The sequence below is a fragment of the Takifugu rubripes genome, chromosome 1, assembly GCF_901000725.2.
Source record: "Takifugu rubripes chromosome 1, fTakRub1.2, whole genome shotgun sequence".
Taxonomy (NCBI): Eukaryota; Metazoa; Chordata; class Actinopteri; order Tetraodontiformes; family Tetraodontidae; genus Takifugu; species Takifugu rubripes.
In genome coordinates, this window is record NC_042285.1 from 28,031,970 (window position 1) to 28,104,058 (window position 72,089).

At 47.2% G+C, this 72,089-nt stretch overlaps 1 protein-coding gene across 1 annotated transcript; it reads right to left on the bottom strand.

Annotated features, from left to right (window-relative positions):
- Positions 1 to 4,991: 4,991 nt before the first annotated feature.
- On the bottom strand, positions 4,992 to 60,495 carry gli2a (GLI family zinc finger 2a). The gene is made up of 14 exons (XM_003962136.3): positions 60,071 to 60,495; positions 50,463 to 50,599; positions 31,594 to 31,699; positions 24,872 to 25,077; positions 22,729 to 22,929; positions 16,057 to 16,261; positions 15,192 to 15,390; positions 14,046 to 14,156; positions 13,588 to 13,728; positions 11,901 to 12,050; positions 10,762 to 10,926; positions 10,401 to 10,682; positions 9,192 to 9,555; positions 4,992 to 8,765 (listed from the first exon to the last, which is right to left on the bottom strand). The coding sequence occupies exons 2-14, from the start codon at positions 50,572 to 50,574 to the stop codon at positions 6,478 to 6,480; spliced, it is 4,530 nt and encodes a 1,509-aa protein (XP_003962185.2). The 5' UTR covers positions 50,575 to 50,599; positions 60,071 to 60,495; the 3' UTR covers positions 4,992 to 6,477.
- Between the last annotated feature and the right edge of the window lie 11,594 nt (positions 60,496 to 72,089).

Genomic DNA, 72,089 nt, shown 5'->3' on the forward strand with positions numbered 1-72,089 from the left:
CACGTGAGTACTGTGCTCCAGTTGGCTTTTATGATCAGCACAATGGGTTTGGGGGTTTTGTTAAATAACTAACAGAATCTATAACCATGTATTATATAATCACTGATGTTACTGTTACTGTCCCTCATGTGGGGCTGCAGCAGATGCGGTGGTGATGGGCAGGGGGGTGTAAAAGGTCGCGTTACTCAACAGAAATGGTGTTTTCTTTCTTCTTTGGGTCAGTAGCAGATGGCTCAACACGTGCTCCCCTCTAGAAAATTGGATAACTTTGAGCACAGACTACAGAAGGTTAACAAATTAAGGATTTGAGACATCTGTTAGAAGATAACTTCTATGAAATCTCACTGAACTCTGATCTGATGACACAAAACAGCACTTTAGCACAGCAGGACTGAGTGATTATGATGAAAACAAACAATCCATTTCACCCAGATCTACTGACATTCATTGTAGGCATGCTTGTGCGTGTTCATTTTTTCGTGGATCGCCTCCTTGGTTTTCTTGAAAAATGATGTTTTATTTGTTTTGTTTTGTTAAGCTTGAACCTTCAATGATTAGCTGAACAGTTTGGTTCAACACTAAAAATAATTCAAACTGAAGGTGAAAACTTAAATGTGCTTTTTTAAAATAAAAATGTACCTTTAAAAGGATCTATAATGACATCAGGGAGAAGTAATAATTGTTAGCGGAGGTGTGTGACATCACTTCCTGTCCTGTGAGTTAAAGCCTGAAGTGGATTACGTTTCTCTGGGCAGCGTAAAGCACGTGTGGTGCTTCAGCAGCCAGCGGGGATGAAAACCATCCAACCATCTCGCGCCCTGTCTGCCATAAAGTGCAGCTGTCGGTCTGTCCGTCCGTCCGTCCGTCCTCCGGGAACACGTGCGTGAAGGACAAATGTTTCCCACTGCAGTAGCGCTGCATCAGTAAACTTTACGGCAAAGCTATGATGCTGTTGCAAATGCTCGATAGCATTGCCCCCCCCCAACTGAGCAGCAGTTTTCTCATCTGTGAGCCAAAAATAAACAACCCCCCCCGTGTCCCCCGTCCCCCGTCCCCCGTCCGGCCTCCCAGGCCTGTCATTCTGGTGGGAGCCACAATGTGACGATTGTGATTGTATTTTAATTCCGATGGCAAGTGGGAAAAAAGATGGCTTCCTCTGGGAGTGGATGAGATTTATGGCCCCTGTCCTGGCTGCTGGCCCCACATCCTCTCTGATCTGCTTTTACTCCGGTGACCCCCCGACCCCAGAGGGTCATTAGCGAGCCCCTGAATGCTCGCGCTGGCTGCTGGGCCATCTCCCGCTGCTTGTGTTCCACTCAAATCACTATATTTAAATGGGGACAGGAGCTCAGGGCCACGTCCAAACAGACATCTGCTTAAAATGGTTCCTGGCAGTCGCTGCGGTTTTTGACACCACTCGCTCCAAATGGCTCTTTTGCTTTTGTCCTTTTCGTTAATGGACAGAACTGAAGGCACGACGGGGGGTTTTGGGATGGCGCTCTTCCTGCTCCGAACAGAATTACAAGCTGCTGCTCGATCACCTGGCAGATTCCTCACTGATATTCTGGAAACGTATCAGAAAACACTTCAAAAGTGATCATCAAACTTAGAGATTTCACTTTAATGGATCGATCCCGGGAGTTCAGATTGGAGCTGCACCCTCGAGGTTTCTTTTCTCTGATAGGTTCATGTTTGAATTTAACGCTGCAGCCATATTTTTTTTATTTTTTTTTTTTAATGATTTTTCAGCATTAAGGAGACATGTCCTGGTGTCCACCCCACCCATGTTGCCAAGAGTAGATGTGTGATAAAGCGCTGTCACCTAAAATGGGATGTTCTGACACTCTGGAGTGCTAAAAGCAGGAGGAGCTGCACTAAAAGCTGAGTGTTCTTCCTTCAATCATTTTAGAAACAAGTGCAGGTATAATTCTCACAGTTGAACACTTCATTGGTAAACTGCTGACTGGTGACAACCCAAGTGGAAAACAGGTGGAAAGACAGAGACCTTTGCTCTCCTTTCCTGCACAGCTGGAGGCTCGGTGGTCATTCCCAGCAGGGGGCCGTCCTCTTCACTGCCCAGAGTCCTGATTCTGTGAGTGTTTCTTAATAAAACATCATATATTGCTGGGCCCATTACTGCCCCTACGAGAGGTGACAGTTCTGCTGGGGTCACTTCACAGCCCCGACCGGGGGTGTGAATGCAGCCAGGAAGATGGTGATACAGGCATCCGACAGTGCCGGAAAACTGGAAAATTCATTTGTCTCTTCCCACTTTGGGAACGTTCACAGTAAATATGGGAACCGTTTGGATCCTCTGATGTGTTCCAGCGTCTCCTCTCTCCTGTCTCCGTCAGCGGCCTCGACAGTGGCGGTTCAAAAGGAGCCTGCAGAGGGTAAACATCAACGCCGCCGGGAGCTGGGAGCAGCGGCGGTGCCACGTTCCCCTCCGGCAGCGGCGTTGCTGCCCCCCCTACACCCCCCCCACCCCCGCACAGACCTGCTATGTGTGCACAGAAGCACACACACACTCTCTCTGGCTTCATTGTGCTTTGTGTGACGGAAACAATCTGTGTTTTGTCTTGGACGACGTCCCTGCAGCCCTGGGGGAGCCAAAGGGAGCGTATACGATACTTGTGAGATGGTCGGTGCTAATCTGGAGCCACCAGCTGTGACCGCTGCAACAGTTTAAGGTAACTGACCCCGGGGATGTGTGAGCTGCTGTCTGCTCTCCAACAACCTTCAGCAGCCCTTCCTTAGCTGCAGCGAAGGCTTTTATACCCTAAAACAAGGTCAAAGGTTCAAGTTTGGGCCGTGCAAACGCTTTAAAACTATCAAAAGTCTACAGATCTGCTGTTAGACTCCGAGGTTGTTATTTAAAGGTGCTGAAGGTGAACGGACGGAGAAGGTTGAGGCCACTAACGGGGCCGTTTAAAGTGGAAACTGATGAACAGTCCTTGTGTTAGGGAGGATGAAAAAGCAGGAAAGATCAAAGCACCGGCGCACACGAGCGGAGGTCATCTTCTCTTCTTCTCTGGCCATCGATTTCACCATCTTCATTCCAACGATGGCGTCTCTCAACATCACAATCAAGGCAAAGCTTTCAGGCCATCTGAGAGCTTCAAGAGGTCACGACCCACGTTATGGACCGACCCAAGACCGAGCGTCTCCCTAGGAGGGACACAATACTGGTCTTTATCACAGATATCCCTGAGGCCAGCTGATCATAATTCTTGGACTTCTGGATTGAAGTGGGGCCGCTTTTGGCCCTCAGGCCAGCAGCAACAGGATGGGGAAAAACTCTATTGGAGAAGAAGGTGACCAGACTCGGCCACAGGTCACGTCCTTCTGCTCTCTGAGCTCCGAGCAGGAAATCTTTGATGAGAGACTGAGTGCAGTCTGTGGTGAAAGGCTTTATTATGATGACCTGACCTCCAGGGGTCAGAGGGCAACATGTGACACACTCCCGAACTTCTCCCAACATGCTACATACATGCACTGAAAGAGACAAGGAGGAGCCCCTCAGGAAGATCCGAAGGTGGAAGCAAGTCATGAACACATGTCAGAACATGTGAATTTACCCGATGTGGGATCAAAAAACTTTATCTTATCTTATCTTGTATATTTCCACTCGATTATCTGATGTTTGGCTGCAGGAACAAATTGGCTGATGCGTCACAGCACCGCTGCAAAGACGGAAGGTTCTGGATAATGCTGCTGCTAACTAATGCTAACTAATGCTAATGACCAAAGAAGTGAAGGAGAAGTGCTGGAGTGGAAACACAAGACTATCTGTAGCTCCTTGGCTAAAGCCGCATGTACGGGGATGATTATATGATATATTTCCATATTTGCCCAAAGCTGATAGTTTATATTTGGATTCAGCAACAAAAATAGACTAAACGTTCATAAATCCGCTCTTCTGAGCGTGCACAGGTCAAAGGTGATGACCTGAATGTGGTTTGTTTCTCATTTTCTGTTGTTTAAGAAGGTCAGGGCAGATATTTAATTCCCTGTCCTCCGCAGCTGCGACTCATTAATAAAGTCTTCGTTTGCTGAGTGGGGCTCAGCTGAGGACGGCCGTCCGTCGCCACCCCCCAACCCCCCCCCAGGACTCCCCTGTTGTGTCTGGCTGCCGTCGGGCTCCACGCTGTCAACGTCACCAACAGGCAGCTGAACGGCTGATGGGGACGTTTGACGGGATGTTGGCCGACCCCGGGACAGCTGAAGCGCCTCCACGTGGACCCTGGACACCACCGCGAGACTTTGTGGGACGGGGAGACGTCAGCAGAACTTTCTGAAGCGTCCGTGTGGGTCAAGCTGTTGCCTTCTTCCACCTCTGGCTGCGTCTGTTTGGCTCCAGATCGCTGCTCGCCTTGTCTGATCGCCCCTTCAGCTTCGCTCCTCACCCAGAGGCTATTTTATCTCCTGCTCTCTTTCTAAGAGAATAAAGGATTTCAGTGGCAAAACCAATCAGCGGGCTGCACTTGCTGGCAGTCCCCGACTGAATTTCTGTCAAACCAAACTTGGGTCTCAGCACCGTGCAGCTTCTGGTGCCTCCTCCTCCTCGTCTCTGCTCTCCTGCCTTTGACTTTTCTCTCCGTCTTCTCAGACAAATCTATTTTTTATTCTTTTCATTTCCCGTCAGAGCCGTTTTCTGCCACTTCTCATTTTCAAGTCAGGTAATCTTAAGATGCATCTGTGTGTTCTGGGTTGATCCTTTAATCAGATTTATCAGACTGATGCATTAAAAACGAAGCCTCTCCCAGTTCTGAGTGACTGGGACGAATGGAAGCGTCGTTAGCATGGATGTTAGAGCTCCACTGTTAAATAGCATCTCTTTGTGGCGTCCATGGTTTAGATGGTTCTTCTATATGTCTCCTATTTTAGACGTACGGGTTTCAGGTATTGTGTAAATTGTGAAGAACGTGGTTTTAATGGTCATTACTTTATGTAACTGCAGGAGCTCCATCAAAGCGAGCCACACGGAGGGAATTTAACCAGGGAAAAACAAAAAAAAGGATAGTTTATTCGACATGTACAAAAGCTATGAACATAAACGCACACACACCCCAAACTCTCACACACAGGCTCCACGTAGGAAACGCCAACGTCAGCACACAACAGTTTCAAGGCTACTTATAAACATGATGAGCGTTACAGAGGCGAGGAACCGGAATGGCTACGTCACCATTCCGCTCAGAGACGCTTTCGCTTTCAAAGTCTGTCCCTTCCTGGACTTTCTTCAGTTCACCCAGAGACCCGGGTGGGGGTGGGGGTGGGGGGGCTCTCTGAATGTGTTAATTAGGACTGCTTCTTCTGGTGAGAACACACAGAGGTACTTGTATATTCTCTTTCAGGAGGACTCCTCACCACGTGCCAGGCGTTCCTGTATAGAAACAAACTCTTGTCCTTCCAGTCTCCCACCCTCGGGGGACGAGAACCCTCTGATTGTCAAACTCGTATAAACATATAAACATATGGATCGTCAGGCTGGTGGAGCGCACCGGCCTCAGGAGGAACCATCTCTTCATGCGTGGTGTCAAATATTACAGCAAATGTCTGCGCGTGATGGCGCCACCGTGGTGTCGCTGGGATGTTTAACCACTGTCTCATGTACACACCTGGGCGTTAGCAACTCTAGCAGCTATATGTGTAACGCTGAAGCTTCCCAACGTATAAAACCCAGCAGGACGTCACCGCGCCTTCCTTCAGAAGCCTTCCTTGATTCTCTGACCAGATTCTTCTGACAGCCTATAGATTTATATGCTGTTGTTCATTAGTCAGTCAATGCAAAATAGCCCAGTTCAAGATTTGGCTTTTGGCTGTCAAACATCACATGTGTACACGCCCCTGCCGTATATACCCCACGGATGAGGGAGGGGCTTTTCTTTAACCTGCAGCAGCAGTTAATAGCAACATTAGCAATAGCAACGGCTTTTATCCAATTTAAGAGGGTTTGTGTTATGAAATACTTTTGTCTTACTTTCAACAGCTCGTGTTTTAACATCGATGGTCTATAACATAATTTAAAGCAAATACCATAACCTATATCTATACGCTTTAGGATCGTTAAGAGAAGATATTACCCGTTATCTACATGTCCTCTTTATGTCTAATTCTGATCTATGTAGCGTGTGGAACACTTTCAGGGCGCCACTTTTTACAGATATCACGATTGCAAATACTGAACGGCATTAATTTTAAGATGTATGTATGTATACCCTGGACTATCATATACAGTATTGTATGGCTTTGTAGCAAATAGTGACAGAAACCTTAATCCTAATTATACTTAATACTACATTTTTAATGCAACATATCATCTGATGCACATATTACAAAATGTGCATATTCTACAGGACAGTAAACAAAAATATAGGATATACTCAGATTTGCATTCAATCAGTGCCTGTTTTTGGAGTCCTTATATTCCTGAATTCTTTAAGACTGGATGGACGACGTGATGTTTGATTGTTCTCAGCTCATCATGTTGAGGAACTTGCTTTCTTCAGCCAAGGCCGTGAGCATGGAATTCATGTCCCCGATGGCCATATTGCCGATTCCTGCCGGTACAGACGCGAGGGGGAGGGAGTTGCGAGGAGTCGTGAGGCGAGAGGAACTCTGGGAAAGGCTTTGGAGGAGGCCGGGACTTAAGGTGCCTGACATTAGGCTGGAATGGTCCCCATCATCTAGCATGGTGTCAAAATCAATCTGGGGGTGCTGCGGCCCGCCCGATACGCCAGTGGAGGAATCAATGGTGCTGCTGGAGACCAGGTTAACGCCTGGCGAGGCCATGTTGGCGGCACTGGTGCTGTTAGCAGGAGGCTCACTGGCACACGGGGACATTGGTGCATCAAAGGAGGGCTCAAACATGTGGATCTGACCTGTGTAGAAGACAGAATTTTCAGAGCTGCTGTTGTGAGCTGCAGGCCCACTGCGCCTCTTTGGGCTCGCCTCTGATGTCTCAGTTCCATCACAGGGGCTCAAAGCAGAGGACTTGGCGACTCTGTTTGGATGCATCATGTTAGAACCTGGATGCTGTCTCATGTTGGACTTGGGTTCTGCAGGAGGCCGAGGTTGTAACGATCCTCTTCCGCCATTGTGGATCGACTGCTGCTGCTGCTGCTGCTGCTGCGTAAGAATATTATAATTTTGCTGCAGATCCAATTGATTCACACGATAATACCCATCAGTCTGTGTCCTTCCTCTTTGCAGTTCTGAACTGGCCACGACGTTCTGTGCAGGTCTCATGCTCGTACTCCCTGATATTGAATTTGGAATAAACTCTTGGCCAAATCCCTGTTGAGGACTCATGTGCTCTCCAAAGTTGACAGGGACGTACTGCCTCTGTTGCTGCTGCTGCTGCTGCTGCTGCTGCTGCGGGGGCGCCGGGGGCTGCGAGGCGTTCAATATCCTCTGGTTGCTGTGGTTTGCATACATGGACACATTTTGACTCATAGGAACAACCTGGTGGTTGCTGCTCAGTGCTTGACCTTGTCCCTGGAAGGAACTGAAATTGTGCCTTTGCTGAACGACAGCTAGGTTCCCCCTGAGAGGATGGTGCTGCGGTTTGGAGAGCTTGGCGGTGGAGTCCACAGTGCCTGAGCTCACCTCGTTCCACTGCACCGGCATGTTGTTTTTGTTCATGTTCTCTGGAGGCGCTGAGAATGGCTGCTGGGAGTCTTGGGCAGAATGAGTCATGGTGGCGTCCACCATGGCCATCCTTCTCTGGGAATAATATGATGGTGGAGGGGCCATGCCTGTCTGGAAGCCATGATTCTGATGGTTGGAATGAAAGTCCACCTGACCCAAGTTATTAGCGGAGGGCCCAGTATTCTGCGACCTTAAGTACTGCACCATATCGTCAGGAAGCACCAAGTCATCCTCTCCATTCTGATCCGCTCCAGTCATTCCGTCCATTACCATGTTCTCCATGGCCACATTTTCAGAAATGCTAGGAGGTCTCGGAGCGAACGGGTAGCGTTGCAGATTGCCATCGGACCGGGTATACCCCTGTGTGACCAGCGACTGGTAGCGTTCGGCCGTTGAGACATTCAGAGGGTTCATGTTGTTCATGCTGTTGTAGCGCTGGAACCTGGACAAGGAGAGAGGGTCCAGCGTGGGACGACGCACTGGATCGCTGGCGCGGCGTGGGAGGTTGCCCGGCACCTCGTGGGGCATCATGCTCCTTGTGCCATATCCCATATCACTGCAGCGCCGAGGCACAGTTCCAGGAGACGGCTGGTGGAATTGATTCAACGATGCTTCCTGGGAGTCGCTATAAAGTGCCATGCGGGTCCTCAGGCTCATTCGATCCATATTAGGGAGAGGAGTGGGTGGAGCTCCACCAGTAGCGGCAGCGTACTTTGCCTTCAGACGGTAATGTTGGGCGGGCGTTAAACTGAGGAGGCTTGGGAGAGTCGCCCCTCCACCGAGTCCACCACCTCCGCACTGACTGGCCTCGCTGGAGCGGCGAGACAGATCTGTGGAGATCGGGTCATAGGAATCAGCCGAGCTGATATTATTGTGCCTGTTGGCGCCAAACTGGGATGCCTCGCTGGAGCGGCGGCTTGAATATCCTGGTGAGATACCAGAGGAGCGCCGGCTGATGGTGTAAGCCGAGCTGATGGTGCTGGTGGTGCTGTCGCGGCGCTCATTCAACTGGTTTAAAAGTGTTACTTCACATGAAGACAGGTCACCCCTGCGTTGGCCAGGGTACGAAATACTGGAGTTGCTCATCAAGGTGGAGTTCTCCAGCAGAGAACCTGCAGAGACAACGAAGCTTGTAATCAATCAATCTCAATCTTTATTTATATAGCGTCTTTTACAATCAGAATTGTTTTAAGGCACTTTCCAGAATCCCAGGGCCTGACCCCAGACAAGCAGTAATGGCACCATGACTGTGGTAGACCCAGCTGACTCTCATTATATAACACATTTGTCACAATCATTTGCACATTTACCATCAACAACCAAGTTGGAGGATAATTATTATGCTATATTACAGTATAACTCACTGGATTTGACACGTGACCAAAGGAAGAATGTTTATAATGTTTATGGACTTGCAACTCAATTAGGGATGCATATTGTGGACGTGCCTTCCTGACCTGGGTGTGTTTGTGTGCTCCCTCGAACATAAAACAGTCATGTACAGAAAATGAAAACCCAGGATCCTCATGGAGACTCACCGACTGCAGGTATGGGAGGCAGCTTCACACTGCTGCGCTGACCCTGCAGTGGTTGTGCTGCAGAGTTGACCCAGTCCGACGTCGACACCGTCTTCAGCCGTTCCTTTTTGATGTTCTCCAGCTTGATGGTGACTGTGCCAGGGTGACCCACAGCTTTCCTTAAATGAAGCCCCATCACGGCCTGCTGCCCCCCAGCAGGAACGGTGGAGTCGACCATGGGGCACTCGTCCTGCGCGCTGAGGTCTCCGAAGCTGCCCCCGCTGTGCAACGCCATCTCTACCCCGCTGTCGTTGTTGTTGGTGCTGCCGAGAGGCGAAGGCTCGCTGCTGCAGGAGGAGTGGCCGCCAGGACTGGACTGGTACGTCTGGAGGATCACAGCAGGGGGCCACTTGATGTCAACATCACACAGACTCTCTAAATAATGGTGCTGAACAGTTGTCCACTTTTCCACAGATCAATATGCAATCATGCAAAAATAAAGTTGAAATAATGAGATTCAGCAGCGAAATCTTTAGTGTATTCTTCAATATGAAATAATCACAACGGTTAAAAAATTCTGATTGTACCCAATGTTTTCGAACAACCAATGTGGGCCGATAGTTCCATAATCTCATTAATCACAGATGGGTTTGATTTATTTACAAGAAAACAATTTGATAATAGATGAGTTCTGTGAGTAACAATCCAGCACAGCAGTGACAGCAATTTAAACTGGCTAAAAATGAACTAAAGTCTTGATCACAGCTTGATGCTGGCACTATTTGTTCAACGCACGGGATGAAACATCTCACGCCTTTTAATATTAATGTCACAATGACTTTTATCTTGTTCCGACAGCGGGGCCGCTGCCAGAGATCTCGCATGCAGAAATATCTGCTTAAATGGCGGCAAGCAGCACATTTTGCAGCATGCATATTTTGACAAATGTAGCATGTAAATGTAGTCAGGTTGCGAGGGAACAAAGAAACAGTGATAGAGTGATCCAGAGATAGTGCTCACCTCAGTGAAGTCTGTCCATTAGGAAGGTTAACTTGAGAGGAGAGGTGTGTTAGGAGAGGTTCAGTGAAAGCATCTAACCTCAGGAGATGTTAGTCAAGCAGAAACCAGCCAGAAAAATCATGCAATTACACTTTTCAAGCAACATGTGCCAAAGGCTGTCGAAAGAAAAGCTTTTCTTTCAAGATGCCATGAAATTCCCGAGCAGCTCACCATGGAGTTCTCAGTCTTGATAGATTTGATCTGCAGGCAGTCCTCCATTCCTCCAGAGGTGCTGTTGGCCTCGATCTTGCCCTCCGCGCCTTTTGCTCCGTGCCTGGAGTTCGCCTCGTTCACCCCGTTGCCTTTTGGTGGCTGAGGCCTCGGAGGGACGTCGCTTCTTTGCTTCTTTGTGATGTGAGCTTCTGGTCCGTGCACCGTCTTCACGTGTTTCCTGAGCGAACTTGGATCTGTGTAGCGCTTGGTACAGCCGGGGATCTTACAGACATATGGTTTCTGGAAAGAAGGGAGATTTGAAACACTGGTTCCTGGACGCCACAGGGCATCACTAGGAGATATGGACATATCTGCATACCTCGTTAGAGTGTGTGCGGTTCTGGTGCTTGGCTCGGTCTGAGGCATTGGAGAAGGCCTTGTTGCAGCCTTCGTGTTCACACAAGTACGGTTTCTCCCCGGTGTGGGACCTGAGGTGAGTCTTGAGGTTCTCCAGACGGGAGTAAGCTTTCGAACAGCCCTCAAACTGACAGACAGACAGAGAGACAGACAGGCAGGGTGAGACAGGCTGAGTCGTTTATTGTTCGCGCTGCAGCTGGGAGAAAAACTGGGCTGTGTTTCAGCCCCCACATGAAATCTAGTGTTGGACCCATGCCCACCAACTGGGATGTGATGCACAAAAGCACAAGAGTGCTAAACTCTGGGGAAAAAGAACAATAATGTGAAATATCTAATCTAAGTGTTAGGTGTGGTAGAGCTCCTCCCCTGCCGTGCTCTTGTTAATACAAAGGGAAGTCTGTGTTTAGCCTTTGTATTTGCCTTTTCTCTACAAGCTATAATTTGGTATTCCTTCTGAGCAGTAGCTGTAAATGAAACTGGCTTTGATTTTTAAAAAGTGTCTGATGAAGAAGCTCAGGAACCGGATGCAGAAGTCAGGATCTTCCCTTAAAAGACAAGAACAAAGGGCGACGCTCTGAGATGCACAAGGGGATTCATGTGGAGAACATCCAGTGTGGTATTAATAAGGCTCCCCGGCCCCTTTTGCATGCCTGCAGATTCTAATTACGCACCCATGCCGTCAATCAGCTCTCTTAGCTCTGTCTTTTCACAAGGCATCTGTTTTAATGCATTCATGAGAGGGCTTTGAAGGCGAGCAAACAGGCCTTCGATTTGATCTTCAATACAAAAAGGGCCATGATTTATCAACACCGAAAATATCAATGAAACATGGACTTTTTTAAATCACTTTTTCTCTGAGGAAAGGACGATTACTGTGTGAATGCTAATGAGGCAAAGATCACAAGCGATGCCTTCATTCTTTTAGGTTTTCAGCCATGTATTAGTCAAGTCATGCAAAATTAATGATAGAAAATGTGGATTCGCACAGCTGGAGGAATGTTTTCATTGTACTGGCCGCACGGGGAAAGAAAGGAGGACGTGTTTCTGTCCTCATGTTACACCTGATCAAGAGTGACGAATGCAGGTCGCAGAGCTCCTTACTGTGCATTTATGAGGCTTCTCCCCGGTGTGACGTCTCATGTGGACCACCAGCATGTACTGGGCCTTGAAGGGCTTTTGCTCGCGTGAACATTCCTCCCAGCGACACACGAACTCCTTCTTCTCGCCGTGGATGTGGTCGTTGTTGATGTGCTGTGGAAAGAGTTAGAGCCGCTCGTCACTGCGCGGTAACAAAGAGATAACCTTTAAAGCGACGTGTACGTTCACGTCCGTGTCAGTCAGCCACTTCAGAGGGTTCACACACACCATGAATGACGGCGCTGGCCATTACGCTCGACAGTTATTACATGTCTGTCAACAGGACGTGGAACCTATAAAAACTCTGTGTTTTTTCAGGCTCCATGTGTTTCTCAAGGAGGAGGAACTTCCTCAGATCCCAGCCAAACTGATCAGGAAGAGTCTTTATCTTCCATTCTCCTCTGGACTGATGGAACAGGAAGTAACTGTGATGAGGGGAAGCCCGTTTCCTGTGTGATGCCCAAAACTGAACATGTGTTGGAGTTAAAATGGACAAAATCAATAGTTTAGCTCAAAAACAACGACACCGATGTTTTGGTAACCCGCCAACACCAGTCTGCTTTCCTGAGCAGGACTTTCAACCACAATTTATCAAAGTCAGATTTTGTGCCGACGTACTGCAAAACTCATCCCAGAAGCCCCACATGTAAATATTCACAGGCCCAAAGGAACCACCTCCCGAGGACGACCGAGCCCACAACGCTCCTCTTATGTGGGTGAAGCTTCTGCTGGAATCTAATCTAGGAGAAGGGAGGTTGAAAACAAGGGTCTTTTTTCAGGTTCGTCCTACTGTTAATCCTGACAGTATGGAGGTGTGTGGCAGCCAAAGGGAACAGGTGGAAAGAGTTACAAAAGAGGTGTAGACTTATACTTATTACTTAATGATCTGTTTTAAAGGGGCCAGAATTGACCAGAATTCAGACATTGAACTCAGATTTCCTGGCTATAATGTCAGGTTTTAAACCCAAATTTTATTTTTTTTATTGGAAATTGACCACGAAACATTGATTATTGCACCAGGATATTGTGTTTATGTGGTCCAGGTAAATAAATATGTGTAAACATTGTCTTTAACAACTACATCATTCTATCTTCACATGCAATTTACTTTTTCAGTAAGTTCAACAGTTGGATTTGTGCTGCTCTGTGATGACAGTCAAAGTGAAGAGAAACTGGCTGGGAAACAGGGAGGGGGGGGGGGGGCAAGAGGTTCCAGAATTCCAGAACTTCTGGCATGACGATGGATTTATGGTGGGCCCTCTGGGCTGCAGGGGTTGGGAGTGTCGTGGGGAGGGCGAGGTTAGGGGGCAGGGGTCACAGGGCTGAAGGTTGGAGGGGATGGAAGCCACAACTGCAGGGCTTTGGCTTGAAATTGGCATGAGCTGGCAGGCTCATTAACATCCCGCGTGTCAGCCCAGACAGGAAGGGATCGGTTACCGGACAGTTTTCTCAGCAGACTTAATCAGATTTAATGAGTAACAGACTGAACTTTTTAACTTGACTAAAACACACAGGTTTTTACGGCCTCTTGTTATTAACCTTCCACGAGGTAGAATTGATTGCTTTTCACAGCAGAACTGATTTTTAGGGAGGTCTTTATGGGTTATGATTGGCAAAACTCAACATTTCTCAACAATATGCCATCTCTTACATGCACCAGCTGATCCTGGGTCTCATACTCCTTGGTGCAGCCCTCCCAGTGGCAGTTGGTCTCATACACAGCTTCAGGCTCTTGCTTGCACTCATCTTTATCCAGATCTTCACTCAGGTCCAAGATCCCCCCACCGTGGTCCTGCAAGTGGACAAAAGCACTGAGCTGATTCAGCAGTCGATATGGAAATGAGGTCTTCTGTACTTTTCTGTTTTGCATATCTCTTATCTTATCAGCTTCATCCTAATGACTTGATGTTTCATCCTAATGCACAACAACACCTCTGCTCAGTGATTAAAGCTGCAATTTGTTTGCTACTTAGAATCAATTAGAGCTGCAGGTAAAGTGGTGATTACTGTCCAGATTTAAGGAATGAAGGTGCTGATAAAGAGACAGTTAGAAGTTCCTGAAGGTCAGTGTTGATCTTGAAATCATTTTCTCCAGAAAAACTTTCATACCTGCGAAGATGGAGAAATGGGCAGCAGCCCTTCTGCTTCTGTCTTAACCTTTGACCTCTTGGTGGTCAGCGGGTTGACCGTGCTGCTCACTGCTGGGTCTCCACTGGCACTCTGACAGACGGATGAAAAAGAGCCTCTGATTACTGAGATGGGTGTGATTAGAGTCCGTAACCCTTCTGTTGATTCACCCCAAACATGAAACCTCTAAATTCCACGCCGTCACCACAGAGGAATCAGGTCGTGGGCGTCAGTGATAGTGAGTCCTGGTTGCACCAGGCACCGCGCTGCGTTAGTCAGACCGGACCTGCTGCTAAGAGTGCTTTATGATCACGAAAGCCGCAAAGGAAAACTATAAAAGCAAAGGAGCGACGACCCAAACTACAGAGGAGGGGAGGGCTGCAGAGGTGGGGGCTGATGGGGAGCTTTGATCTGGGCCCGGGAACCACGTAGAGACACATCAGGCCCGTAACGGCTCTGATGGAAACACAATTAAACAAAAGAAACCAAACATAAAGCAGCTCCTGCATTTTTGAGGATATAAAGTATGTGTAGGTTTAACATTGAGATGGGGGGGGGGGGGGGTCTGCTAATCCCACCCAGATGCGACAGTGTTCCTGGGGGCCTCAGTGATTCATTCCACTGGCTGCACACCAAGACTGAAATATGGTTCTGATCACATTTGAAATGAAGTCAAAGTTTCACAAAGGAGGCGGCCGATATCAGGGCGAGGGTGATTCAGAAAGTGGGAAGTTTACAGTGGAAGTGTCGGTGGTGTGTACACAGAGCTGATAAAGAGCGGACGAGGAGACGGCCGGACCCAAGACAGATGGGACTGCGAGGACGCCTCCTGCATATTTCTGCCCTGACACGGTTTTTCCAATAAATATCTCAGTAATGAAATTTCTGGAAAGGAGACCATAGAAACTGAATGAAGTACTTTATCAACAATGTTTCTTCATAACAAGCGTTTCCTATATTAACATCTGCGGCACATCTGCTGACAGCCTGCAGTGTAGTATGAGGGCACATCCAGCCAACCGCTGGGGGTCAAACCAGTTTTCCCCTCTCATCACGTGCAAGCTCTTGGCTCCGTGCACAGGCTGCAGCGCAACGCTCCAGAGAATGGCGGCGTTTCCGTTTTCCTACCTGGTTTGCATCAGAGTTGGAGTTGTTGAGGGCGGCGGACATGGCTGAGGCAGAGAGTGGGTGTTGCCGAGTGGAAAAGGAGGAGGGCGACGGTTGAATCAGCGGAGGCGTGTGACCGAAGGCACTCAGACCCCTCTGCTGGGACAAGAGCTGCTGGTACGCTACTGGGTTGATGTGAGGGGGGAAGCCGAACGAGGGACTGATAAAGAGGAAACAAAGTATGAAAATCTTGGAACTTCTGACTGAATAAAACACTTGAGTAGCAATACTAGATGAGGAGATGATAGACGAGCAACCTGTAGCATGTAGCATGTAGCACCTAGCCTTGCTGTTTTAAGCCTTTTTTGTGCTACCAGCTCTGTCATAGTAAATCAAATGTACTGTAGAGAAAGCAAACAACTCACTAGAGCATTATAATTTGGGGATGTTGGTCTTTTATTATGACTTTATTTCCAGTGTATTTTGACTGCACATTTAGGCAACATTGTCATGCAGTTAAACACCAGTGCTTTATAGAAGCTGTTCGTAAGCATTCCGGAATCAGCTTGTGTTTTTGGAAATGTGTTCCTCGTGTTCTAAATGGCGGCAACCACAGACACAGAACGCTGTAGAAACGAGGGACACTAACAAATACCACCAGTCCTTCTAGGAATGCTGCAATGGTGCTTTGATGTGTTCCGTTATTGCTGTTGAACACTGCTAACATGGGTGTGTCTCCTTCTAGTCCACTGCTACAATAACACCAGGAACCTGGAGGCTCAAGCTTTACAACTTTGCAAAAACAACTGGAAAACCTGGAATTGTTGCAAACCACTGAACCCACATAATGTAGCATGCAGCTGGGCACCTTAGCCTCAGACTGTACCTGATTCCAGGACCCACTGAGAGGTGCCCGTAAGAGCTGCTGGCGGCTGAGCTGGAGCGAGAGTTGTTGATGTACGCGACCAGTGAGTTGGGCGAGGTGCGGATCATGGTCTGCAGGTCGATGCTGGCGTCAGACAATGGTGAGATGGACAGCGCCCTCTTCCTGCTCAGCCGGGGTGTCAGCCGCGGGCTGGAGAAACGCGATACTGCAGAAAGAGGTCCAATAAAGGGTTTAGAGAAGAGGTGAGGACCCATTTCTCCAGTGGAAGTCAGTTTGTCCCAGTTCTGCTTTGTCGTTTGTTTTGATTGTCTGGCTCCTCTGTGGGATCTGCGACTGGAACGGTGGATTCCAGATTTATTGCTGTCTACAGGCTGATCTGAGGTTTTCTAGTACCGAGACACCGATGGCTTGTGTCTGGAGGAGCTGAGGGAGTTTCTAATTGACCAGTAAAAACATGAAGTGGGTCGGACCCTTTTTCCTGCCAGAACCTCCAGCATCTAACGCTGACGTTTCTTGTCCTGCTGAATAAAAAAAACACATTTTTTTACAGACCAGTTAAGATTAAAGCTTTGACCAGTTGACCAGCGGTCAAAGCCGTAATATCTCCCCTCTATCTTGTGTATCACACACACACACACACACACGCACACACACGCACACACACACACACACACACCTTTTTATCATTCACATCCTCCTATACATAATGAATTGCTCCCTCAATCATTCTCAGTAATTACCTTGATAATAATCTCTTTCAGTCCGCCGGACTGGGCAAGTTAAATGGAGGCAATTTAAACAAATTGATCTCAGAATACAATTAAAATAAAAAGAACAAGGCAGCCTCAAAGAGATAGGCAGGGTTTGTGGCCTATTTCCCCTTATTTTCTTACCCATTTAGAAAAGAGCAGTGCACTTTCCCATGAACTGCTGGAGAAGGCCTTGTGGTTTCCACACGTACACACGGGTTGTGTTTTACTTCAATTCTGATTTCGAATCACTCGTTTGGGTCCAACAGGTGCTGCTCAGCGTGTGTGATTATGTCTCACAGCAGACATTATCGGAGGTGCGAGAGGCCGGAAACTGGTAACGAGCAGATCACAACTCACCTCAGCACACGTGGCTGCACGTCAGCTCCACGGCTGTTGGTCTGAAACTAATCTCCCAGTCTCAGGCCAAATGAAACCAGGCACCTGGGTAATCCAGCCCCAGACCAACAGCCATAAACCAGGATCTGACTTCCAAAACGGCTACAATCGGAGGGCGCCAAATCATAAAGCACGTGCGTTTGGTTAGGAGGCTCCTCGGCCCTTCTGAGGGATTTGTGAGACTGAGGTTGGAATAAACCGATGGAGATTATAGAGGAGTGTGAGACCTTGATAACAACTGCCTGGTTTTAGCTGATTTTAGTTCCCCTAGTTAGTGAAAACTGATCTAAGGGTAAAAAAATACCGGCATAATCTTCCATAAAATAAGTTGTCAGCATTTAATAGTTGTTTTGATGAATTTTAACACTTTGCAACACAAAGAAAAGGTCTAAAATTGCACACTCCCATCTTCTACTGATGACATCATGTCATGGTTTAGCAGCTCCAGCAGGCAGAGCTGGAGTTTGAGCTGGAAAATGATTACAGCTGTCTGACACTTTAGAACCTCACCAGATTATGCAGTTGTTATCTAAAGTATCGGGGGAGGCGATGGAGGAGGTGAAGGATCCGTCCGTGCGTTTGAGGAAGGACATTTGGTTCCCAAAACCCTTCGACTCAAGACTGAAGGTTTGTCTTTCCTTTTTTAGCCGTTGATGCAGTGAGGAAAGGGAAATGTGTGTATTCATGTTCCTCACATATAATACACTCCATCTAGTGGCCTGGCGCCTGCCCCGCCTCCTCCAGCCCCGCCTTTGACTTCACCTCTGAAGAATTCCCAAAACCTCCGGCAACAATACTTAAACACAACATTGAGTCTTATTGATCTGCACCAATATTACCTGCAGCTAATAAAGACTCACACAGAGAAAGAGAGGGAGAGCCAAAGCTCTCTTTATGGGTGGTGGGTATAATTGAAAGGGTGAGCAGGTTCCGGTGTGGGGGGGGAGTGAGAAAACAGATGTTGCACAGGCCGCGGTGGCACGGCAGCGTGCAGAGAGCGAATAGACGCGAGTGTGTGGCTGCGCTGTGGGCTGCTTGTAATTGTGGGCTCTGGATTTATATAGAGAGTCATAATTACAGAGTCGCCAGTGCACGTCGATACAGTAAAGCAAAAAGCATGTGTGTGATTATTTTAAGCATTTGACTGTGCTGTTGTAACCCAAATGGCTTTGCTGAAAATGAAAACACTTTAATTGGAGGGTTTTGCTAATCCACTCGCTTTCGGTCCCATTTGGTGCGAGCGCACCTCTGCCGGCAGCGCTACGGGCTGGGATGGAGCCAACCAAGGATGTCTTTTCCACTTGTCTGCGAGTCCTCCGGACCCTTCTCAACTTGTGGAGACATCACCACCGCTACAGGAAGTCTAATCATAAATAGAAGCCAACGATAAGCAGCCATCCATCCCCACACCCCCATATTTGTGAACAAACCACGTCTGGCCTAAAAATGGGCCTGAGTTTAGCGACGCCGTCTGCTCTGATCAAGACAATAAAATCCAGAAGACTGAGCACACATGCAGATTGTTGCATGTGGTTTGAATATTTATGTGAGATGATGTGATGCATGACCAGTTCTGGGAATGGGATCTAAGTGTGTGGATGACCAAGGCTAGTTAGACTATTACTGGCATGGTGTCATACAGTAGATGAGAAATGTTTGTAGGGTACGTCAGACAATGAAAACCAAACACTGTTCCGGGGTTAACAGATGTAATGGCAGAACGGAGATATTCAACTGCATTATTCAAGACAAGAAGTGGATACCTGAATAAATAACTGGATTTACAGACCAGCAGCGTCCTGCATACCCAACAATTAAGTCTTCAAACAGTCATGAAGGGCAAATCTCCAACAAACTATCCCAAAAACATAATAAATCAACCTGCACCAAAGGCCAAAAAGAGTCATTAACATTAACTTTGTAATTCCCTCTTACAAACTTACTGTGGAGCCGCAGAGCCGTCAATCACAGTTTGGGGATGAAAACTGCCAAAAATTAAAAAAAAAAAAAACCTGATGCAGAACAGGGGAGGTTTAACAAAGAACCGACATGTTCGGCTCAGTGAGGCCTGTTCAGTGTTATTCCCCTGCTGTGATTCTGGCTTTAGAATTCTTAACTGTCCTCTAATAAGCTTGAAATCAGGGTGTGTTGAAAGGGAAACCCTGTATTCCAAGCATTTGCCTCAGTGGATAATCTGCGGCTTGTCAAACCCGACCTTGTCTGGGGGACGCAGGCCTCAGTAAAGTCGGCTCTCCGAGATGGAGAGCGGGAGGCTGAGGCTGCTGGGTAAACCCCCACCACCGGCGCACCGCAGCTGGGGCCGGTGCCAGCAGGGCCCCAGGCCTCCACGTCTCCAGCCAGCGCGGACCGAGTGGGAAATGTTTATTTTCCCTGCTAAATCTCAGTAATACGAACACTGTGAATTTTATTAGCGAAGGGCGCTCGCGCAGGATCATCTATGAGCCCCCAGTGTCCATCCCAAAGCCACCGTTGTGTTTGCCAGCGTGTGTTTTTGCACACACTTCCAGCCGTGTGCTCGTGAACCAGCATATAGTTAAGTGTTTGTGTATGCAGTGTGGGGGAAGAACCCCTCCCCACTACATCGGTACACACATCTATCTCTCTCTGCTGTATTAACACTAAAATCTTTTTTATTCATGGGGGCAGGTTTACTTTGGCAGCTGCTTTTGTCGTGGGAGCTTCTGATATTTCTCTGCCCACCCAGCCCTTACATACCGACTCACTCGTACACAAACAGGCTCCTGAATGCCTCCCAGTGTGAGGCTCCACAATGTGACTTCAGTTATGTTAGTGGCAGCGAAACCCTGCTGATGCCAATCGTGTGGAAACGTGGTTGGGAATCGTGGAAGTCGTGTTTTTCGCCAGTATGAAGGATGCAAATGACAAATGACACGTGCAGGGGGTCGAGTGGGGCGAGTGGTCTCCCCAGCGCCGCTATTTGGACGCGTGTCGGAGCTTTCTGCTGCATTTGGGAGGCAGCATCTTCCATAAATGAGCTAAATTCCAAGTTCTCTGAACAGGTCAGAGACACATGTGATTCACAAACCCCCTGAACGCTGCTCCGGGATTTCATAGATGGAGTCATCTGAGCAGGAAATCTTTTCCTCATTTTAGCCAGATAAGGAGGGTGATTAATGTCTGGAAATAACGGTGGAGACAGAAGCAGCTTCACATTTCAGGGCAGCCTTCAACTGTTTGTCTACAAATCCACTCCATTATGCTGTCAACTGGGGGAGTGGAAGACCAACATTCGTGGTTTCTGGTGCTTTTCAGATGGAAAAGGCTCCTAAACTGAAGCAGCGTGGGAAAATGACCGAGCGCAGCTTCTGGTCCATTCCATGTCTCCAGAATTGGTCCAAATTTTGCAGTTCATGATCATTTTAAAGATAAACATTGCTCGAGAGTTGCTCGCTGGATGACTACAGCAAAAGATTTCATTTAAAATATGGTTATGGGGAGAAACCACCAGCTTCTCAGCTCCGTATTTCTTCTTCTCAGCATTTCTGATTAACCTGATATCTTGATTGCTGGGTCAGTGCATCCTGCCCAGGACCTCCTCCTGAAGCCCCGGCTGGACTGGGGGTTCTGTTGGCGAGTGCCTCGTAGGTCATGTCGTCTTTTCTCATAAAAATAACGCAAAACCTGCAAAAGAGCTGAGGCCCCAGGTGAGATTGAAGGCTCCCACTTCATGGCTGCCTCCACCTTAACGGCCCCCACTGCATCAGCAGCTGTAATATCATTTCAAGCTTTTTCTGGTTTGAAACAAGTTATTCTTAAAAGTTTTTGCACTAAATAGAATTAGGAATGATCTGTGACTGTGTAGCTTTTTTTTTTTTTAGTTTTGGCTGAACACATATTTTATTCTGTGCATCTAAATGTCCCAAATAAAGATTTATATAAAAGTGTTTGTATCCATTGATACTTGCACAACAGCAGCAGCTTTTTCCTGACTCAACCATAAAAACCTTCACTATCTGCAGGGGAAACATCAGTAATGGGGGGGTCATCGAGGGCTCCCAGTTTTGCGGTGGGTCTGCTGAATATTAGTGCAGAAATTGATTTTAATTCCTGTTTTCTTCTGCAGTGCCATCCAAAACTAACAGTAAGGAATGAAACGTCCTCCCCCTCCTGTAAATGAGTTCTTTGATTCGGGCCATGCCTGCCCGCGATGACCATTAGCCAGCCGCTTCGGTCAATATGGGCTCTGTACGTGTCGGCCACAGTGGAAGAGCCCCCAGACTGGCAGAGTGGCCCAAATCTACCACATCACTCCCCACAGGGTGGAACACTACATAAAAGCTGCTAAGATGGTGGCAGCAAGTGTGAATTCTGTTGAAGGAGCATGCGGAGGGGCCTGGATGTTTGAGCAAACAGCTTCGCCAAACAAATGTGGGCAAAGCAGAGCAGCGGGTCACTGAGGTGGTTAAAGGGGGGGGAGAGCGAGGTGGTCTCTGCATGGGCACCCTTCACTCGCAGCACTGCTGTGTTTGGCTAAGTGATTGGACCAATTTAGAAGATTAGACAGCGAGCCATCGTGTATCTGACCCAATCAGGGTTGGCTTTCCTACCCGAGTGTGAGGACGCATTTGTTAGCAAGCGCAGAGTCGCTGACATGCTGGAGCTTTGCTGCCATTGTTGATTAAGGTGGGGGAATTTTATTTACAACTGACTCTTTATAGTCAGCTTGCTTTATTATATTTACACTTGTACGTGGGTGGAGAGGATGAAAGGAAGAACTGCTGGAGGTCACTCAGGAGAGCGTGGCCAAGGGGAGTTTTGATATCAGGCCGACTTTCACGGACAGTTTTCCACCCTGTGCTCTCTCTATCACCCATTCATTGGGGCTGAAGGTTTCTTGGATGTGTCCTGCAGCAGAAATCCAAACGTCTGTTCTGATGCCCGTTTGCACGGCCCTCACCTTGATAGAGTTCTGTCTGGCTGAAAAGAACAGGCCGACCTCTGTGAGTCTGTGTGCAGACACGCCTCAAGTTGGGAGCTTTTCCTGCCTGTTGAAGGCGATTCAGGGTGAAGCTGCCTGGTTGCAGCCATTAACTGGCCGACCAGTGAGGTTCATCCTGCCTGCAACACAGACTCGCGGTCCGGATTCTCTTGTTTTACTGGAACTCTCTTGTAAAACTACACAGACGCACCTGAAGCACCGCCAGAATGAGACTACTAAGTTTTTTAATGAGATTTTAGCTTATAGGATCTTATTTGTAATGCAGCCTCAACCAAATGTTAATTCATAAAAGCACCACTAGCTTTGATGTGGGAAGCTCTTCCCTAGAGGGGAAGAATAGGAGCATGGGATGGACGTGTCTGCTCTTGAGAACAAAGTCCAACATGGCTGTTAAGTCTGGCTGTTACTCTGTTACCCGACATGAAAGATGTGCAGGAGTTTTACGAGCAGGCATCTTACTGTTGCACGTTGCATTACATGGCAAGTTTTGCATTTCTGCATGAAAAACTCCTCCTTCTAAGATCCAAAAGAAAACATCCTCACCATCTACAGGGCTGATGTAATCTGGCAGATGAGCCGCTGCCGCCGCAGCTGCTGCAGCTGCCGCCGCTCCGCTCTGCATCAGCAGGTCGCCGTACGGGCTTCGCTGGCTGGCCATGAGGTGGTAGTACTCAGTAGGGTTGGCTCCCGGCGGCGGAGGGGGGAGACTGAAGAGGGTACGCTCCTTCAGGTGTTCGTGGCTCACTGCAGCAAAAGCACAAGGAACAAAATGAGAAACGTTCTTGCAAAACCTGCAAGAGTTTCAAACCAGGCCAGTAACCCCAAGAGGTGAAGAGCTGGACCGATAACATCTGACGTCTGAGAGGTTATGAGAAAACATCTCAAGGGAATGATGGAGTCAGACAGAGTGGGAAGCGGGAAGGTGGGAACGGGAAGGCAAGTGAATAGAATGAAGTTGCACATTCAGAAAACATAATAGCGATGTAGAATAATCCAACACCTGCATCGGTGCAGTCATGTAAGATCACTTTACTGATCCCAGCAGGGATCAGGTAGTCCAGCCATTCCCTCAGGTAGTCCAGCATCTAGTAAGAGAGTAATCCAACCACATCCCTAAGGATTGCTTCCCAGAATATCTGACCTGATGGTGGTGAAGGTACTAGAGAAGAACATTGCTCTCATGTAACCACTAGGTTCATCCAGGTGGGAATGAGCATCTTCAACACCATTGCACTCCGGGTAAGCAAACTGAAGGGGGTCCGGGAATGTTTCACCTGCCTCACATGGCAAAGAACTAGTCTCTCCAGAGTCTTCATCAGGTAGGAAGTGGGGGCTACCAGTCTGGAATCATTCATCATGAGGTGGAAGTGTTGAACCTGTTGAAACAGTTTGAGCTGGTTGGCTCTACCACAGGCCAGGACTGTTTTTATCCTGCTCCACACGTCCCTTTGGTGTCCTTCTTCTGCAGCGTGCTCTCCACCATCCACCTGTAGTTGCTCACCTCTACAGTTCTTGCTCAGTCTGATGGAAACATGAGGGAGACTGTGGATAGTTTGCTTCCTGTGGTCCCGACCCACAGTCTCCCTCATGTTTCCATCAGACTCAGATATTGAGTTCACGCGATGACAGACTGGTACTCGCTGCCGCTGGATCCACCAGAACCTGCTAGGCCACAGCTGAGACACGTTCTTCTGCTTCCTCCATGGCTGCCACACTGTCTTACCAGGCGCCAACCATGTATCTATGTAAGTCTGGTAGTTGAATCATAGAAATTGGACTGTTTGAGTTCACAAATATGTATCTATGTGTTCCAGTGTTACACTAGTGGTTGCGATGATGTTGACGATGAAGCTCAAAAGCTAAGGTTCACGCCACTCTATCCTGGTTGCACAGATTTTATACATGTCCTGCATATACAATTTCTTTAATTTGCTGCCATAGTGAGTCATTGTCAGCATCTGCTTTACAGTACTCCCCTTCAAACACGCAGTGCTGCCAGCCATGCGTGTCAATACTGCAACACCACGCAGATCTGAGGCTCCCTACTTCTTCCAACTTGTTTTGAACAGCGGCAGCGAGTACCAGTCTGTCATCGCGTGAACTCAATAGCTTGGGGCGCCGTGTGCTCGTGCCTGTGCTAATTTCCATGGTTTCTCCAGCCCAAACAAAGCTACAAGCGAGGAGAACTCGCATTAACCGCAAAGTGTACCCATGATACACCAGCAAATCACCAACGTGTACACACACGCAAAGCACCTGAACATGCTCGATGAAAGGTGTGCCTTATGTAGGGGAACATATAAGGTGCAAGACTAATTATCACTGTTGGTTAAACAACCAACTGTGTAAACTGTGAGCTGCAGCCAGGCAGACAGAGCTGGTTTATGGTGAGCAGGATACATAAATTCTAAACCCACTCAACTCTAATCTGACTTCCTTAATGCTTTGAGACATTTTCCACATCACACTTGTGATGTATTGAACACACTGTGTGGCATAAATGAGGATTTATTGAAAGGCAGCATGTAGTTTTCTGATATCTGCATCTCCACACTGAAGAGCACTGAGAGGCTGCTTTAAAACTTTGTAATCAGTTGTTCAGGAAGCTGCGTACAGATGTTGATGAGATGTCAGAATATGAAGCATCACAGCAACGTCTACCGTAACATTCTGGTCCATATCTTACCCTCAGCGGGGCTGAGTCCCCGGGCTGCTGAGATCATCGAGAGGGTGGGGCTGCTGTGGACTGAGCGCAGGTAGTGTTCCATGTGGGGGCTCATGTAGGGATGCGGAGGGCTAAATGGTGATTCCCCTGATCCGGGGGCTGCGTGAGGTGAAAGACGGATGAGGGAAATATCTGAGATTACTGGACTTCCTGTCAGTCCTGGAGGTCTGCAAAAGAGAGTAAAAAACAGATGAGTGTGATGGTGTGAAGGACAGGGGTGTGTGAAGAAAACCTGCACGAGTTTAATTACTTGACACTAACTTATCATTGAGTGTGATCTTCACTGGTATGCTCATAAACAAGCCTCAACTTCCACAAAAGTGTCTGCCATCTCAATCCACTTACACCCTTTCCCCTCCCCAGTCCTACAGCTAATACAAAATAATCCCCTTTTGTTCCCCTTCTTTTATTAGGCCCTTAAGCTAAAGACAAGTTGAGACCCAGGGTTTTCCACTGCAAAGCTAAACCAGGAGACATATTCTGTCTGTATGTCTGATTGGGCGGGCAGATCTACAAGGTCTCCACCAAGATGTATCCTGAGGTGTATGATGAAAGCTGCCAGCTTGCTTCTCACAACTTCAAGTAGATGCCCACAACACCTTTGGGGGGAAAAAAGCCGTCTTGTCTAAGATTCTCCCAAATCCCCCAGATCGCACCAGGCTGAGCGGTAAAATAGTCAAATCTGGCAGGTAACAGGCAGCATCAGAAACAGACAAATGAGTGTTGGGCTCAATAGTCCTGAGGGACCCAGCTCAGCTAGCAGCACACCGCGTGGTTACGGTGACCTCGTATGCTCCGGTTCTGATGGAGCGACCTGTTGCACCTGTCACTGAGGGCATCAAGAAGCAGGACGACTTACAAGGCGAAGACCGAATGATCTGGTTAAAATGTAAACGAATGATAGGAAATAACTACTCTGGTTGTGTAAATAGGCAGTGATTTATTTTCTGTTTCCAGACACATTTAGCATTTTGTGTTTCTTATTCCTCTTGTGGGTCATCAGCAGAAATGTGGCTGGCTGAGCTGATCTGCTGGTTTGTCTGCATATTTCCTGATGGGAATCTTGGATGTGAGTCTGTGTCCCAAGGTCCAGGTTGTAAAGGCCAGGTGATGTAAACACATACGATAAAGAACACAATGTATTTAAGAACGTTACATATGTATAAGGAGACAGTTTGGTGTATTAAAGGGCCCTTTGAATAAGAAAAAAGTGGGTGCAGAATTGAGTAGAAAGTTGACTCCATGCACGGTCAGGAGTGCACGTAAACACCGGCCTGATACAAAGAGTATGAGTACCGTGAGTAGCTCGGTAGGTAGTGCTGTTTCCTGTCAACAACAGAACCATGTACACATCTTTCTTCCACTTTCATTTGAACATTTGAGCAGTAAAAGTGAGAAAAATGACCACACTGACACCAACGTGCACCACAACCGCTGGGCTAAAGCTGCCTTTACGACAGCCTCGCAGCAAAGGCTTTAAAGTTGACACTTTTACAGTTGAACGGGTATTTTTAACACGCATGCCTGTTTACATGTGTGGTTTTAATCCTTGGCTGTGTGCTGTGTACACATCGTGTCTGTGCACCTTACAAAGAGTTTATGGAACACAGGGAACCAAGATATTCTCTGTAAAACTCACATATTTATATTAAGTCTTAAAGGAAGTCCAAAACTATGACATTCAAGCCTCAAACAAAATACACTCACACACACAATCACACACACAACACCATAACCTAGGGGTGTCCAGGCCCTGTCCTCATAATCCAGCCAGGTTTTCTGTCTTACCAGGCAAAAAACACTTCCAAAGTGGAATCCCATGTGAAAGCTTGTGCACCGGGTAGGACAGAAATCCCAGCTGGACTGTGTCTGGGTAACCCTGCCTTAACCCTTTTAGCTTCACCTGGATTTGTTATGTATATACTAAGGCAATAAGAGACCTCTCAGAAGATAACTGATGCTAACGATGAGAACAAGGTGAGAAGGATGTCCCCCCTTCAGTACTGTCAGAACTCAGAGGATGAGGCAGTAATACAGCGAGTGAGTGTTGATTAGCTCCCTGCCTGTTCTCCCCAACAAATCTGATCAAGAGTGGATGGAACACTGCCCAGCCTGTCTCTCTTGTGGTTTGTATCTATTTCTAACACTCAGAAGCAGCAGAGAACAGAAGTGTAAAAACACACCAAAAAGACTGTAGCTAGCACAGGTTTTTTTAAATCCTGGGTCTATTCAGGTGTCAACATTTACCCACCGGCGTGGAAGTCTCTTTCAGAGGTCGACTCCCAAATGTATAACCTGCCCACATTTTAGGCCGTAGGGCTGTTTGGACCAGTGGACTGAGGAGATAAAGGGAAGTAAAACGTTTTGAATGCACTGCTCTGATATCCCCAATGAAAGGATCAAGTAGCCAGAGAAGTAGAGGTAGTTTAACATAGTTAAACCAAGAATCCTCATATGTATTGGTGAGAATGAATCGGAGCTCAAACATATTTTCTTCAGTCACTCACCACATGCAATGACTCAAAACAAGTTCTGCTGATTACCTTCCAGATGTCAGCCTCTTGACATCTGGGTCCATTTCTATTTTATTTTGGCATTAACATCTCTGAAAGACTCCAAATAGGTGCCACATTTTTAACGCTGGTCTTGCAGCCACACTGGGTGACAGTAGGTGGCTCTAGCAAGAGTGGCTCCCTTGCCAACCTACCCAGGTCTGCAGACAGCAACCTGCTGGCGGACTCTGCTGACCGACTCCTACCAAGCCATCCTACAGAGGGCCGCGGCCCTTGTTCCATTTCCAGTAAGTGCCTGCAGACTGCTAGCCTTGTCTGAGGGCCAACTATCTGCCATCAGGCCTGCTCCCCCCTACAAGCATCCATAAAGGGCCCACTGTTCTGGCCAGGAGAGGAGAAGTGAGAAGAAACAGACGCTCCATACACAAAAACACGCTTGCATCAGACCGCCTCTAAGCAGCACACAGAGACGTTGGCAGCACCTCTACAGATTAGTGCTTCACTGAGGGATACCTGGGTAAGCCTGCAACAGTGCTGCTCTCTTTCCAATCAAAATGTCCCTTAATGCAATCACTTTCTGGTCTTCACGGTGTTTTATCTGCAGCTAAAACATAATTTGACAAGTTTAATATGTTTCCTGGACGGATATTAAAAACACCTGAGCAGGTGAGGATGTCACAGTGGATTAACTACAGCCAAATGGAACAAGTAGGTTATACTTACTACTAAATACTGGCACAGACTGAAGCACTTGACGTAAGATCTAAACTCTGCCGAAGCTAATGCTAATGTGGGGATCCACCAAAAGCTTCTTTTCCCTCAGGTCCCAAAGAATCTAATGGGAAAAGCGCGAACCTTTATCCAGGTGAGGCACAAAAGAGCCGCTCCGAATGTGTTCTCTCACTCCGAATAGGCACTGCAAGATCACCTGTCTGCTTTGTGGTGCAAAAACACGCTCCTCATTCAGAAAAATGCCAACAATTCTCTTAAACCAGTTTGCAATAGTAGACTTTGGACCGATTACCATCAACGGACCAGTGGCTCGACACACATCTCACTCCAGCTCCAGTAAATCACTCAAAATAACCAGGAGTGGGTTTGAGGCCCTGCTAATAAGGTGAAATTTGTGGTGTCGCCTGACAGGAGGCTGCAAATAACTGTCCCACCTGGCAGGTATGATTACTGATGCCTCGTGGATCCACCCTTCTCTGACAAGATGTTACTTGAAGACTTTGTGTTTTCCAGAGGCCTCAGCTATGTCTTCATCAGCACTACCATCTAGAGACTCCCATCATACTACAACTCTTTGGCTGAATACCATTTAGAAATACACTTAAAGGTCCAAAATGTCAACTTTGTAGACTTGAATAAAAGAGGCAGGTGTGCGGAAGGATGAGTGATTGTGGAGTAAAAGGGATTGATGCAGGATAGGATGCCAATGCGAGTCAGTAGATGACACACTTTCAACAAGGTAATTGCTGTTTTTGTGCGAGTTGTCTACTGTGATTACACGCTCTCTCTGTTGTCCCATTGTTAAGGCTATGCTGTGAGAAAAAGTGATTTGGACATGGCACAGCTTGTTGAGAATATGAGCGACCCTGTGAGTCAGTGCATTCCACAGCGCATGTATGTTTGATTGCAGGCAGGGGCAGAGCGTGGTGTAATTACTGCTCATCTTATTTTCTACACTTGGGTGTAATAAAGGCCAACATCAGGACTCATCACCAAACAACGTTCACAGTTGCAAATTAGCATCAATATTGTCAGTTTCATCCTAAAATCAGAGTTGATCTGATTTAGGAATTCCAGATCTTATACCCATCAGCACCGCTGCATATTCCTGATCAGAGGCAGGAGGAGGGACCAGAGGTGACCTGGTCCATCCATTTAAGCCACACTATCTATTTTTAAACTTCCTCTTCTTCTTCCTGGCAGCCCAACAAGTGTTGGTCCCTATTGCCGTGAGGTGGGATGAATTATGACGGGACACTCTCCCCTCTGGGCTTCTGTGCAGCCGACATGATCAAGATGGATCATGGTCCCACAGCGGATGTGCTAAGATCCTGCCGTAGTGGTTTTTGGTTCCTGTTGAGGGTACTGAGGATTTAGACAACTTGATACTGTATCCAACAGAGCAAAGACTGGCTAAAAAGGAGGGGGTGGCACGCCGATGATGGGATAATATACTTAAATGAGGGAAGATTAGGCAGACAGTAATTATTCATTGCTGCCAAATTCCACTGAGTGTTTTTAAAGTGCAAGAAAATGACTTTGAGACCGCACAATAAACCGTGAAATCTTCAGTCTATTGATTTGCAGCCGTCTGACGGATGGCTCTCTTGTCTTTTGAGCAGCACATTCCTGGCTGCAAGTCTAAGAAGCACCCAAAGTCAAACATTAGCTGGGCCGATGAGCCGCAGGCTGCAGCTAAAGAGCAGAAACACAGGATAACAGCATGCCTGTCAAAACCACCGACAACCAATCGCCTGACTGGTCGAAGCATGGCCCCTTACCTCCCACCCTCAATTCTCATCCCCCATTCTTCGCTTTGCCAAACCAAAACAATGGAGGGAAAAGAAACATCAACCCAAAAGGGATGATCTGTAAACTGTATTTAATCAACACATTCCGCGTTGTGGGGCTGTGGTCCTTGAACGGGCTGATTGCCGGGTGAGCGTGACCACATCTGTTTGTGTACAGGGGCGGTGGAGGCCGCGGCTCTGCCACACAAAAACCTTGGGCATATTTCAGCTTTTCAGTGCTGCAATTTCTCCCCCCGACAGCTTCCCAAAAAGCATAAATACGGTTTGCGGAAAGAGCGGACGACCTGCTTTTTGCATCCGCTGCATCGTCGTTGAGGTTCTGGGAACGGAAGACTGGATTTCAGATACTAATTAGCTGGTCAAACATGCTGGCATGGTGACCGTCTCTCCCGGTTTGTGGGTTTGTGCAGAAGATGCCTGACTCCACAAAGTGCACCAAACAGAACATAAGTGCAATCTGCAATTTTAAAATTTACTGTCACCCCACAAGAGACTCTTCCTAATGTGTTCCAGAGGACGCTCAGATATGGTTCCTCTGTTTGTGAACTTTGTGAAAAGGCGAGGAGACAGAGGAGACCACAGACGGAAGTTTGCAATCATGAAAGCATAGAGCAAATATTTAGAAATGTTGAAGAGTTCACACAAGGCGATGTCACCCGTCGACTTGTGTGAACTCTGAGAGTCAACTGGGTTTATTTTTAGCCAGTTAGAAATCCAGTTTTAGACGAGGGACTCACAGCTTGGGGGCGGATGGACTCTCCTTAAACGCTAAGATGAGCTGCAGCCACTGTTACATTACGAGCCCCCGAGGCGGATATGAAATCCTGATATAGAAAAGAATCAGACAGGTTGCTGCCATCAGCCCCTAACAACCCCCCCCCAACTCTTCTCACCCCCCAACAACCCCGTTACATTTTTCTGGGTTGCAGACTATTGAAGAGAGCGGCGTGCTGAGATCTTGATGAATTAGTGGGAGTTCTCTGTCAGTCACATCACATTAATCACATTAAGGTGAAGCCATGCCCCCCCCCCACACACACACACACACTCTCTCTCTGGTTTACAGGTGATCAATAGCTCTGCTTCCACAGCGTATCACCTGATCTTACTGAATTTAAATGTTACATTTCTGTGTCCACCGATATTTAAGATGAACATTAGTGACCTGCGAGTGGATGAAAGAATAAACTATTACCAAAGTTAGAATTATGTCTTGTATTTTTTAGAAGAGTTCTTTATTTTTTAAAAACTGGAGAGAGCAAGGAACCAAAAGAGCAGTGTGCATGTGTGGCTCATCTGGCTTCATCTGCTCTGACGTTTATATATTTAAATTTGGTTCACTAAGTAGTACTTAAAAAACAAATAAATAAAAATTATGATTCCAACTGAAGGTTGTTGTGAAAGACATTTAAATACGACAGTTCTTAAAGGAACAATCACACTTAGAACTCTGAAAGGAGCGGAAAATGACTGTAATGCTATTTTTCTGGATTAGAAAAACATTTTTTTGTACCATAACTTGCAGAATAATGATTTTTTTAAAGTGAATAATCACTGTAATACTTTTTGCAATAACGAGGACCAGAATGAGTTCTCCAACCAACCGTTCATAAGCAACAATACCTACCCGTGCATGGGATGGAGTGGGTGTGGCTCGTAATGGTACCGCCCCTCATGGTGTCTCACATCGATAGGTATTGGCGTGTGAAACGTGGGGAAGAGATGATGGGCACCTGTGCAGAACAGAAGGACAGACAGTCGGGATCAAGTTGGAAACTACAGTGAGTGTTAAATGTGGGCGAGTTGTGGAAATCCTTTTTAGCATTTCAGCACCAATGAATCAAACACACACACGCTCTTTGGATCAGCCGTGAAGATCAGCATGAGCAATAACTGGTCATTTCCATCCCATAAATACCTGAAATGTCAAAGCACCACAAAGACAAAAGCTGAGGCACAATGAATCCCTGTTAGGTGGAGACAAAGGTTCTGTTGCTGTTCTCTAGCATAGCACAGATTTCAGGTGGAAAGTAAGACGACTTATTATTCTAGCTTAAAAGCCGGTGAAGCACAGCATGAGAAGTAATCTCAGCATTTTACAAGTTCCCAAAATGCACCATTAATTGAGGCTTTCTACCCATCTGTGGTTTTTACCCAGAAAACGGTGTGTTCATTAATGGCTCTCTTTATTCAACACAGGCTTCACACAACAATGAATGTGTTTTTATGCCTGACAAAGAATGTACAAATCCACCGTTTCCTGTCATAAATGATCTGACGCTTGAGGAAAGTCTTGTTAGGACAACACAGCTGATCTTCATTAATTACTGTCAGGATAACCCGCTGAGCGCGAGACTTTACTGTCCTGACTGAAACAGACAGAAAGTCTCCACATCTCAGTCTGAGGTTTTAATGTTCTGGTGCAGGGGAGCTGAGAACGGACAAAGAACACAGAACAAAGAACATCCCCTGGGTTGATTATTAGGCTGCTTTGGCTGCACAGTCCAGAACACCTGGCCTGACCTGGGAGCAGGGACCAAAGGTAAAGGTCAAAGCTCACCAAGATCAGATCGTTATCTCTGTCTTTGTGTAGAACGGGGGCCGGGGGGTAATCGGGCACATCTTTTCACGGCTGATACACCTGATCAACTTGATTTGTCAGGTACAACCTGTACACATTATTATCACATTATTATCTCCACCTCAGAGCGTGTTGCCATGTGCATGGAAACAAAGCCTTTCTTGAGATTCAAGGACATGTGCTTAAACAAATGACTGAGGGAAAGGCTGGAGCCTGACTTACACACTAAAGCAATGCCGTTTAAAAATGTAAATATCAGTTAACAGTTAACTGCTTAAGAAATGGAGGCCCACATTCCAAAATAAGTCTCCACATCCACTTTTCTCGCAGCTGACACAGGAAGCCTCCGGACTCCCTGAAAACAAGGTGCAACAGGACTCTGTGCCCACGGGCTCCAGCGCAGCTCTGGCTGTTGTTCTTTGGTTCGGCTGAATACAAAGACAGACATTACTGCTACTTAACCCCGGTTGAGCCTTTTGTTACTGTGACTGAGGTAATCATCGTGACGTTGCACCATCATGTACACAGTCAGGATGGGATTAAGCATGACTGGGTGAGGACAGTTCGCCTGGGGGGACCTTTGAGGACCAGAATCACCCTACAATGTTTATTTTCTTCTTTCTTCTTCTTTCGCCACACCGGAACTTGGTTGGTTATTGGTAAAACCCTGTGGACACTCTGCTAATTGATAGACATAAGATATTTCTTTGTTTTTAGTTTTTGCAGTGTAATTCCTAAAGAGATTTGTAATTCCGATTTTTAAATGACACTAAAATGAGTCGTAAAGTCCAGCCAGTGTCTATGAGCGCAGATTGTCTGAGATCTATGGCCGCGCTGGATCACAGCCAGCGACGCCTCTCTTGCTTTTGTGTGGGGGACAGGCGGCCAACTCCGAGTCAACATGTGCGCTGGAAAGCCAAATGAGGCGCCTAGTAAATGAACGAGCGGGAGTGAGAGCTGGGAAAAAGAGGTCTGAGCTTTATCTTCACAAGTGGAGCCAGAAGTTCAGGCTTTGTTCAAGAGGTGCCCCACCGCTTGCTCTGCCTGGCACATCACGGGCGGAGACGGTGGGAGGGAGCAGACGACAAGACTCGACCAGTATAAAGAGTCTGTGGTGGAAGCTAGAGACACGCCGCAGCGTCTCGCTGGACTATCACCATAACGAGTTTCAATAAATATCAAATCTGGGTTTCCACGTGAACATCACAGATTAAGAATTGAACACAATTGTTTCTTTCCTTCCAGGCTTTGGTCTGTAGCAACCAGAGAATTGAGTTGTTGTGTCCCACCTGCCGGACACACGAGACCTTCAATCACACGGAACTAAAGTACCAACAATGAGCTCTTTAATGTACAATAGTGGTGGTCTTTTATACTGCCAACAAAGGAGGAGTTAGCATGTTAGAAATAATTAATGCTGCCTCCTAAATGCCTTGCTAAAAGTGGCCAATGGCACAAATCACTGTTTTCTACCAACCTGTTTTATTGTTCTGATGCTGTCAAAGGGAAACGTGTTCTGAAGTTCAAGCACATCAGGTCGACATGCACATCATCGCTATGACATAATCAGTTCACTCAAAAGTTTGTAAAGCCTTTTTTGCATTGGGTTTATTGATTCATTTTTTAATGTAAATAATAACAAGAAAAAGCCACAGGAATCTTTCAGTGGGTTTAGTTTGAGGCCCCGTATCAGTTCGGATCTCTCATAACATGTTTGTTTTGAGACTGAAATACATCTCTTGCCCCTATAATGAAGCTCCAGACATGGCAAACATCCTGTGAAGCGGTGGGGTTAGAGCCCCACATCTTCTCCTCCTTCTTAGCTTGCACCCTAAAGCTGCAGTTTGATCTCTCTCTGAAGACAAAGCCAGGTGTTCAGTGTTAACAAAGCCCTCTTCGGGTCTCGTGACTCGGAAAAGACGGAGGAAAAGCGCTCCCTCATCATGTCCAAATGAAGCGCCGGATCAGGGCAGCAGTGAAGTGGAGAGTGGAGTGGAGCTCATGTCTTCGAGGAAGTACTCAACGATAATAATAATGCCCTGGGAGGCCGGGCCAGGAATAATTCTAGAGGAAAAAAAAGAGAAAGCCTTTGTTGTGTTTTGAGAGAGAGGGGGCAGCGAGACAGAGAAAGAGAAGAGCAGCCGAGAGGTGGGGGCGCTCAATTCAGACAGGAAATTCCAGCAGAAAAAGTTGGCCCGCCTCCTAACTACACAGCTCCGTGCCAACAGCTATACACAAATGCTCATGTGCATGCATACACACTCACAAACACACAGACACTGATTTGTTCTGCAGCTCACTCCCAGCAAGCTCGACGTGCAACGTTTGGAGAAAAGGAGAAAGCACCAAACGCGGCGCAGCAAGTGTGGCGCTTGAGGTTAGTAAAAAGTGAAGACTTAGCTTAATCTTTGAATCTCACACGGCACATATCACATGAATCCTGCAGGTTTAGTCTGCAAGTCACTGCTTCCTCCAGGGCAATGAATGGGCGAGTGATGGCGACAGAGGGATTAGAGGCTTACGGGAGAGCACGGAACCACTGCCATCAATGAAAGAAGGTCTTAACAGTGTGACTCTTTGCTTTTAACAGTCCCCAGGGAGGAGAAAACGATGCCTTTTTTATTGATAGAGGGGATTTGGGGCAGAAGGTAAGTGGATTAGGCCGCGGTCTCTGTAATGACATGAGATAGTTTGAGCGGAAATTCATCAGTTCCTGTGACCTCCTGGAAGGTCTGTATATGTTGCAATGCACACATCAAACACACTCCCGAGGAAGGCTGGCGTGGTCGTCTTCAGCAGTGAAAACAGAGCGACGTATGAAATGGGATTACGGGCCCACTTTTACACCGCCACAGGGGGCCCAGACTCGCTGTGTACCTGACAGCATTAGGACAGAAAGCAGGAGCCCATCCATGTCTGGGACTCTGAGAGCCTAATGCCCATGTTTACATCATGTTGCCATGGCACCCTCATCCATCCTCGCTGGACCTCACAGATGTGCTGTGTCATCCCGCAGCGGCTGTTGCTAAACTGCCGGGGCTCTTCCGCTCCGGTCGCAGCGTGTTTACAGGCTCAGACACAGCTGGCCACTCTTCTCTGTCTCTGTCAAATTTACACGCCTCAGTTAGGCAAACAGTATCCGAGTCCAGCCCAGGAACCTGACACGCATGTGATCCATCATCTCAGCCACAAGGAGCTGCAGCACATGCACTAATTGTTGGAGATCGTTCCCTAACAAGGACCACGCATTACCGGACTGGGCCTTTACCAGGTGGGGTGCTAGCACACAGGTAGCTCAGCTCACAGCTTCAACCTTGCTGCAGGCCTCTGTGAAGACTGATGAGGTGTCAGGCTAATCAGCTTCCCATGCAGGCCTCTGATTTATCGCCAGGCCTCTTTGGAGCAAAGACGTGGGTCTGAGCGGGCAATTAATGCACCGGGATTGATACAGATCTGTTACTTGCTGTGATTGCAAATTCCTCTGAAGGCTAATTAAATCCAAATTTTACTTCCAGTCCGACTTTACCTGCTGCATCAAGTGTGGAAGCAGCAGCCGCCGCTCTGGCAGCAGAATCTCAGGACTTTGTCTGTGCCCTTTAACCTCTCAAACACAGCTGACAGAGAAGCTGCTGGTCCACACAAAGAGCGTCCTCAGTGCCCCATGACGGCATCCTCAGCGCAAGTTCAGCATTCCCCCTCCCCACTTGTGAACAGGCCTTTATTTTTACTTGAAAGGAAAGACGGAGGAGTCAGAGGAAATGCCCACAACAGCTCACCAAGTGTGGGAGAAGCAGGCAGCACACATCAATCTAAGGCTGTCTCAGCCCGGGGGGGTCACCCCGAGGTGAGCCACCCTCCGGGGAGACACGCAGGAGGCTGGGGAGCATCTCCTGGACCTGGTCTCCATCAAAGTGCTACACCGAGTCCCTCAGATGTGTCTGTGGTTTTAAAGAATGATACACAAGCTTTTGGGAGAGCGAAGACACAGATGTTATTTAAGGTCAGGAGGTTTAAAATAACCACGAACATGATGATTTCATTAAATAAACAACTGATATCATCCGTTCCTGCATGACAGTAATAGCATCTCAAACCTACAGTAAGTGCAGTGGGGGGGGGGGGCATCCCTCAACTTTCTCTTCACGTGTGTTTGCATTAGAGAGAACACCAGGTGCAGTATTTTAAAAGTCTGGTGACGGCTGAGAGTAAACCGTCAGAAACATTTGGAAGCTACGGCTGAGTATATTTTATTCCCGTTTCTCAGTATAATCCACCTTCATTTGTTTGCATCCAGCAGCTGCTGAATCCAAAGGTCAGCGCTCACAAAGCGACTGTAAAGACCCGACGCTTTTGCTGCATTTAAAGTAGAAGGAGGATTTTTAAGATCTCAGCTGGCTGCTGGAGGTGTTTGGAACACAGGTCAGAACATCTTAAGAGCAGACCTGCAGGCTGCCAGGTCATCTGTCCAGATTAGATAAAACAGTGAGAGTGTGCTGTTAATATACAGGCTGACACGCGCACGCACACACACACGCACGAACGCACAAGCACACAAGGGGTCCAATAAACCCCTCCTTGTCTGGCCTCTTTCTTTGGGGCAGGATTCGGTGTGGAAACCATCTCACTCTGGGAATTTGTTTTAAAGAACTAACAAGAAACAGCTGTGAAGGAGGTCAGGAGGTCCCACCAACTGCATCCCCACATCCCCACACTGGTTTCCAAGAAGTGGCCCTTCTTTTAGCGTTTATGTTTCACAGGAAATAAATATAAATCTGAAGATGGTTGTTATTTTAAAGAAGTTGCTCGGTTAGAACCTCACAGTAGCAACATCCAACAGTGCAATTTGAACCTGTTGTCAGCGGCCTGTTTGCAACTCAAGTGACAGTTATATTTTTGCTCATTTCATTAAGACAAGACAATGACAGTGTTTAATAGTTTCATGCATTTTAAGCATTGAAAGGTGGTTAATACGGCCCACAGTTTAATCAGTTGGAGTCGGTTTTACAGTGTAAAAACGATGAAGAAGGCTAAAAAGACAAAAGAACAATTAAATGAAAGTATTTGTCTGCAGATATAAACATCTGAGATCCCTGAACAGGCAGGAGCGGTGACGGACATCGCTCTGGCTCTCCTCCCTACAGTCGGGGTGGGGGTGGGGGAGCAGCCCGGAGGCCAGCTGATATGTTTACTTGGACTTAATGCAAGTATGGAAGTCAAATAAACATGTGGCCGCAAGAGTAACACATGTCACTTTCATCAGTCCCCAGCAGCCAGTCAGGTCAAACCGTTTAGAGAAGAGAAGGAATACTGGAAAAGAAAAGCCCCGACTCCCTGTTAGTCCACACGTCTGTCTTCATTAGATCGGATCAGTGATGGCTGTAGCCATGAGTGTCGACCCTGAATATCAAATAAAATAGTCGCTCATGTTCCAGTGTGCTTCTTTTCCTCCACCTGTGCAGTGGTTGACTAGACATTAACCAAACAGCAACAGTGATGATTCCACAGCCACTCACAAAGACTCCGACACCACAAGTCCATTCTCAGGTAACGCAGAGCTTTAACCTGCAGGAGGATAAACGACACCTGCACAAGGAGCTAAGAAAACCAGCGCTTCTTCATGGGTTTGCACTCACTCTGACATCTGGCAGCTGAAAGCTCCCGAGACAAGAGCGAGTGGCCAGGACATTAGTCAGCAACAACAAACAACAGCTCTCAGGATAAGGGATCATTTGTCACAGGAACCACTGACACCCTTTTGTGATAAAATTAGCTAACTGGTGTGACTCCAGGAGTCGAGTCAGCTCTGAGGGGAAGCCTGCAGGGAGAACCTCCCTCACCTGAGAAACTTTTATGGAGCTTTTTACTGTGGACTTTTCCCCCACGGGAGTTATAACGACTGTTGTCATTGTTGTTTTACAAGACAAAAGAAGCAGGACACAAAACAGAGAACACATTTGTCCAGTCAGGTTCGGGTTTATTTCAAAGGAGATTTAACATCATTGTGAGGTCATTTTTCATCCTCTGGAAAGCCACGTGCACAGCCAGGCTTGCAAAGAGCCTCATTTAATTACCTTTTTAACTCCAGGCAGAGATTTTTGATGCTTCTCTGGACATCTAACAATTTGGATAATTTATGATGAGTGTGAAAATGGGGAGAATAGAAATAGTTCAATAAGCACTAAATTGTAGTCCTCAATTGTCCACCTAATTTACAATAATTCGTTTATGGGCACGCGACACAATAGACTGTTAAATGTACAGTATACGTAATGATTTAAAAGACTCAATCAAAGAAAATGGAGGCAAGATGGACCTGTCAAGCATAAATGGTTGATGGAGAAGTTCAGAGAGACAGAGGATATCGGTAGGGCAACAGAGATCGAGCTTTGGTCACATGACAGCCTCTTACTCAGCTGAAACATGTTATGACAGACTAGACCTGGACTTGAGGTGCTCCACATCAGAGACCTGCTCTCTGCATCTACATCCTTCTCCTTTAACCCACTGAAGTTCTAACAAGCATTAGCTTGTTTGTGCAGCTAATTCCAGGGACCTGGAGTGAACCTTTTTCATACATCGACTGCTGAGAGGACCAGCAACCATGTTTTTATGAGGTGACTTGGCTAATCGTTAGTCATAAATATCTGCTTCTAATAAGAGAGCAAAGCACAACACCAGCATGAGGGGACTCATCACTATACATCAGGGGTGGAAAATAGTTACATTTGCATCTCATAACGTATACTGAAGCTCAAAGGTCCTCTGTAACACCAAAACATCTACATTTGAATCCCCAGAACGGAGCAATATTATTATAAAATTCCAAGAACTCTTTGGATCCCGTCACTGAGCCAGAGACCTTACGTCAACCTGAAGAGTGAAACTGTTGGGGAATACACGGACGGCAGCGTTAGCTAAATGTTTTTGACTACAACAGCGATGATAACAGTGGGGTTTCTTCAAACCTTGATGTTTTGTAGGGCTTACTTAAGTCAGAGAGAGAAAAAAACATAAAGAGCTCCATATGTTATTGCAGTCTTGGTGACGGCGCAACTGAGTGGCAACATGGTGAAGCAATTACAGCGGGAACTCATGCCAAACTCCAGGCTCCAGAGCAAATCCAGGGAAAAGTCTTGACTTATCTTGACTTAATTTGAGAAAAGTGGGGAAAAAACATTTGGTAGACTTGTCTTACAGCACTTAATTCCATCTATTAGCGGCAGTAAATGTGTGTTATTTAAAGAATCACCAAATGTAATTTGGACTCTACTTTTATGTAAAGAAACACATGACTGAGCTGATTCATAATAGAATTCTTTGCTTTGGGTTTTCTTTCAATAGATCCAAACAAAAACCATCTGGCTCCTTGTGCTGAAGATGATTTCTGAGTTTGGCCATTGTGGGTTGTGTTTTTCCAAGGCCTTGATTAGAAAGCATTTCCCCTGCCGCTGAACTGCCTGGCTCACCATGCTGCTCGCATGTGTGCTGCTCTTCCTTCAGTGCGTAAAAGGTGCCACATGCTGACACCATCTTAGTCTTCATCTTCATCGTCCCAACACCACAATAAGTACTGGCAACAATCACTGCAGGGGCCTCTCAGACCTGACCACAGGGGGCGTTCCTGCTTACAACAGCCCTAAATAGATGATGATGCGTACTGGTGAGGAAAAGACACCTGCCCATGTTTTAGCCTCACCGATAGCCTCAATTAGAACTGTTTTCTAGATTTAAACCTCCCACAGAGAAGCCCTAGTTTACTTTGTGGTTCCCCAAGCAGCTAAATCTGGTTTCTCTTATCTGTGGCTGCCCTCTCTCCCAAAGCTGGAGTGACTAAACTGGACCACACTTGACCCAGGTTGGAAAAGAAAGGGTCAAATTTTGCAGCCCAGACAATAGAGACACAAGAGCCAGGGGTTCAGAGCAGCCACCTTCTAGGCACAAGCGCAGCCTCGAGACCACCACCCTCCATCTTTGCTACCCTGCGTGATGGCACCAGCTGGCTACAGTGGCACTTGCTAACGCTGACGAAAATACAGGTTCTGGAGTATTTTTCATCCAACTATGCAGTCTGGTTCCACCATGATGGAGAGCCCGAGTGGGAGGGGAGCCGAGATCGAGTGTTACTTTTGTACAAAGACTCTATTTAAAGCAGAACCGCCCTGCCATGAGGCTCTGTTTCAACAGCAACAGTCTCTCTGCATGTCATCTGATCTCCCCTCTGTTAGACCACCACTTGTCAGCTCCTATTAGGGCCAGTGGTTCCCTCCACTTACATGTGGTACCCATCACCCTGGACCATGAGGCAGCAACAGTGTTGGGCCTTGGTCCCCGGTGACGCCTTCTCCTCACATGCCTGGAATCACCTCTGTTACATGTGCCGTGTTATGACAGCCTAATGGTGCTCGTAACTGTGTCGCAGTGGAGCGAGGGGGGAGGGGGGCGAGAGAGGTTAATACAAATCCAGACACTTTCAACAGAGTTTTGGTTAAAAGTGTCTGGAAATGGAGTATGAAACGATGAAAAATGGCAGCATGAAGGTTTGCTGAATTAAACCAGAACCACAACTTGCAGCTTTGAAATGTAAAATACATTTAGCTCACTGAGGTGTTGAATAATGTCTGAAAGGAAAATATGGCTCAGACAGTTCGTGCTGAGAAGGAGCCTTCTGAAGTCCTCCTTCCCCCGCTGGTGCAGACTGCTGACAACGACGATGGCAACAAGTGCCAAAGTGGAACCGGTATCGAATGACGACATGGGGAGGGACCGAGGCAACGGTTGCAGGATGAAGCCGCGAACACAGGAGGAAAAAGGTCTCCGCGCTGTGAAAACTGCTGGATTTCGTGTTCTGATGTGAGACGCGTCACTAGAAATCCCCCAATTGAAGGGTTGTTGAAACGACTCCATCGCCACGCTGAGACGCACAAGGCTGGTGTCACAGAACCAGCAGCCGTCCAGTACGGACTGGACCAAACGCACACCTGCAAAAACAACCTTGCTGCAGCTTCTCCCACACAACTGCATTGCAACCCTGCGTCGGGACGCCTCGCACACACTAAACGCACCGTCGGGGGGGCATCGGTGGCTGTCGGGGAAAATTGTAACAACCTTTCCGTTAGCTAACACCTCGGCCCACCACTAGATGGCGCTGGCTGTGGAAATGTGCACGAGTTGGGAGATTCAAAAGATTTTTTATCGCAATACTGGAATATCGGATTCTATATGAATCATGGAGCCTTTTTACATTTAATATAGACGACTACAACACACATGTGAATTCAAGTCTGTGTGAAAGAAACATACGTGTCGGCCATATTTTGGCACACGCACTTGCTGGTGCATATTTCTTCCCTTTCCGTAAAGTTGCCCAGACAAATTTCTTGGGACATTTATAACGTGAGGCATGAGCAAATATTGACCTACCAGCCTTGCTGTTAATTAGCAGTTAGAGCTGTCGAGGTGTGGTTTTTGCATTAGATATTCCAAATAAAGTCTTCAAGATGTAATTAATAGGCTGTCAAGAGTAAGAGCTTTATAGAGTTTTGGCAGCTTTGACTCTCCCCCAACCAAGATTTCCTCCCGGTTCAGACACCTCTGAGTCTCCATTGGAAAGGAAATATTAGTTGAAGCGTAGAGCTAACTGGCCAGTGCCCAGACGCCCCGCGAGTGCTGGTGAATGGGAGAAATTGCCACAGCAAGAGGGCGGGAGGAGTCCAGATGGAGGTGGGGGACCAACTGAGGTTCTCCGCAAGTGCTCGGCCTCTGTCCGGGGCTTAGGCTACTTCCTTTCCTATAATTAAGGGGTTATCCTCGACACAATGGAGAAATTAAACTGTAAAAACCCTGCGAGGTAAATTACTGCTTTTCCTGGGAGTTGGAGGAAGTGTCTTGATATGTAAACAATACCCCCCTCATCCGAGTCCCCGCTCCCACTCTACTTCTGCCTCGCTCGCTCGCCTCCCTCCCTCTCTGATCCGTGGGAATTTCAGATGGGCCAGATTCTCTCTAAGTCTGCACCCCTGCTGAATAAAGAGGACTTAAAACACTTTTATTGGTGAAGAATCTCAAACCTGTTTCTTTCTCCCTTTTTTGAGACGACCCCAGAGAAACAAACCCTGTGGATTCCTTCTAGTGGGCTCAGTGGTGAAGTTAGCAACATTTCAAAATATGGATCTATAGGTTGCTTGTCTGTACATTGCTGCGTCTCATGACCCCATTTATTGTTCCCAGTTATTAAAGAAACAAATGGAACTGGTCAGGAAATTCAATCCTGCAAGAAGAAGAAATGTGATGAAATCATGTTGCTGTTTAAAAATGCTAAAATATTTGTCCTTTACATCTTTTGTTAATTTGTAATTTGCAGATTTTTACAGTTAACAGTTTGTTCTTAGGCCACTTTTGTCCCATTTTAACTGACTTGAAATACATTCACAGCTGCATTCTGAACACAATTTAGGCTATTCCAAATTTAAGAAGGTACAAGAATCTTCCTAATACCAGCTGTATCACAGACAAAGATGGATCCTGTGCTCCTGTGGCGGCGGCTCTATAGCTGAGCTTCATCAGCGTGTTGTGAAGGTGCGCAGTAGGAGGCCACAGTGAAGCCATTTCATCCTCTATAAACACAACTTTAGCGTGGATGTTCTCTCAGAGGCTTTTACAGGACACGCGCTAATTACAGTCTTCCTTATTGAGTTTTCTGATCAAAACAGAATGCAAAACAGAAATTAGAATCTGAAAATCACCAACAAAACATCCAAAAAACCCCAATCCGCGCCATCTTTTTTCCACTAAACACACAGGGAGCGTTGGAGCGAGGCTGATGCAAATCTGAAATTAGAACCAGAGAATTTGTGTTGAAACTCTGAATGTAGCGTGACAGTGGTCAAGCTGACAAATGGTTTGCTTGCTGCACGTCTGATCCACGTCTGCCCGGAAACATGTCTGTATTCGCTGCTGCGGGGCGGCCGACCCCGCTGCTCTTTGAAGCCTGAGCCAAAAAATTCTGAGGCTTAGCTAACACCGTTGGGGAAATCACCTGGCAAACAAAACACAACGGGCTTACACGGCATGCGCGCACGCACGCACACACACACGTTCTTTCAACTAAATGTGAATTTTCCATTCATACACAGTGTTTTATAAGCCGACTCCTTCCACTGAACTAAAGCAGCAAACCTTGAAGCGTAATTATATCATCACAGAGCAACTTCCATTCAGCATTCATGGGTGTCTGACAGGAAAGGTTTGGAGGTTAATCATACCTATGAATGAAGGGCTTTCAATGACAAACGATATGATTTACTGATCTGAGTTTTTTGTGGAACAGCTTTACAATAAAATTTAAATTTCAGACATTCTGTTTCTAAAAATGTCTCTCAGCCCATAATATCAACCCTGGCAACCTCTGTCAGGGTTAGCACTCTATCATCTGCTGCTACCCAGCTGTTATAGAACATTTCCTGCAGCTTTATGGTGAATGACATTTTAAACAGGTTTTCCATATGGCAGATTTTTGTTCGCTGACAACTGCACGGCGGCGTTACGTCGAGATCTGCTGGCAAAACAATGTTGTTTTCCTTCTGTTTCTGAAGATTCTCCTCAGAAAACACAAGTTTGCTGATGTGTATTAAATATCCTGAACATTTCAGCAACAACGTCAATCTCATGCAGGACTTTCCAGTTTATTTAACTGTCCTGAGTGTTGTACACTCCCACCACTGTTACCCATCACCCCCAATCCGCTCCTTTTAGCACTCTGCTGTGCGTTTTCTGCTAGTTGCAGTGTTTTCTGAGATTCCTCTGCATCTGGTCCTTGAATTTAGGCCAACTGTCACGGCTGCACACTCCCCCTGAAGTGTGACCATGGAAATATAAAGAAAAACTTTCTTTTTTCTTCACATGTTTATGGAAATCCTGCGCCTGTGCTGCAAACCTCAGCCTCCACGGAACAACCAAGATGTTGTTTTCTTTCTGGCAGAAACTCTTTTATTTAGGTTGAGCCCAGTTTGGTCCACTCGGCTGGCAGCTGAGCACGGGCTAATTGCTAAATGCTAACAGAGGAGCTGCAGTGAAACTTTAGATCTGTGATTACAAGAAGCCAAGCCTTTCCCTCAGGAGGCTTCTACAAAAATCAATTTCCTCCTGGTGTGTTGAGGGGGAACTACAACAACTGCAACAAGCCCTAAATATATCAGAAGCTGTTATCTACTGACTGTACCACCACTAAACTGGGAGTCCCGGGTGGTTTGGTGAGAGTGGTGGGGCGGAACAAACAACATCTGAACAAATATTTCCTGCAATCTCAATACATTATTTTCCGAACTCTTGTTATTTTTGTTGTCTTGTTATTTTTACTTGCATTAGATTGTTAAGGACTCTCTCGTGAGCGACATACGTTAATGCCAACTATATTGTTTAATAGATCTCTAACAGATGCCTGAGCGGGTGCGGACATGCACGATTCATCGTGGGCATGTGGCTGCTCTGCGCGGCTCAGTGTGATTAATATTCCTTCTCCAGCAGCGACCACAGCTGGGGGTGGCCGCGGCGGCCAACGGGACTCACACCGGAAAAGGCCGACCACAGACTGTCCGCCTCAACACCAAGTCGGCCTGTTTACACAAGCGCCTCCCGACTGTGTTTACAGCTCGTGCACATTTTTGTTTTACTGCGTCTAAACTCCTCAGAGGTTTATTTTGCTTCACTTGAACTGTGAGTGTCGGGGGGGGGGATTAAAGTAGCCGGACTTGCAAGAGAAATGAAGCACAAATCGGAATTCTGAGGCTTAAAGACAATTCGAGGAGTAGGAGTAGGGAAAGGTGGAGTTGGGTTTAATTTTAAAACTTTAAATTTCCTTTGATCAACAAGGTCACTGATCAGTCTGGGGAGCTTCCCCATCCCTACTTTTTAAGAAGAGTACAAATCTTGGCGTTTTATTGGATAAACACACATCGGTCTGATGGGAAAGGAGCAGTGTTGAAGGTGGGGGCCTGGATTACACACTGCATGCTGGGAAAAGAGCTTTTTTATTTAAGAGAGGATGAGGTACAGAAAGGAAAAAGGGGAGTACAAGCCAGAGGACTTGAAGCATATGGAGAGAAGGCCCGCTGGCGGGGTGTTGCTTAATCCCCTAAAGCATCCATATATTGCCTCCACCTCCTCTGCAAATGCTTGTAAATGGCGAGGAATGTAACATGTTGTAAGTGTATGTGTGTGTGCACGTGTGTGTAGTCTTTTTTGCGAGAGAGAGATTTATATGTGCAGACATTGCCCACTGTTTCTTTTTTAACTCTTGGAGCTTTGAAGCGAAGGCAAAGAGCATTCCAAAGAAACAAGCGATATCAGAGATATCCTCTCATTTCAGGCTGATTTATGTTTCATAACCACATTAGAGGGCTGCCAAAGGCTGTCAGACCTCCATCCAGTCAGCAAAAACTCACAGGCAGAAAGCCGAGTTCACAAAACACAATTTAAAAAAGAGCAGAGTGCCCAATCTCTGCCTTTATGGCAGTCTTCTAAGCATTCACCAATAAATTTTGTCTTGAGAAATTCTTTTTCAAAACTATGAAGGCGAATCTCCGTGATGTTTTCAACTCCTTACACATTCCTCTGAACTCTGTGGCTGGAGTCAGCTGCGGGTTTCTGCGCTTACTTATTTGAAATAAACATAAAAAGGAGGGAGGGAGTTTATATATAATTCAGTTTTTAATAAAAATGTGAAAAAAAATGGGGTCATATTATACATTCATGTACAGTACATTAAAACCCTTGTGAAGAAACGTAAGCAGCGGCAGCATCTCCATACATTAGCATGTAGGTCAGCCCTCATGTGACAGAACAATAAACTATCCTCAGAAACCTGTTTTTAATGGAGGAAACCCAAAGCCAAAGACGTGGCTGCCCTGTCTGCTTTCACCTGGTGTATCCGAACTTTGACTCACGTCTCAGGATGGTGAAGTCAGACTGAAGAAATGTGAAGATGAAGCCGAGAAGTCTAGAAGTTTAGAAAAGCCACATGAATTCACGCCAGAGCTGCACCCGCCAATTTTAGACTGTTTCAGTCAGACTTTTCCAGCCTCCGTGTGAACCAAAAAAAGAGACGGTTTGGGCAGATGTTTGCGACTTTGAGCAGATGTTTGCGAGATAAAATACATTTGATAAAACTGTCCTTCGTAAATGAAAGCTCATACCAGGGCAGAAACAGAACCGTCCCTTCCTGACAGTGTGCAGCTATAGACCCTGACAGGAAAATAAAAGATGGCTGGGAATCGCTCAATCGGCCTTCCTGTAAGTTTGCTGCTCTCAGGTCTTCTCAAGTATCACAAAGGGCTTTATTTCAAAATGTTGCCAACAATGACACCTGATAGAGCCACACCGTTCTCAACACTGGTGATCTATATTTTGGAGCAGCTACCATTTAGATAGATCTGGACCTGGGGAGATGTTTCTAGCAATGGCACACTTGTAAATCAATATACTGGGCGCTGTCTTTGAAAAAGGACTGTTTCGAAAATGTTTCTGCAGTCTTTTGTTTTAACCAAGCTGAACTTTGAGATGTTAGAAGATAAATCCTCTGGGTTCTAAGGCGAAGAGGAAGCACAGAGCTCTGGCATGAATGCGGTCATCCCTGCCTAACCTTGCCCCCCACCCTCCACCTCCTCAGCATTTGTGAATTTTAGCTGGCCTGTGGAAGCACAGCAGCGTAAGAGCCTCATTTAGGAACCTAGAAAAGAAAGGCAGAAACTCGTTCTCAGGAAGATTAGTGGCTGTCCCTTTGGAGCGAGCCTGTGGATGAGGAGGGAGTCGGGTGAGTTGGGGTGGGGGGGTCTATTTTTTTCTGGGATTTTTTTTTTCCACTGAGATGTGACCTGCTCAGAAACACAGGCCTCGTGGGCCCAGTGGAAGTTCTGGACACATCCATGGTGCTCATAACTCTCCTGTGTATCCCAAAATTCAACTCTACCCTGAGACCGAGTCTCCAGTCTTCAGTCCCTCCAGGACCGTGGTCTTCAGCTTTGACTTTGACTGCTGGATGGGTCTCAGTGGGGCGGTAATAGCTCAGTCTGTTGAGGACTGAGTTGAGAAGCGGAGGGTTCCCAGTTCAAGACCTCGTGCAGGCAAAACAAAAGAACCTTCCTGGCACCAGGAACCACCCCTTCGGAGCAATGCCGAGGTACCATTGAGCAAATGACCAAACATTGCTCACAATGTGATGAGTTGGTGACTCATCCAGGGGTGGACCTGCCATATACAGCTGGGACAGGCTCCAGCACCCTCCATGAGACCCCAAAAGGGATAACACAGTCAATCTGAATGTCTCCATATGAAGTCTGGATTTGGTTTGAATTTCTAAAGCTTTGGAATGTTAGTGACATGGAGCAACGATAGCCAATCTATAACTTTGCCTCTATCCTGGGGGTGGGAAGCCTTCAGATCCTCCACTAAAGAAGACCGACTTGCACCTCCATAGCTGCAGGCTGCAGCAGCTGCGAGTGACCGCCTCATTCCCTCCTCATTTAATTTAAATTTCTGCTACTTGAGGATCATGTACATAAAGTTTGCGGGGCAAATGTACAGTCTTCCGCACAGCCACAAATTCATGTAGGTGATCCTCTTGGAGTGCAGGAATTACCGTAGACAACACACACAATCCAGCACGCGAGCATACAGACCGGCTTCACCTTGTGCTACATGGAGAGCAAAGGCAGGATCATAAATCTAGCTGTAAAAATACTGTCGTAAATAATTATCTCTGGATGTCAGAGGAACATCCATCTATGTTGGGAGCTCTCAAACCGAGGCCAAACCCAAAGAGCGATGACTATAACACTCTGTTAGGCAGGAATAATAAGTAATGCTGAGCCCGACTGGATACATGGTCTCATACAGTCAACACCAGTATGGGGTGATTTAAGGTATCAGTTTGGCTCCTCAGAATATAATAAGGGTTGTAAAACAATCCGTCTTCCTTCGTTGAGAAGGTACAACACTGCATTTGAAGTTAGAGGCAGAGGTGGGGCATGAATCACAGGTACTTGTCTGAAGGCCTGAGATGTTTTACAGCCCTGGCAGTGGGCACCTAATCTGAACACATGTTACTCTGACGTGGCAAAGCACATGCCGACACCGACTCGTAAATCCCAGGGGTCGGGAAGTCCGGTTGCGAGAGCCTGTGTAAGCATGCCCCATATCTGTGAGACAGATGCAGGCTGTCGCCAAAAATGCAAGGGCCTATTTAAAACCATTAACATGGCAAGAGAGAGGAGCCAGGGATCAGAATTCACCAGGACGCCGCGTGCCCCATGAAACATAAGCAAACGGGCTCTTTCTGGGGACAAAGCAGCGAGATTTGTGAGTGGCTGATGCAGAGTATCTGAGCAAACAAGAGGTTGAAAGGACGTCTCTGCTGGAATTACAGTTCGGGGTCCTGCAGTTTCAATTCCATTCAATAAACGCTTCAAACTAAATTCCTGTTCTAAACATTTAATATATTGTCTCTGTTTCCATAGCAACACAGCTGTAAAGTCTCACCAAGCTGCACGTTTACCCTATTTGTCAGGGTACTTTGGGTTTAAACTGACATGTTTTGAGGAAGGACAACGAAGCATGGACGCGGTCCTACAGGACTGACCTGACTTCATGACCAGTTTGCATGATTTGACCTGCTTTGGAATTCCATTTCAAATAACAAAGGAGAACTTTGAGTTTAGGATATCTAAGGAATGTTTCCAGGCATCGTGACTAATTCAGATTTTGTCCCATATTTGCGTTTTCATGCATATTAATTGAAAACCCGGTTTACCGAAAGAAGAGTAACGACAAACAAAAGCAAAGCATTAAAAGTTTCTAATGACATACCGATGTCCTACTTTTACTGTTCCCATGTGACGAAGTCGGCTTTGTGATGGCAGGCCACCAGGACCTTCATTAAAGTGTAAAACCAAGCTTGAATGATACGTTCCTGCTGCGGCCACTTTGACGATGCCAGCGTGTCCTCCTCGGGGACGTCAGTGTCCACCAGCAGGCGTTAGTAATTCATAACCCTGCGCCTGAACAAGGTCCTCAAAGCTCATTATGGGGAGTTTTCATCAAAAACTAGCTAATGAAAACACAAGTTCTCATCTTTTAATTATGACACCTTTATAGTGGTGATCTTACAAGTGCTGCACCCACCGAGTTACCTCACAGGAACAACCCAACGCCCTGATTGGTTCAGACTTTCCTACAGCAGGGCGAGGTGATAATTCACGCCCTCTGACAGCTTCTACGGCTCACCATGCTCCCGAGCGAGTAAACGGCTGAATAATTCATCTCATGGCAAGTTCAATATTTTCTTTATTTTGCTGCTTAGAGAAACTTGTGCCCTCTTTGTGAAGAATTTGCTGAAATCGTCCTAGTTTCTCACCCTTCATCCCTAAACAATTAATGTTAAGGGCTGCTCTCGTGGCAGGCCACCAAGCCCATCATTAAGCATCACCGCCGCTGACGCCACAATGTCATACGACAGCCTCTTAGCATTTCAAAGGTGCTTCTCCTCCTTCCAGTCTTTATCCGGGGCCTCTGATACACCATGTTGTCCACTGCTTTGCCAACCCTTTTTAGTAATTCATGAAATTTACACTCGGGAGGTGAGAACAAGGTCTTTCGACCTCATTATAGCATTTTTCATCATCCATTCTCTGACATCTCTGAAACACGTGGCCCCTTCTCTCGCTCGAACTCTTTTCATGTGCTACCCGGCGACTTGCGCCAGTGGCCGTAATGTTTCAGTTCACTGGACTGCTGAGTCCCAGATATTATTGTAAAGCAACAGGGGTCCATACGAGTAGCAAAATAACCAAGATGATGAGGCGCATCTTTTGTGACCTGACTGGCCAGAATGCTGCAGCTATGGCTTAAAGTTTAAAGAGCTGTACCTCTGCTTAAAGTGGTGGGTGAGAGTTTCTTTGGGATTTCTGAGGGACTTCCATCCAGACCTGAGCTCTTACACTCCTTCTTCTCAGCTGCTGTTGTAGCCGAGTTCTCCATCGTGTTCTGCAGCCTCTGTCACAATCTGGAGAGGCAAGACAGGTGGCACAGTTAGGAAAGAGCTTTGACATCATTTGACGTGCTGATTCAAAATCATTTAACAAGGTCAACACACATTCTGCAGCACTTTTTGATTAGTACGTTTTTCTAAAAGACAAACTGTAAATATCCCGTGACAAAGACCAAAGTGTGTGATATCTCCATCAGCGTGTGTGTGTTTTATTCTGTCAGTAAAAGTAATGCGGGGTCAGACCCTGAACACACAACTGCAGGTTTCTCAGTTTGATGCCTTCACAGAGCTCTTCTGTTCCAATTGTAAATGTGAGTGGCTCTCAGCGACGAGGGTTCAGCCGCACACACTGTGTCAATACCTCCCCGTGGGCGTGAATGGCTCAACCACTTGGCAACGTGCAGCTTGTTTGACTTGGTGGAACCTACAAGATCATCCTCTGGTGAGAGCAAACAAGGCCCGGGATCTGCCTGCGGACAGAGATGTTTTTCCACGCTCTGCAGCGAGCTCGTGGCCACCACGCTTCCACCTGCTTTCAGACACTGGTGAGAAAATGTCTGTGCACTTTGACAAAAGCCCGAGGCAGCACCTCGACAGGGTCCAGCAACTGGATGCAATTAGGGCCTTTTTCCATGTTTGGAGAAGTTAAGAAAGAACTTAAGGAGACATCTGTGGAGCATCAGAATGGATGTTCCTCACACCTGCTGGCAGCAGGCAGGTTGATAAAAAAAACAAAAAAAGCTTATACAAACACAGCGTGAGGATCATTTCTCATGTCTCATAAAACAAAGTGTTTATGACCACTCGTGCCAAACGGACACGAACACTCTCAGGCAGAAATGTGGAAATGAATCAGCAGTCGAGTCATTAAAATGGGATTTTTGGCAGCAAAGATCGGGACGGACAGATGAAAAGTAGGCGTATTTAGTATATCAGGACAGGAAGGACGAACAATATCGTCAAAAATCCTTCAGAAGTCTGTTTTATGGTTTCCTGTGGTTATCCAACATGTCTTCCGTCACGTGAGGTGTGTACGCGCAGTTGCGCCCGCGACCCTTCGGAGGTGCCAGTCGGCTGTGGCGGCGCCAGCATAAGCCGATTAGAGGTGAGTGACTAACAGGTTTACGCTGCATCTGTTTTGCTTTTTTTTCTCCTGCCAAAAATAAAAGTGTCATCCTGGAGGACTCCGTCACTCTGACATCACCCCTTTGATAGCCCTCTTTCATGAACGTTATTCTCATTCATTACACGCCAGAGAAAAGGGGCTCCTTTTGGCAGCACACACTCTTGGCCCCGTTGCCGTGAACACAACGGTGCTCACGGCAACAGAGTTTGACTTCCAAGCAGCCTTTTCCTCCTATAAAAGCGGCTGAGAATCATCCCCTGAACATCGGAGTCTGATGAACATCTGGCACCACATTAATGGCCGTTTCATGCTTTTACAGGTGGCCAACGGCCTTCGCATGCCTCTGAACATCACGCCAGTAATTTGATGAAGGCAGATTATGGGGTGCCACCACCAGAAAAGCCCGCGCATCTATCACTTGTCTTTCTCATGGCATTAAATACAGGATTTCAAGGAACTGCTCATGTCAGCAGTGATCTGAAATCATCATCATGGCCTCAGATTCACCCTGCACCCCCTCCCCAATGATCAGTGTGTCCCTGCAGGCAAGACTTGTGTGGCCCCCAGTGACAAGGAAGCCTGGCTCTGACAGGCTGGTACAGGTGTGGGGACAGATGGCAGGGGCCAAAGGCAAACGCACAACAAGGGTGTGCTTCTTTCCTCATCTTCTGGTTGGCTGGGCAGCAATAAATCCCTCACAGTCCCTCACGGAGCCGCAGATAGAAGATACCGAGAGAATCCTGAAGAGTTATGTAAACTGTGTTGTAGTAAACGCTGAGCCAGTTTAGCCCTTAGCGATCTGGCACATCGCAGCTCCAGTCAGCTGAGACGTTGCGTGAGTGCCGTCACCATCACCCCGTAAACAATGGAAAACGTGGCAATAAAAGCCATTTCCTGCCGTTGGGTGATGGCGGTCACCGTCATCGTTGGCCCACGCGGTTCGTCAAGATTTACGGTCGCAGCCGATCCCCTTCAGATCGGTCGGTACAGCCTTTGAATATCGACGGGGTTTGGGGGGGTGTACACGAACGCATCACGATGGGACCACATGATGCGTCTCTGACTTAGACACAGAACAGCGTCCCGTCTCCATCTTCAGGTTGTGCTGAGGCTCAGGATGGGAAAAGAAGAACTGGGATTTGACCGATGTTCTCCGTAAATTCCTCTTTGCAGCTATAAATAATTTTCCCCTACATTTCCCATAATTCAGTTCCTTAATACAACATTCTCCTCCTTCATAGACCATCGTGCACGTCGACAGGAGCAAAACAGGCTGCGGACAGTGGAGACATTTGCTGAAAGTCACTGAAAACTGTCAAATTTAGTGAACGGCACTTGTTTTTCAGTCACTTCTGGAACCCAAAGTGAAAATAATCACTTAACTGTGCAGATCATCTTGATCTCTTCAATTCTCTTTGAACTCCTTTCCCACTTACTCTTAATTTCCCCCCCCCAGCATACCCCCACCTCAGACTTTTGTTATGAGACCGTGGCGTGTGTTTTTCTTAGCGCCTTGATCGGTTTCAAGTGTTCCTCTCCAGCACTACCGTTCAACAGCTCGCCTTTCACCGGCGCTGAAAGGAATGCAAACACACATCAAAAGAGATTCTGAACATTTCCAGGCTTTGCTCTTCTAACTTTCTTCCTTCCTATCTCCCTGCCAGTGTGAGCAGAATGCGGGTCGGTGCTCTCTCTCACACACACACACACACACACACACACACAGGCACAGGCACACACACACACACAGACAGACAGATGGAAGCGATGCCACCTGCAGACCGCTCTGCTCAGGTTTCGGATGAAGACGCTCATGCAGGTCAACACAACACGCAAACGCCAAAATATGGTTTTGTTTTACATACTTTTATGTCTTCATCAGGAGTGAGATTGGTGCTTTGATCCTGTATTTACTCTAGTCCTTTTCTTGCGATATGACCAGGGAGACCACGGTGACCTTTGACCTCCCCTAAAAACAATTTCTTTTTTCTTTTTTCACTAATATTGCACAAACATCAGAGGGGTTTTTTTGTGCAGAAATGTTCTGGCTGAGGTACAATCAGGTTACTCTGAACAGTAAAGGTGTTTTATTTATGAATCATGAACTCGATGGGCCACAAGGAGCCAGGTTAAAGTGCACGTTGGTGCTGTGGCCGTCAGAGGAAACCCCCAGTCTGTACTGGTGCACCGACTCCTTCCGCCAGTGGAACCCGGCGTGAGCTGGCCGTGAGGAATGCTGCCCCCGCCAGGGCTGATTTACAGGTGGACAGGTGTGGGTCAGAGGTGGAGGAGCGTCACATACAGTACAGCTGCTGTCCCACATCACACCACCATCGTGTGTATATGTGTGTGTGTAAACAACATTTTAGGCTCCAGAAATGAACGATCTAATCCAAAGGATTATATCACAAACTAAAACAAATTACAAGAAAGCCTTTTAGAGAAATTGCCAGCCATTTTATTTTAATTTCACTCTGTTTTATTTTTATTACTAAGCAGATCGCTCCTTATCGTGTTCTATTCTCTTCTTTTTCTGCACAGTTGCAGCTAAATTGCTCAAGCTGAGAATCAGAAGAACTTTACTGTTTGTCCTTTGTGTGGAAAAAAAAAAGTGTTTTAAACAAATCTTGCGGACAGATGATGCACTGAAACGAAGCAGTGCACTTCTGAGACTCCTGGGAGAGGACAAGTTTGGACGGGGTTGGGGTGCATTCTCCATGGGTGAATCACTGGGAGAAGCCTCTCTCTAAAGGCTCGGGCTAAAGAGGGTCACAAAGTCGACTGTGAAAGGTCTGACAACAATGCATTAGTCATTAGCCCAATTCAGAGGTTGAAGAAATGCCATTACAGGCCGCCGCACATGTATAGATACAAAGAGCCCAAGCAGGAAGGAGAAAATTCTCCACAATCTCAAACATTTGGCTTCTGCAAAAGTCGATTTATTTCCCCGATCTTAAAGATTAATCCAATTTTGAACCACTGCGCGGTGTAGATTGTACACAGGAACACGAATCCCTCCCCTAAACCCAAACGGCCCCGTTGGATTGTGGAAGTTGCAGAATAATGTGCAGCTAACCACCGGCGCAATATAAAAGGTATCTGAACCCGCAGCAAACTGCCCCGTGGTTGAGCCGCTACCCCACCCCTGAACCTGAACTTTGCTGCTAGTAAAGGCAATATCCTGTGGTTGATCCCTTCGTCTCCCACAACCGACACAAAACAGATGTGAAGCTAATGGGAGGAAGCGGCGGGAATGCAATTTTTGGAATCAAAGCTGCAGCAAAAACAGTCCGTCCAGTCGGTTATAGACATGGAGAAGAGGTGTGCTAATGCTGCGCTAATGCTCTGTTTTCGTTTGGACAGTTGTGCTCCGCTCATAACGGGGAGACTTCCTGGGCGCAGCAGCACGTTCTGGGTTTGCTGTTGACTTTAATTGAGAAGGTGCGCCTTGGCGAGTTATCGTGGCAGGAAGACCCAGAGCAGCAGCAGCGGTTTCCAGCCTGCTGACACGCTTCTTCTCAGCATTAATGAGTAATGTCTGCATTTTTCACCATTATTTTAAACACTCCACATCATGAAGCAACACAAGAATCTGAAGTTGACCTCTTCGTGTTGTGACTGTTGACATGTTACAGCTGAATTAGCATCCCAGCCACCCTGCAACCATGTAGCGGAGGTTTATGTGTCTGTCGCAGCTGTCGCCGGTGCCACTCTACACGCCACTACTTCCTCTCTGAAGCATTTGGACCGGCTCATTCACCCCAGCATGTTGTTAGCACTCACTCTCTACTGCTTCAGCTGTCAATAGGAGCAGCAATAACTTAAGCTGAAGCCTGGTAGCATGTGTGTGTGTGTGTGTGTAAAACCACCCTCTACAAGCAGCAGGAGTCCAGATCTGACCAGAGCAAATCAAAGCCGGCGTTTGCCACACTCGGATTTCACGTTCCGCAGCGTTGCTGCGAATTTGCCACTGCGGCAGAAATGCTGCTGATGGCGGACGTCTGCGGTTGCTCACGGCCGACCCGCACGGCCACCTGCTGCTACATCCAAGTCCAACCGGAGGCTTTTGCAGACCGGAGGGGGGGGGGAATCCCTTGAAGTAGCAGCTGTCAGGAACAAGGTGAGATCTTGCGCAACACCAACGGCGAGTCAGCTGCATGCAAAACTGCGCCTTTTGCTGCCTGTACACAAGCTAAACATGGAAACTACGGAGCAAAAAAAGAATACAGCTGTCGGCTTTGGGTTGCTTTTACGCCCCCGCTCAAGGATCCTGCTTCCACCGCTGCAGCTAAAAGCTGAAAGCCTTTTTTGGCTAATGTGGCCTGCTTTAACTTGTCACTTTGTGCAAAGAATGCGCTCAGATGTCTACAATAAGAACGGGAAGGAGGCGTAGATTCTCTGCTGTCTTCACCAGTTTTTCCCTGGAATGCTCGGCTACACTACAACCACCTGTTGACACTGCCGAGTTCACTCCGAGTGCAGCTCCACGGCGCAGATTCGGGAAGCCGCCGAACAAGCGGCGGTTTTCCATCCTTCTCTGATGAGCTGATTACAGAACTCGAGCAAACCTCATTTTGGGCCTCGAGCCAAGAGGACGGCAGCAAAGGAAGTGATGGGACGGGGGGGGGGTGTTGCTAAAGACAACCACATGTCTACATCCAGCCTCAGCTTTGTCTTCTCTGAGTGGAGACTGCGGCCTGGCACGCACTCACAACCGCTCGCAATTTAATATCGTCAACCGTACAAATGCGTGAGAAGGCGAGTGCGGACTCATAATTTACACTGCGGGCCCGCCTGGAAGGCCCCTCCCAACACAAACCCCGGGGTTAGAAGCAACAACACGTCTCCCTCCCTCTCTGCATGCTGGTTGCATCGTGTCATCGGTGGCTCCAGCCTGGACGCAGGTCGCAGATTCAAGAGCGTGACGACGCTCTATTGTCTGAGCGCCATCAGAAACCTCAGAAACCTTCGGCGAGGAGCGAAAACGACGCCGACGTGCGCCGTCAACCTGTAGTTTTTAATAGATTATCTGATTTCTGATTATTCTTCCAGCGATGGGCCAGAACAGATGAAATGTTTGACGGTTTTTTACCTTCCTGCAACTCAGATTTACATTTAATTAAAGTGAATAACTTACTCATGTTGACAGATTAGCGTAATGTTTAATTCTTGCTATTTTATAGCACTTTTGGTCTGGTGTCCAACATTGGCAGCAGTGAAACTGTAACAGTTAATCACCAGTTTAATCCCAGCAAACACAAACTGTTGGGATAAAACCCCAACAGAAATCAGCCCCTCACTCTCTATTGTCCACTGAGTTTATCTTGAGAGGAGATAATGAAAATCGCCCTCACCCCCCCTGCACACCCCCCTCCCTCACTCCTACAAATTAGCTGACCTCCGGTGACCCGGGCAGAGTTTCCACAGAGGAGCACAAACCTGTGAGGGCCATTGTTCCTTTGTGAGCCGGCAGACAATGATGATGCTGCTAAACAGTTTGGGGAAATTGGCCTTTCTGTTGAGACTGCAGCAAAGTTAAGATTGATGCAGGATTTGCAACTTTTTAAGAGAAAAGAAGTGACTTTACGGCCGTTCTAGTGAAACTCTGAGGTGGGCAGCGTGGGGTTTTGGGTGTTCTACAAGCAAATAAAGTGAATAAACAAAGAGCTAATTTTTACTCTAGTATCAGCCTTTAAAAATAAAATTAAAAAATAAAACTTTGCTTTCTGTTTGTAAGAGGAAAGAAAAAAAACTGTCTGTTAGAATACATTTTGTTAGCTAAATTTGTGATGGATCTGGAGCCAGATTTCGGTTTTTTAGTGGGAAAATGTGACTTTTTGATTTCCCTTGATGCCTGTTAAACAGCACAGGTTAATAATTGTTTAAATGCTGCAATCAAATCAGCAATTTCTCCCTCTGGCACCTGAACAACATGTCTAAATCTCCTTTTAATTGGTTTTTAATGTATTCTCCACTGTATGTTAACTGTTGTCCACAGTAGCTTCGTTATTATCCTGAAGTCTGACTTCTGTTAAATGTTTTCCAACACCACACAAAGGATTCCTGAAACCGATATTCTTCCTTTTCAGAAGATATTTTAAGGTCTCCGGATTCTCTTTCACTCGAAGAACGGTCTTTTTTTTCCCAGACTCAACCTCATTTCCGCTGAAAGTTCTTGTTCTTGTCTGAGACGAAGGGCAGGAATGTCGGTGATTGATGAGGTCATTCTGCCAGTAATGAGCTCACAAGTTATTTTACCGTGCAGCCATTAAATCGGCTTGTTAAAAACACATCAGGCTGCGCGAGTTTCCCAACGATGTGTATTTTCAGAAGCTACGCAAAACGCGAGTGATCCAACGTGACCCCGTTCACTGAACTGGGACCGGAGAAGCCACTAATGGGGGGGTGGGGGTGTCCCAGCACAGAGGATAAATATGAAGGGAGTGTATTTAACCTCACACACTCGAGAGATGATCGGCAGGAGTCATGGAAGGGACACCAGTGCTCCAGACACACACACACACACACACACACACACACACACACACACACACACCTAGATATCTTTAATAACACGCTGACATTCATTAGTATGTTTGATTAAGAGTCATTGAAACTCAAGTACTTCCCTAATAATCTCAGATATTATTTAGGAACAATAATGAAACCGGATCAAACTAAATTTAAACAGATCATTTTTGATATTTAGCAGCTTGTTGGACCCTATTCAGATGTCACCAACGCCAAATTCCTTTCCAAACACTTATTTTCGGCAGAAGGTGGGACGGCCCACCTGCTCAGAGGACGCCGTCTGGGGACGACAGGCCTCCTGAACGGCCTCCTGCTCTGGCAGGGGCCCGTGGGGCCCGTGGTGGGACTGGGGTCACCGTGTGGTGGCCAACTCCAGAGTTTACTCAGCAGGAGAGGGTGGTTGTGGTGGAGGAAGGTTGTGGCGATGATGGTGGGTGCCCCCCTCCCCCTCGGAGTCACCCTCTCCCCCCCCCCCTCTCTGTCCCTGTACGCTAGACTTCATCGGTATTTGCTTTCAAAAAAGCTGCACCCCACCCCGCCCCTCCTCCGCCCCTCTCCCTCCCTCTCTTCCAGTATTTGGTTCATTAAATTTTCTTCCAGAAAAGAGTCCAAAAAAAGAAAGCAGATCAATAAAAACTGTGCAGAGAGGCGACTCGTGAAAACAGGGGGTGGGGCCGTGATGCAGTGACGGGGCTCCGGCGGCAGCGCTACATACAACAGCACACAGGGGCCGAGAGATGAAAGTGACATGGCCACTATGGGTGTCTGAACGCTGCAGAGCGGAGCCCCTAAACCCGGCCTGAATGAGCTGAATAGGCTCATCCATTCTTTGGTCCTTTCACTCCCTGCAGGCCTGAACTGTTGGAACTCTTCATTCCTCACAAAGGCCAAATGCACTAAAACTTCTCTCTCTCTCTCTTTTTTTTTTTTTTTACTTCTCATGCAAATCACCTCGGCTCTGACTGTTGCTGTCATCATGTGAAGCGGAAAACACACACGCACCCACTTTCACTCGGCTAAAAAGCTCACCAGCGCTGTTATTATTTCTAATTTTACCCCTCACGATCCTTCTCTTTTACAGGCCTGGTTCTAATTTGCAAACAGCAAAAAGAAAAAAATAGTAAAATATACTTCAGAAAACCTAAAAAAAAAACAACCCACCCACATTTTTGCTCTCACTTGCGTTTTTAAAAACCAAAATAAAAACTCGTGAGTCCACATGAGTTTGGAGATCATTAGCAGCCTGTTAGATGGGACCAAAAGCCAACAGCAAATATAGCTGCTTAAGGGCCTCACAAAGGCGTCAAGTGTTTGTTGACTTGCTTTCAGGCTGGAGAGCAAACAGAAAAGTGAGAATCTTTCAGCGATGAGTCCACATCTGCTGTCAGAGGCAGCGATGCTGCTGCACGTTTGTGTCTTTACCGAGTCTAAAAGGGTGAGAACGTGCGTGTAATCAAACACCATTTAAACCCGGGGTTTATGCCTGTTTTAGCACAAAAGTGTCCACCCGGGGTGGACAAACAGCCCCAGCCTCTGCGGGCTGGGACTGGTTCGGATGGTTTGGCGCCGGCCGTTCTGATCGCATGTCTTCCCATATGGATCAAGTTGCAAGATGGGACATTTTTTGGATTCCTCTTGTCAGTTAAGTTCAAAGTGCAAATGAGATGTGAAGCTGCGCTGAGCTTCATCCGCACGGCAGCGCAGCGCCAAGGAGGAGGAGGAAGAACTGGTCTGGAAAGAACCTTGAAGGTGTAAATAAAAGTTTGAAGGCGCACAAAGGCAGATCCGACCGAAGCGCAACTGTCAGCATCACAACAAACTTTTCTTACCTTCGCCGCCGCCTCTTCTCCACTTTCACGGGAGGTCAAAAGCGCAGCCAAACTTGCTCTGGATCTTCCGCAAACAAGGACCGATTCGGAACCACCAGTTGACGCGCGAGAGGAGGCGAAAAGTCCCATTAACCGAGCAAAGTTTCGGAGACGCTCAAAGTTTCCGGCGGAGCAGCCGAACACCCCTCCCGTCGCTCCCGGATCAGCACGGAGAGCAACGCGGCTCCAACTTTTTCTTAAAATCCATCTTCTTCGAGAGGTGCGCTCCCGTGTGCGTGCGAGTGCGCGCACGTGTTGAACAAACTACGAGAGACGCGTAAAAACGAGTCGTTGTCCTTTCCGACTGCGCGTAAAAGTTTGAGTGGAAGTCGGAGCAGAGACATGCGGCGGTGTTGAGCCTTTCAGGCTGCTGATCTGTTTTCAATCTGACCTCCCCCCTCCCTCCCCTCCTCTCCTGTTTCTCCTTCCCCCTCTCTCTTTTTTTTTAACCATCTCCTTCTCTCTCACTCCCCTCGCTCCCTGGTGAGTTGGGCCATTTGCCGCACCAGATGGGCCGGGCTAACTCCATCCAGCAGTTGTAGACCCAGCGGGGAAAAGTCAGACAAAGTTTCATTTATTGTTGGATTCTTCACGGGCTCCTCTCTTCAGAGCAGCTTCACTTCGCGCCAGTTTCAGCGCATCAAGGTTCCGTTGGAAAAAAGAAAAGATCGAAAGATCCGGAAGATGATAACGCGTTTTATCCTCCTCCACTAGAGCTCGTTATTATCTAAAAGAGCTCTAATAATAAACATTTGTCATTAAAAGTTTTGTCAAGCAGCTTAAAAGGGGCGTGACGTCATGGAACACTATTGAATGTCTGTGGCAAAGTGCAGAAAATGAAACTAAACTAAACGTTAGCAAATCTCACCTCATCACGTCACGGAGACACGAGAAACAAGTCTGTCGTCACGGCGGCAGTCGGACCTTATTGTCTGATCACTTCAGCACTTGTTTCACTCCAGATTCTAAACTGCTAAATTCTCCAAACTTTAAAACACGCGACATCAGGAGCTGGAAGTCTTTGTCAGAGGTGGACTTCCAAATGTGACCACGAAGCATTTAGAGAGCCCCAGCAGTCCCTCAAGACAGAGAGACGGGCAGACAGACAGGTAGACAGACAGACTCTGTCATCATATGCTATCTAAATGTTGCTACTCCATGAAGACCAACACATTCCGAGAGCATCTTGGAATGTGTTGGTCTCCATGGAGTAGCCTGTTCTGGCTGTAAAACCTGGAGCGGCACCTGAATCAGTCCCCCTGTGTGAGAGGGAACCTCATATAATCATCAGGTTATTCCGATCTCAGAAGAGTTCCTTGGAAAGGTTTTACTCTGCACACGTAAACATGGAAGAGAAAGTTGAAACCACAAGATGACAACATGGAACTTGCATATTTGAAAACGTTGAGGCTGCTCAGAGTATTTGTAACTCCAAAATGTGATACGTTATTCGAACTAGTAAAGTTTGGGGAACCAGTGCTGTCTCGATCCGGTTCCTGATTGTTTCTGTCCTACCAGTTGAAAACATTTTACCAGGAAAAGTGAGATCCCAGGTGAAAGCTTACCTGGTAGGAGAGATGTCCTGGCTGGATCGTGGCCCTCGGGGACCGGGTCTGATGTGGGTTGATGAGGGACAGACAGGCTTGAACGGCCCGCTTGGCTCCAGGGTTCCAGGTGCTGCCCCCTATTGTCTCTCTCTGGCACTTGCATCACGCTTGAGTGGCCAGTCTGAAAACAAGGCCGTGCACATGGGTGACCTGAGCGGCCCCCAGCGCATGTGCATGTCCTCAGACAGAGCGAGATGCCAGTGTCGGGCTCCCAGAGCAGCTCTCCCATGCTAGCCCGGCCTTACAGGCAGGAATTTTAATGAGGTTGTTGGGCTCCAGTACAAGAATGGAGCTGCGAGGCAGGAGGTGAGGACGGAGCGTGGCGACGAGGTCCAGTTTGATCAAAACATGCGATCAGATCCCGTTACGTTCGGCATTCTTTGGTGACTTCACTTCTTTTTTTGGTTTGAAGAACTCAGATTCCCTTCAAACACACTCACACACAAAGTGCGTCTCCACTGTTGATATTTGCCAGAGGTCCACTTATTTACTTTAATGTCCTGTATTTAACATGATTTGGCAGCATTGGTGTCCTTTTCTTTGGAAATATTTGCATATTCATGTCTAAATTTAAAATGTCCTGCACAAAATGTCACATGAAACATCTTTTGTCTTGTTTAACTGGGAAAGACTTGATATGAATGCATCAAATTATAAACGTGTGTGTGTGTGTGTGTGTGTGTGTGTGCTTACCATCACCTAACTATCCTGTCCTAACTATCCTGTTCTAATTACCATGACCTAACTACCATGACCTAACTACCACTGGCGCTCGCTGTGATATCCTGGCGCTCCACTGCTGCTGTAGTTACACAACACTGAGACAAACCTGATGGACAGACAGAGTTTCTGATGTTTCTGAACCCAATATTTACTTACTGTGATGCACGAGGGAGTTTAAAGTTGTTTTCAAGCTCTGGTTGTTCCTCAGAGACCTGAAGTCACGCTCATGTGTTTGTCGTCCTGGGAGCTGCTGCCCTCTGCTGGAGAACAGCGGCCACGTCAACCTTGTTGGCTCAGGTTTACGATGTAAAGTAGATATTTCCGTCCAGCTCGTAGTTCACCAGCACACGGACGTGCATCACCATAAATAATGAGCCTTTAGAAGTCGTTAATGATTCTAAGACAGTGCTGCTCAAAGAGACATCCAGTGCAGATTTGGGGCATCCCTCAGCACCTACACAGTACCCCATAATACCCCCAAAGCCCTGGAGGTCCAACACCTGTAGCCAAAGATCCGCTTGGTCAAGCCGGTTCTACCACATGGGTCAGATTGAGGGCGAAGAATCAAATGTGACATAAACAAAGTCAACAGCTTTTAAAATGGCTGCGTGAGAACCAGCTGCTTTATTCCGACCCAATAAGAGATCAAAGAAGGAGCTCGACAAGAAATCTGTCTGCAATCAGTCAAATATTGTTGTTTAAAGCGGCTTGAACCCTGTCAAAGTGGCCCTTAGTGGCCCTCAGAAGGACCAAGGGGGAAAGAAAACCAAAGACGCAGGTCAAGCATAGAGGTTGAGCTGGAGGACGTTGGTCTCTCCTGGGCCACAGAGGAGCTGGCTGGGCAACGAGGGCCGTGATGGGTGGAGATGAAGGAAGCCTGCTGAGGAGCCAAGAGCACAACGATCTCTGTTTAGGTTTGAATATAACGAGAATTTTATTATCAGATTTTCTACTGTCAGTGACGTGAGTTTCTTGTATAATACTGCCCTCTAGTGGAAATTACGGAGTAACACGATGTTGGGTAGTAAAATATAGATTTAGAATGAAGTGAGAGTCCCTTTGTAGGAGTTTGACCACTGGAACTTTACTGGTGGTCAGAGTGGCTGGGTGCAGTCTGAAGTGTGGACAAGAGAGAAATCCATAAAACAGCTCGGTTTTATATGGACTGTAAAATACCATACTCTATACTATATAACATATAGCAGAATAAAGAAACGTGGTAAAAAGAACCAACTTTGAAACTAAATGTGTATATGCCTACAGCTGAAGCTTCCGGAAAGTCTCAGCGTAGATCAAAAAATAAGTTTAAAAGTTTCATTTCGTTTAAAAACACACGCTTCACCTGAGAGGAGCCAAGTTGCTGCACGAAAGCACCGCCTAGTGGTCACACTCAGAACCGCACCCAGATCCCTGTGAGGCGTGTGCTGCTCGTCACTGTCTTCAAAATGCTGCTCATGAGTCCTCTCACGCACGGACCAGTCAGCTAATGACAGCATGTGATGAAACCCTAATACGTCAGACAAGTGATGAGGTCATAGCCCCTGGACCAACACGTTTCCAAATGTCGTGACCCTGACCCTGACCCCGCGTGTTCAACAGTGACCATTGATGTTCAACAGTGACCACCGATTTCCTGTTGAGACCACATGGGGTCTTTTTGGTGATGATGGTGCTCTGTTATCTAAGAAATAGTGAGCGAGAATATAATGATCCGATTGGATACTGGTCCATCTCCATCAGTTGGACCCCCATCATTCCAGACAAAGGTCTCATTTTCATTAATGATTTAAATCAGTTGAGCACAAGCATCATTTCTAGGAATCTTGATCGTGTAAAAGATTCCCCTGTGGCTTGGAAACCAGCTGTTTGGAAGACCCTCAGTATGTGTCCGTTGGATCTCGTGTGGGCAGAGGCGATCCTCGTGAGTTTGGTTGTGACAAATCCGACCTCGGTGTGAAAGCCTTCATTAAGTGCCGGGCTGGCTGTTTTGTTGGGAATGCTCATTTTCCAGTCTTCTCAAAGTGTCTGTCACAAAAGAGCATCCATCCGGAGGTCCCAAAGCAACAAAACAGCCCTATAAAGTGAAGACAAGCGTCTTGGTGGCCGTTTCCCTGCCTCGGGTGGTAAATGGCAGCGTTTGTCGCCGGGGAGGTTTATGTTGTTTGTGCACAATCTACAACCACTTCAAAGCTGTGGGAGGGGAGCGAGGGAGGGAGGGAGGCTGTTGTCCCTGTCAGTGACTCATGGTCAACCTCAAAGGGTCCAGTCTATGACATCCGGTCCAGCCAATTTGTCGGCTTAACTGGGAAATAACTGGAAAATGTGGTCAAGTGGTGTGTTTGAGCTTCGGCAGGTGGGAACCAGTCATCTCTGAGGTTTTAAAGCTCCACATCTCTAAATATACTTTCACCTCCTCCTAGAAAGACTCACAAGTCTAGTTCTGGTGGATGACTTGTTCTGGGCTTTCCCACGTCTATCCTGTGAGGTCGCTGGTTCTGGCCTCTGGAGGTCCAGACTTCGGTCCACAGATGGCGGCAGCTACAGTAGCCGCAGCTGGCTGGTGTTGTTCTGACTCAAGGCCCGTCTGTTTGCAGAGTCACGTTAGCGGACGGCGCTCAGACGTTGGCCCAAACATCAATGAGGGCCCTGCGACCACTAATCACACATTAGCGGTCTCTCTCAGGGGAATTCTGTGATGTTTCCAAGTGATCCGGTTCAAAAAGCTTCCCTGCTGTTACAGTAAAGATGAGCAATGGAATCGCATATAAGAGGAGGGTCTACAGCTGCAGTTCCTGCTGCCCACTTAAATGAGTAATAAAAGCACTTTTACTGTTCTAAGTTTAGATTTTATCCGTTTCTGAGAGTAGCTTTAGCAAACGCTGGGAGAGCTTTTCCTCGCTACATAGTCATCGCAGCTGCCAGCAAAAGGCTGTTTTTCTGCGCGGGAGCTCATTTACCAAATGATCGAAATGAAATTGTTTCACGATCGTCCTGAACAGTTTTAGCCTCAGTAGGAATTCTGAGGAGGCATCACAAGACTCATCTGAGACCAGAGGCGCTGTAGAACATCTGAACCAGAATCAGGCCACTGCTTCAAAGCTGGGCTTGATTGCTTTGAACTCTCCCTGGAGCATCTGCTTTTATTACTGCAAACCAATAAAATTCCCTCTTTCTCTGGGCGTCATCACTTAAAGGGCAATTTACATAAACTAGGAACCTTATTCTAGCATAGAGGCCCGGGGACACCGAGGAGATGGAGTTTACCTCTTTATTTGACGTCCCTTCATGTACCTCAGGAACATGGAGCAGAAGGTTAACATGTATGTAGAGGTGACAAACATATGAACTGTCGGGAAATCCCCCTGAATCCTGACCGTCTCTAATGCTTCTCTTAATTATCTATGAAATCCAGGCCCTGCAGCAGACGCAGGGAAGGAAAGGGCAGCGTCCACATCAAAGCAGATAAAGTTTTTACAGGTGCTGGATCAATGCAGAGCAGAACCAGGGAAGACAGAGAGGATGTGGAAGGTAGCTTCCAGCCATTTTAATAAAAGAGGAAAGTTTCTTCCTCAGATCTTGGGCCTGATGGAGATCTGTCAGATCCAAAGGTTGCTGCTTAATTAAAACGGCTGCCAGCTAACCAGGCAGTGTACACAAGCTGGGGGTTTCTTCAGCGCACCACATCTGATAATGATGATCAGCTTCAAAGTGTGTTTTATGTGTGGACGCTTCATTCCACACTTGCAGGTAAGAGAAGACATTTGTGGAAAGTCCTCACCGAGGCATTATTTCAGATTTACGGGCTTCATCTTGCATTCTGGCCGTCTGTCTGCTTCATGATGGCTGCTTTATGCTGTGTGTCGGTTTAGTAGGACACAAGTGGAGCTTTCTGTCACTACTCTTCATCCTTTTTGAGCGTTTTACTCTCAATTGTCCCGACGTGAACTGACCAGGACCAAAGGTTGTTATACGACCCGCCTGTGGGGGGCAGTGTTGTGCATCGTTACCAGGAGTTCAACCAAGACCATCGCAGCACAACACAGAACAGTTGTGAGGCCAACACAATATGTTTGTTTCTTTAAAGCCAGACGTGGTTTGTTTAAGTCTGGTTTAGTTTAGCTAAGAACAACTAGTTCTGCCCTCTGGTGGATGGATTGTTCAACATACTTCGCCAATCTATGCGATGAGAGTGTTAAGTGCGTCATTTCAAAATTAAGTTGCATTTTAGCACAAACGGAGCATAAATCTGATTGGTTTGTTTCATTGACTTCCTCTAACATGTGTCATCGAGAGGTTTTTGATGAGGTGCTGTATTCATACTTTCCAACAGAGTTTGGGCTCTGAGCTGTCTCCAGTGGTCTGTGGTGCAGATAAAGACAAAGACCCACCTGAGGCCGTCCCACCGACATCCGCGCAGATTCAGATGGTGGCTGTGGCTGATTTACTAGTTTCCCTGACAGCGAGGCATGAAAGCGTTTCAGCTGGGCTCACTTATGATGAACATCCTGTTGGAAGAGGGCCTGTTTGAAATTAGAGCACATTGGCACATCGACCTAATGGGCTTATCGGCTAACTGCTCCTCCATCGCTAACGATTTACACTTGGTCTTTTTATCTGTCGGGGACTCGGTGGGTTGAAATAGATACAGCTGATGAAATTTCAAGACCATCAATGCGTCCCCTCAGGTGACACTGGGGTGTACTGTGCCGTGTATTGTTATGGTGGTCTCATAAATCACCCGACCATTGACCTATGAAGCACCTTTTCATGGCCCATTTTGCATCTGGGAGCGCTGCTGCAGAAACGTGAGCCGACAGGCAGCGCGCCACCGCCGTGTTCCCAGCTGCCGATCCTCCGATAAAAACTCGGTGGCCGTGTGCGTCAGCCGCTTGTCACGGTACTTTGAATACTATCAGTTCTCTTTCATGCTCGCCCAAACAGAGAGGGACAGTTGGAGGAAACCCTGGGAGGGATCTGTCCAGAACAGGCAGGGCGGATCAAGATACTCATCGCCGGTCTGAGCTTTGGAGAAGAAAAGACCGCAGAGGGGAAAAGGAATAAACTCTCCCTCATCTCTCCATCTCTCTCCCACGTTGGCTGCAACACTCCTGATTTTTGTAACTCCAACCAGACAGAAAGAAAAAGAAACTCTGGAAGCAACCGCAGGAAGGAAAATCACCAAAGGTTTGGAACGTTTGCTGAGAAATGCCTAAAAATGAAGATGAAGGAAGAAGCCCAACTCCTTCTGCTCGGTGCTGGTTTGGAAGCGAGCGACAGAAGGAGGCTAAATTTCCCACCATGAACTGACTGTTTTATGTCTTCAGGATGATTAAGAAGCGACACCCAAAAACTTTATTTGTCTTCTGAAATTGAGTCTTAAAACTAAAATGTAAAGCTGAAAATATTTATTATCTCTGTGGATGAGGGCTGCACAGTTTTGCTTTATGACCCTGAGAAGTTCAACATTTGGGCTCCTGGTGTCCGATGAATTACTTTGGACTGTTTTGAATTCGCTTGCGTGAGCTCATCCTCCTTTTGAATCCCCCCCAGTCACGCCCCTCCCCTGTGTGCCTGTAAATAAGCGATTCAATTTAATGTCAAAGCCATTAAAGTGTTGTCCGCCCCCTTTATTTGGAGCATAGCAGGACCTGAGCACCGTTCCCCACTGGCTCCTGGTGCTGGGAGCGTGGACCTGACGACTGTCACCTCTGCAACCAGGCAGGCGAAACACGTTGCAGATGTACGACATCATAACCTCTTCTGACGTCTCTTCCTGACTCCTGTTTTTGTTGAAGCACGTCTGCGAAATATTACATGCTTAACTTGATGGCTGGCCGACTTCGGCTGCTTACTGGCTCTTTTTCCCATATGAGCAAACTGTCTGGGAACCTGGAGCGTCCAGACAGACGAGGAAATTGGTCTTAGACGCTCCATCTCCCGCTCGTCTCTCAAATCTGCAGCCCCCGGAGGATCCCACATATTATCCGGTTGACTGCTGGAATGCTGCTCATCTACACATCCATAATTTACTTTAGCAGCTTTACCGACTGGTTACTTTGATTATCGCCTCTGTTCACCTGATGGAAAAGATCAGAATCCAGACTTTGTTTCCACAGCAGTCTGACATTCTGACCATTCTGATTCTGCTCCAAATGACTAGACAAATCTACGTTTTTCCTTTTTAACTCCGGGATGATCCTGAACCAGCCCCTGCAGGCCTGGAAAAGAGGGGCTGCCACCTCTGAGCATCTTGATTCCTGGTGGGAAAAGGGAAAAGGTCGGAGGCTGCCGGAGTTCCCCATTACCTGGCTTTGTTGTGCTCCTGTCACAGCTTTGCTAATTAAGGGAAAGTGCTTTGATGTAACATTAGCTGGAATATTATCCGACGTGTGTGTGTGTGTGTGACAGCTGATTGAGGATAAAAGACCACCATCCTTGTCAGGTCGACGGCCGAAAAACACCTTTTTGTATCTGAGCACGTCCCAGTGAGGGTTTGCTTGGAGGCACTCAGAGGCACAAGTCCGACTCCCAAATGACCAGGCTTTGTGTCACTCAGCGGCTTATGTACTGACTCTTCCTGCCTGTGCGGACACGCTCCCCAACAAGCGCTGCTGAGAGAACTTGTGAAGTATGTAGGTGGAAAAACATCTCGAGGGCCTGTTGGGAGCCGAGGCCGCGGCGACTCAAGCGCTTCCTCATGGTATCGGATCCCCAAAGCACAAACACAAGCCTCCTACCACCTGACCTGGGCCCACATTCACCCTGTTGTGCATAACCAAGTGTTTTAAAGGCAAAAACACTATCTTATTGCTCTGAAACAGCTGCTTTACAAAGCAAAGACATGTTCCAGCTCTCAGGGGCAGCTCTCACACATGTGGGTCAGCGATGTGTCTCTGGTGAATCAGCCAGACTGGGACACTGTCTGGGTCTTCCTGTTATTCCCACAGTGACAGTCTTGACCGTCTTAACCCCTTTTCCCTTTGTGCTGTGGTACAGAGTAGAAGAGGAGAGCTGGGAATCATTCATGTAAGCACCTTAAGATCTTTGCTTGGCAGGATTCCCTCACCTGAGCACCGTGCGCTGCTTTGATGCCCGGCTCAGATCACTGTTTTCTTTGGCCTGAAAGTGTCCGCGCACACGTCAAGTCGTCACAGTCTGTTTTTTCTTCTTCTCGCCGACTCATCAGCTCATCGCGGCAGCCCTGCAAATGAAACATTTAAACTTCGCCCGTTGGAAAACTAACGTGTTAAAACTTTAAGCCAAATACATCAGAGCAAATGAACCAAATCCTCTTGGTGGAGATGAAGTTCCCTGAAAGGATCTGACGTAGCAAACAAACCTTTCCTGAGTGTCCACACGCATTTTCAGTGTGATCGCTCATCGACGGTCATTGAGCTGCAGATTTGACTGTTGCCTGGTGTCACAACAGACGTGAATATAGGAGGATTCTTCCTAATTTGTAATAAACCGTCAGCTTGTCTGCAGTAATATCCAGTTAGGAAGGGTTCAGAAACCACAGCACCACGTTTCCCTCACAGACGAAGAGCTTTGAACTGGCATTGATGCGCCTTTCTTTCTTCATGTAGTGACAGCAGAGGCTCATGGGAGTCATCCTATCCTGAGCCGTCTCCATACCACACTGGCAGATATGACAGGGGATCCATCCATCTTCTTCCACGCTTCCAGCAGGCACAGTAAGGTGTTCCAGATTGCCTTCTCCTCTGTAATGTTTTCCAGCTCTGAGTTCCCCAGGAGTTCTCAGCCAGATGAGATATATACTGTAACCCCTCTAGCAGGTTCTGGGGTCTACCTCGAGGCCTCCTCCCTGTTGGACGTGCCTGGAAGATGCTCAGCCAATTTCCTCCTAAGATGGCTAAAACCACCTCAGAGAAGAACCACACCTCTGCTCCACCATTTCAGCACTTTGGTCGCTGCCCAGATCAACAAATCAAATGCTTTGGCTCCGGTATCAGCTTCCCTTTTACCACAACAGTCCAGAAAGACACACAAATTATCATCATTTGCTTTTATTTTCTTGAAAAAGAGCCCAGGATGCTTCAACCTCTTCCCCCAGGGCAAAGCCTCGCCCATGCATAGAGAAATAAAACATTTTCAGGGAGAAAAAGGTGATGGGATCCCAGAACAGGGAGCGACGCAGACCACACAAGCGCCATCATCAGAAGCAAAGAGACGTTTAATTGTAGAATCTTTCAAAATTTGATGAAATGACTGTTTAGATTCAACTGCTTGCTCACTCAGGATGCCGAGACCGGTTGAGTTCATCCAAAATATCTGTACATTTCTGGGGAGAGCCAATGAATCGGTCATGTGAGGCAGCATTGCTTTCCTGTCACATGCGCACGTATTTGGGGAAAGGTGAAATCCTCCCAGCACGTTTTGTGTTCCTGAGCCACTGAGCAGTACAACGGGCCACATCGGTGAATGAAACCAAAAGCCGTCTGACTAGCAGCAAAGCCGTCCTGTATTTCCACTACGAGCGTAATCACAGTAATCTGCCTGAATCCCATTAGAGCACTACCAGAGTCTAGACAGCGTGATCTCGCCAGTGCTCCCAGCTCTGGACCCACCAATGACATCAGTGATTTTCCTTAACCATTGCATTCCCCCAGAAGCTGAGAAGAACACACACACACACACACACACGCACGCACACACACACACACACACACACACACACACACGTCCGCTCATCCAATAATCCATCTCAATCAAACAGCAGCATGATATCAAAGGGGCAGAGGGGACAGAGGATTTGTGCTCTCTCTAAAAATACATCATAAGCGCTGAGGTGGACGCGGTGGCACTAAGCTATTTGTGTACGTCCACGCTTTAGATTCATTTCCCCAAATCTTTTCACCTCACATCAGCACGTCCCTCTGCCTCCTCAGCCGAGTGCAGGATTGTGCTTAATAGTGTGCTTTGCGAGGCGGGACATGTTCCGGACAAACACGTGGATTAGAGAGCGCAGGGACATACTGTAACTGCAGCGCAGACAGATGAAATTGTTCTGGATTTCCTCCACCGGGCTGAACTTAAAGCTGTCCCCGTGTGCACGAGTTCACGTACTTTTCTGCTTTCACTGATGGCTGCGACGCCGCCGCTGTCCTCCCAGCGAGGTCATCTGCGTCCCGATGATGAGAAAATGTAGGACGGATGAAAACAACCACTGTCCCCAGAGAGATGGTTACTTATAAAACCTGTCCTGATAAGTGGGGCACGTTTGCTAGCAGAAAATGTCCCAACCTTTTTGCATCATGTAGTCTGTAGTCATCCTATTGTCTGTCCATCCAGGGTTTTCTGGCATCAGATCCAGACTCAGATTTATGAGATCAATGATCTATCAGGAGAAATCTCCTGGCTTTGAATCAAGAGGAGGAGAACGTGGTCATCTGATGTTTGCTGGGAAACTGCGTTGGCATTCTGCTGGATGCGTCTTCCTAAACCCTGAACCATCACTGCAGACCAGACACCAACGGCACCGCTGCTGCTAATAGTGGCACCCCCTCCTAAGCAGCATAATGGGCTCCGTCACACCACAAATACCGTTCAGAATGGTTTGTGCAACACTACAAAGAGCCCAAGGTCTCGACCTGGCCTCCACACTCCACAGAATCTTAATCCAATCAAGC

Coding starts and splice junctions, on each gene's coding strand:
- gli2a (XM_003962136.3), bottom strand. CDS start 50,574: ATGGAGAACTCGGCTACAACAGCAGCTGAGAAGAAGGAGTGTAAGAGC. Junction 22,930..24,871: donor GGGACTCAGCCCCGCTGAGG/GTAAGATATGGA, acceptor CTTTTGCTGCAG/TGAGCCACGAACACCTGAAG. Junction 10,683..10,761: donor ACCGCACACACTCTAACGAG/GTATGCAGATAT, acceptor CCTTCTTTCCAG/AAACCATATGTCTGTAAGAT.